Source organism: Helianthus annuus, chromosome 14, assembly GCF_002127325.2.
Source record: "Helianthus annuus cultivar XRQ/B chromosome 14, HanXRQr2.0-SUNRISE, whole genome shotgun sequence".
Classification (NCBI taxonomy): Eukaryota; Viridiplantae; Streptophyta; class Magnoliopsida; order Asterales; family Asteraceae; genus Helianthus; species Helianthus annuus.
Genome location: NC_035446.2, coordinates 130,597,460 through 130,669,548, shown reverse-complemented (window position 1 = coordinate 130,669,548; position 72,089 = coordinate 130,597,460). Strand labels below are relative to the sequence as shown.

At 39.0% G+C, this 72,089-nt stretch overlaps 6 protein-coding genes across 6 annotated transcripts; all 6 read left to right on the top strand.

Annotated features, from left to right (window-relative positions):
- Positions 1-19,284: 19,284 nt before the first annotated feature.
- LOC110907405 (synaptic defective enhancer 1-like) lies at positions 19,285-20,573 on the top strand. Its single transcript, XM_022152394.1, has 2 exons — positions 19,285-19,412; positions 20,072-20,573. The coding sequence occupies exons 1-2, from the start codon at positions 19,285-19,287 to the stop codon at positions 20,571-20,573; spliced, it is 630 nt and encodes a 209-aa protein (XP_022008086.1).
- Positions 20,574-23,526: 2,953 nt separating this feature from the next.
- Positions 23,527-26,685, top strand: LOC110903780 (wall-associated receptor kinase-like 6). The gene is made up of 3 exons (XM_022149568.2): positions 23,527-24,548; positions 24,617-24,778; positions 24,916-26,685. The coding sequence occupies exons 1-3, from the start codon at positions 23,651-23,653 to the stop codon at positions 26,079-26,081; spliced, it is 2,226 nt and encodes a 741-aa protein (XP_022005260.2). The 5' UTR covers positions 23,527-23,650; the 3' UTR covers positions 26,082-26,685.
- A 33,168-nt stretch (positions 26,686-59,853) lies between these two features.
- LOC110907406 (wall-associated receptor kinase-like 6) lies at positions 59,854-61,060 on the top strand. Its single transcript, XM_022152395.2, has 2 exons — positions 59,854-59,872; positions 60,028-61,060. The coding sequence occupies exons 1-2, from the start codon at positions 59,854-59,856 to the stop codon at positions 60,903-60,905; spliced, it is 897 nt and encodes a 298-aa protein (XP_022008087.1). The 3' UTR covers positions 60,906-61,060.
- Positions 61,061-61,221: 161 nt separating this feature from the next.
- LOC118486556 (wall-associated receptor kinase-like 9) lies at positions 61,222-61,644 on the top strand. The gene has a single exon (XM_035983086.1). The coding sequence runs from the start codon at positions 61,222-61,224 to the stop codon at positions 61,642-61,644; it is 423 nt and encodes a 140-aa protein (XP_035838979.1).
- On the top strand, positions 61,266-62,419 carry LOC110905916 (wall-associated receptor kinase-like 1). Its single transcript, XM_035983274.1, has one exon. The coding sequence runs from the start codon at positions 61,714-61,716 to the stop codon at positions 62,371-62,373; it is 660 nt and encodes a 219-aa protein (XP_035839167.1). The 5' UTR covers positions 61,266-61,713; the 3' UTR covers positions 62,374-62,419.
- Positions 62,420-66,616: 4,197 nt separating this feature from the next.
- LOC110907408 (wall-associated receptor kinase-like 1) lies at positions 66,617-69,255 on the top strand. Its single transcript, XM_022152396.2, has 3 exons — positions 66,617-67,378; positions 67,450-67,611; positions 67,924-69,255. The coding sequence occupies exons 1-3, from the start codon at positions 66,775-66,777 to the stop codon at positions 69,066-69,068; spliced, it is 1,911 nt and encodes a 636-aa protein (XP_022008088.2). The 5' UTR covers positions 66,617-66,774; the 3' UTR covers positions 69,069-69,255.
- Positions 69,256-72,089: the final 2,834 nt, after the last annotated feature.

Below are 72,089 nucleotides of genomic sequence, written 5' to 3'. Positions count from 1 at the left end.
TTTTAACAGAGAAGGACCTAGATCGGGGTTATCGAGAGAGGATTCATCTATTAATAACTGCTTTTCTGGCGATTTCTTCTTTCCGGAGCTCCGATCTGGCGACGGCTTGGCGCGTGAGGATGACGGAGAGGGTGATGGGGGCCTGCGTTGCGCCGGTGGTGTTGATTTGGGGTTGATTGAGTCGGGAGTGATGCGGATTTGGTGGTTGTGGTTGTCTTCTGGAATGGAGATTCGTGGTGGCGTTTTGACGGAAACTAAACCGGCATGGTGGAGATGTGTTGATAAAATGCAGATCTGAAGTTATCGGTGAGTGTGGAGGTGAAGGGTATGGCGGTGGTGGTGGGGAGTGGTGGCAGCGGCGGCTGTGGAGGTAGAGCTGGAGGTGATTGTGGTTTTTAGTAAGAGAGAGGGTAGAAAGATTGGTGATTTTCTGCAACTTTTGAAGATGATGAGGTTTAGTAAGAGAGAGGGTAAAGATTAGTGATTTTCTGCAAGTTTTGAAGATGATGAGGAATTTATTATAAGTTAATTATATAAATTTCCAAAAACAAAAAACAAAATTACAAAAATACCCCTATGTGCCTTGCACATGATCAGATTTAACACAAAAATTTAACTGGGTTTGCCCTAAAGAACATAACGTGCAGGATTTTGAAACGTTAAGGACAAAACTCATCAATTTTAAAGGTAAAGGATAGCGCCTGAAATTTGGAACAAACATAAAGGACAAAACTTGTAATTTACTCTTAATAAATTTTTTGAAACCTAATTCCTTGAAGTTCATATTAATGTAGTTAACAGTTGGGGTTATGAACATTTTCATGTTGGCAAAAACCAGTCTACACAGCTTGGCTACTATACGTACATAAACAAATATTCTTTAGTTTGTGTACGTGTAAAGTGCATATTAGCAATAAATCATATACACTATATTTTTATAAACGCCTTATAGATAACATGCTCTTTCACTTCATCGTTGTCTTTACTTGCAACTCTTGTGGTGTTTGATGCTAATCACTAACACACATCTACGTTATTAAGTATCAAAATTTTGTCACGCCAACGCATTGCATTTAGAAGACCACCATGACGAAATATCACATGATCTAAAAGGTGTTTATGTAATTAATGCATACATTAAACAAAAAATTGACTGGAAACACAAAACAACAAAAACCCGATATGATCGATTTTTGGCTTCTTAGATTCATGCCTTACGATCGAGATGCGATATATGAGGTGTTAAATGGCGGGTTCCACCCAATACGAGCTTGAAAAATTGACTGGAAACACAAAACAACAAAAACCCGAATTTTGTCATGAACCCGGACATGACACGTTTTTATAATAGAAAGAGATTGTTCTTGTATTTTTATACATTTGATACACTTTCATATATGTCTATATATAGGCGACTACAAAAAATGAAACATAAATACAAGGGAGACATTTATGCAAATATACAAGGAAAATATTCTATTCCCGTATACGCCCCCGCAAGATGGAGGATCCGTCGGATACGCCAATCTTGGAGCGATTACATAAGAATGGTGCTCTCGTCAAAGGTTTAGTGAGCATATCCGCTAGTTGATCTTTGGAGTTGATGTGAAGAACACGAAGTTTTCCCACCGATACTTGTTCTCGAACAAAGTGGTAGTCGAGTGCACATGCTTCGTGCGGGAATGGTATATTGGATTTGCACATAGATATGTAGCGCCTATATTATTACAATATAAAGATGGGGTAACAGTGAAAGGTATGCCAAGTTCTTGCAATAAGTGTTTAGTCCATGCAAGTTCTGCGGAAGCATTTGCTAAGGCCTTATATTCTGCTTCAGTAGAGGACCGGGATACCGACTTTTGGCGAGTGGATTTCCAGGAGATGATGTTGGTGCCGAGATAGAGAATATAGGCTGTAGTAGACCGACCAGAATCATGTACACCACCCCAATCAGAATCAGAGAAGGCTGAGAGATCAAGAGAAGAGTTGCGATTTAGGAACAGTCCATGATGAATGGTTCCTTTGAGGTAGCGAAGAACACGTTTAAGGGCTTGCCAATGTGTTTGACGCGGGTTATGCATGAATTGAGAGAGCTTGTTAATAGCAAAGGAGATATCCGTGTCACACCCCAACCGATGGCGGAATCATCGGGGCGCGGCACTGAGCGAAACAGATTGTTCAGAAGTTTCCACAACAACTATCATACAATTCAGTTAAGTAACACGTCCCATACCGTGTCCCAAATAATAACAAGTTATCATAGAAATCAACTAAACAATATGGGAACTGTTCCGACAACTCAAATTCTTAGTTATTACAGACCGAAAGTAAATATTGTCTTAAGACTTCTAGACGGCTATCCGTAAATCTTACTGACTACAGGTGCCAGTGCAAGATCTACAGATAATTATGGCCCTGGAACAGATACGTGGACACTGTCCTAAGGTCACAGGCTCCTAGAAGCTTATTATTGCCTCGCTTCCCTAGCACGCTAGTAGCTTAAACACCTGTCACATACGTTAAAATAAAAGTCAATACATATAATGTAAAGGTGAGTACACAAGTTTGATATAGCATATAGAGTTCGAATAGTTTACGCATAACCAAGCACGTACACAAGGGCAAACGATGCATGTAAATTATCAACATGGGACCATCGATACCAACGACTTCGAGTTGACTGTCCGAGACAGTTCGCAATACATGATTACCACCGTAATCCATGCAAGTAATTGTCCTTAGCAACCCCCGTGTGAACGGGTGCTGAGTCCAAACTATAGTACTACGTTGCTAAAGCAGGTAGATAGCACTCCACGTGTAAACATAATAAACAGCAATCATTTAGACAAGTAATACATGCAAGTAGGTTAGCGTTCAAATAGATTGTGTTGTTTGTGAATTTGATAGATTACGTATGTAACACCCAAAAGTGCTGAAAGCAAAAAGGGATCGAGTATACTCACAGTGGTTGGTTGTGGATTGAAGGGAGCACTGAGAATAGGTTAGCCTGAATAGTTCGATAACACAACGATGAGTAACGCGGAAAAGTAAACAATGTTACTTGGATCGAGTAGGCCATTCGATCGGACAGCAGTTCGATCGAGTGGGCTGTTCGATTGGTTTGAAAGTCCGTTCGAACATCCATTCGATCGGCTGGCTGGCTCGATCGGTTGGTTTCTTCAAGTGGATTGTTTCTTCCTTTGATGTGAAGGATGTGTTTGTGTATGATGGTTTGTACTACCTTTCAAGTTGGCCGATCGAACAGCTGTTCGATCGGTTAGCCCAACCGATCGGTTAGCATTGCAGACTTGGCAAGATGTCACTCGATCGGTTAGCATGTTCGATCGGGTGACATTCCAATGTTTCAAAAAGTCTAAGTGTTTTAAAGTATAGTATCTCATGATTCGAGCAGTAATGATTACAATCGAGTGGCGTAGTCGATCGAACAGTACCTCGTCAATATTACACCTTGTGAGTTTGGGGGACTAAGTGCTAGTCGATCGGTTAGCCTAGCCGATCGGCTGGCATAGTCGTTCGGTTGGGCTGTTCGATCGAACAGCCTAGCCGTTCGGCCAGCTTCTCGATTCAGTTAACCTATCACTTAACACTTGCTTATTCCCGTGAGTTGTTGATGTTTTAGAGATATTTTGACTACGAGTTGAACCACAAGGCTGAAGTCCCTACTTAGTCCACTGACTCGAGCAGGAATCACCCAAACTCGGTCAGAGACGGTTTGGAAACCAAGTTTAACGTTTAACCCGGAATCGGTATATCTCTTGGTAGAACCCGAATCTTGAACCATGTGTTTGTTTGGAATGGTTTGTAAGTCGGTTCAAGTCTCGTTTTCACCTTTTTGAGTGTAAAAGAGTTGAAAGATAGATGAAAACCAATCTTCCAATCCTTTTCCACCGTGAAATGTTAAGATCTTTGGAAGATTTTAGGTTATTTATGTGGAAATCGGTTAGATCAAGCTTATTCATGGTTGAATGAAGTCAAGAACATGAAGTTCTTGATGAATACCAAGAACACCATGATGACATCACTCAAGAACACCTAGATCTTGGTGATTTCATGGTTGAAATTCAGATTTTGAAAGATAGAAAGATGGAGAATCGATTAATGAACAAAAACGTACAAGGATTAGAGCGAAATACTTACCGGTTTGAGAGAAATCTGGGATTTAGTGAGAAGAAGAGGCTGGTCAGTCAGAGCTTTTCCAAAAGTGGAAAGGTTGACAAAGACAGCCCTATTTATAGGCTTCCAAAAGAGGAAAGGGTCAGCTGATCGAACAGCATCCCTGATCGAGCAGCTGTCCGATCGAATATCCTGTTCGATCGGCTAGTCTGTTCGATCAGGTTGCCCTGTTCGATCGGCTAGCCTGTTCGATCAGGTTGCCCTGTTCGATCGGCTAGCCTGTTCGATCAGGTTGCCCTGTTCGATCGGCTTGCCTGGTTTTGAGTGTTTCGCGACGATTTTTGATATCTCGACTTCGATGAACGATGATTTGAGAATGGTGGAATTCCTAATCAAATTACTTTTAGTAGTAGTCGAGACTATATCTAACATACAAGCATCCTTACACCACGATTTGGATTCGATTTCGATTGAGTTTGATTCACCCTTGAGTCTTGATTGATTTCATTGATTCACCTCACACTTTAACATAAAAGTAAACACGCACAAGTAACACATAAGGCACACACACACGTATAAAAGCATTAAAATTATCCACGCTTGAGTTTGATGATTGATTCGATTCACCTTGGTTATTGATTGACTAGCTTTATTGCGTTGTTACTTCCTATCATTCACAGTCGGTCGTTGATTCACAGTTCGATTATCGGTCGATTAGTTTGATTATACAACACTTACTCCAAATAATATGAAAATCAAAATGAAACTAAAATGAAATTAATCTTTATTAATCTTTAATTCCAATAATAGTCAACACTTGACTTTGACTTTGACTTTTGGAAAACACGGGGTGTTACAGTCTCCCCTCCTTTAGGGAATTTCGTCCCGAAATTAGGCCGAGAACCGTACATCGCCGTGTGATTTTTACCAATTTGATGCTTCAGATCTATCTGAACAACTGCGGGTACTTGGCCTTCATGTCACTTTCGAGTTCCCAAGTGAACTCCGCGCCTCGTTTGCCTTCCCATCGTACCTTCACAATAGGAATGCGAGAGCGTCTGAGTTGCTTGGTCTGTCGGTCCATGATTTCGACAGGCTTTTCCACGAAGTGCAGCGTCTCATTGACCTGAAGATCGTCGAGTGGTATTATTGTGTCGTGGTCGGCTACGCATTTTCGAAGGTTTGAAATATGGAAAGTCGGGTGGACATTGCTGAGTTCCTCCGGTAATTCGAGTTTGTAGGCAACTTTACCGATCCTTTCCAGAATCTTAAAAGGTCCAACAAATCGAGGCGCAAGTTTCCCTCTTTTGCCGAATCGGACTACTCCCTTCCAAGGTGATACCTTTAGGAGCACGTAGTCGCCAACTGCAAATTCGCGGGGCCTGCGTCGTTTATCGGCGTACATCTTTTGTCTGTCCCGGGCCTTCACCAAATTTTCCCTTATTTGGTGGATCTTGTCAGTCGTTTCTTGCAGAATCTCGGGCCCAGTCAATTGTGAATGACCGACCTCGTGCCATACAATAGGCGAGCGACATCTCCTACCATACAAGGCTTCGAAAGGTGCCATTTCGATGCTGGAGTGATAGCTATTATTGTACGAGAATTCGACCAATGGTAGGTGTTTGCTCCAACTACCACCAAAATCGATAACACACGCACGGAGCATGTCTTCAATAGTACGAATCGTTCTTTCAGTCTGTCCGTCGGTTTGCGGGTGGAATGCGGTACTCAAATTCAGCGTCGTACCAAGAGCTGCTTGAAAGGTTTCCCACAATCTCGATGTAAACCGAGCATCGCGATCAGAAATGATGTCTCGAGGCGTACCATGATTCTTAATGATCTCGTCGGTGTAGATTTGGGCTAGCTTGGCCACCTTATAGTCTTCTCGTATTGGCAGAAAGTGGGCTGATTTGGTTAGACGGTCGACTATAACCCAAATACTGTCGTGACCTGATGGCGTGGTCGGAAGCTTAGTTATGAAATCCATAGCTATGCTTTCCCACTTCCATACGGGTATCGGCGGTTGTTCGAGTAAGCCTGAAGGTCTTTGGTGTTCAGCCTTGACTCTTGCACAAGTTAAACAGCTACCAACATATAAAGCAATATCCCTTTTCATCCCAGGCCACCAGTACTTGTAGCGAAGGTCCTGGTACATTTTGTCCGCACCGGGATGGATGGAATATCGGGATTTGTGGGCTTCGTTCATGATGATCTTTCGCAAATCTGTCCTCCTCGGAACCCAGATTCGGTCCAGATAATAGAATATCCCGTTGGCTTTGCTCACGAGCTGAGTTCCATCGTGATAGATTCGTTCCTTCTTCAACGTACGCTCGTTAAAGCAAGCGTGTTGTGCTTCGCGGATGAGAGCTTCGAGGTTATACTGAGCCTGGATGTTTCGAACACCTATCACGTAATTCTTTCTGCTGAGGGCGTCTGCAACTACATTCGCCTTGCCTGGGTGATAACGGATCTCACAGTCGTAATCGTTGAGAAGTTCTACCCATCGGCGTTGACGCATATTGAGTTCTCTCTGGTTAAAGATATGTTGCAGGCTCTTGTGATCGGTGAAGATCGTACACTTTGTACCATACAGGTAGTGTCGCCAAATCTTTAAGGCAAAGACAACTGCGCCTAGCTCGAGGTCATGGGTTGTATAGTTCTTCTCGTGGATTTTGAGCTGTCGAGATGCGTAAGCTATAACCTTGTCTCGTTGCATGAGAACACAGCCAAGTCCAAGGTTTGAAGCATCACAATAGACAACGAAGTCATCGCTTCCGTCCGGCAGTGTAAGAACTGGTGCATGGCACAGCATGTGTTTGAGGGTTTGGAAAGCAGTCTCCTGCGCGGTTCCCCACACAAAAGGCTTGTCTTTATGAGTAAGGGAGGTAAGCGGTACAGCAATCTTTGAGAATCCTTCGATGAATCGCCGGTAGTAACCTGCTAATCCGAGAAAAGAGCGAACTTCTGACGGATTCTTTGGCGTAACCCATCCCTTGACTGCCTCAATCTTTGCAGGATCAACGTGTATACCCCGACTATTCACAATGTGACCCAGAAATTGAACCTCCTCCAACCAGAACTCACACTTGGAGAATTTGGCGTAGAGTTGGTTTCCCTGAAGCAACTCGAGAACCAATCGCAAATGCTGCGCATGTTCGGCCCTCGATCTGGAATAGATCAGGACATCGTCGATAAATACAATGACGAAACGGTCTAAGAACGGTTTACACACGCGATTCATCAGATCCATAAAGACCGCGGGTGCGTTGGTCAAACCAAAAGGCATGACAACAAATTCGTAGTGGCCGTATCGGGTTCGAAAAGCGGTTTTGGGTATGTCTTCCTCTTGAATCCGCAACTGATGGTAGCCTGAACGTAGATCAATCTTGGAGAAACACTGAGCACCTTGCAGTTGGTCAAACAGATCATCGATTCTTGGTAAGGGGTATCGGTTCTTGATGGTCAGCTTGTTCAATTCCCGGTAATCGATGCACATTCGGAACGACCCGTCCTTCTTTTTGACGAAAAGGACTGGTGCGCCCCATGGAGAAGTGCTCGGGCGAATGAAGCCTTTTTCAAGTAACTCTTGGAGTTGGTTTGAGAGTTCTCGCATCTCAGATGGAGCGAGTCGATACGGAGCTTTTGCCACTGGGTTGGCTCCTGGAATAAGGTCGATTCGAAAGTCGATATCACGGCTTGGAGGTAATCCAGGAAGATCATCAGGGAACACCTGAGGAAATTCTCGGACAACGGGGACATCCTTGACTTCAACTTTCTTTTTCTTGTCCGTCTCTGCTACAACAATGTTGGCCAAGAAGGCTCGATATTCCTTGCGGAGGTATTTGCGAGCTTGTAGACAGGACATGAGCTTGAGATCTTTCGCAGTAGTTTCACCGTACACACATAGAATATCACCACTAGCTAACACAAATCGAATCATCTTATCGGAACACACAACTTCAGCACGGTTTTCACGAAGAAAGTCCATGCCTACTATGACATCGAAACTTCCGAGTTGCATTGGAATGAGATTAATCGGAAATATATGATTGTTGAGCTCGAGAGTACAATCACGGAGCACAGAATTGACAGCAATGGTTCTTCCGGTAGCGATTTCTACTTCGAAGGGTGTCGAAAGATAAGAGCGCTTACGTCTAAGAAGCTTCTCAAATTCAAATGACACAAAGCAGTTATCGGCTCCAGTATCAAACAAACATGATGCATATATACCATTCACAAGGAACGTACCATTGACCACGTTGTTATCAGCTTGAGCCTGGCGTGCGTTGATGTTGAAAGTTCTGGCGTGAGCGGCTTGTTGTTGAGGCTGTTGTTGTGGTTGCTGGGGTTGTTGGGCTTCTTGTTTCACCACCCTGTTCGGGCACCGGTTTGCAAAGTGGTTAGGGTCACCACATGCAAAGCAGGTCCGAACATTGGTTGTTGGGGCCTGTGCAGCTTGAGGAGCTTGAGGAGCTGGGAGTAGAGCTTGGTTGGCAGTGACTTGGGCTTGAGCTTGACGGGGACCATAGCGGCAACTCGCAGTGAAATGCCCGTAAACGTTGCAGTGGGCACAGAATCGGCAGGCCACACCCACCGGGTGATGATAAGAACATGTAGCACAGAGTGGGTGGGGGCCGGTGTACGCACGCTTCGCTGGCGGCGCATTAATCACTAGCGCAGTGCGCTGTGGTTGTTGCTGTTGTTGCGGTACTGACTGAAGAGGAGCAGCATTGGTTGCGGCGGCGCAATTCTTGTTCTTCTTTCTTCTTCTCGAAGACTTGGAGGCTTGAGTGGTGGTGTTGTCAGTTGATGCGGCGGTGACTTGATGCAGGGGCTTGACTTGCTTATCCCAGAAACCAGCCTTCACCCGCTTGTCATTAATCTCAGCGGCGAGTAGGTAGGTTTCCTCGATCGTTGCGGGCTTGGAGGCGTGAACAAAATCTGCGACACAATCCGGAAGAGCACGGATGTATTTCTTGATGGTCATGTCAGAAGTCTTGACCTGGTCGGGACATATGATGCTCAATTGCTTGAAACGGGCGGTGAGACCAGCATTGTCTCCCTCCTTTTGCTTGATACTCCAGAACTCATCCTCCAACTTTTGGCGTTCGTGGGGAGGACAGAACTCGTCCAGCATGATCGCTTTCAATTCTTTCCACGTCAGCTCGTATGCAGCGTCGTTCCCGCGCTTGTTCCTTTCTGCGGTCCACCAGTCCAAAGCTCGCGACTGGAAGACACCGGTAGCATTGAGAGTACGGAGATTATCTGGGCATCCACTTTGTCGAAAGGTGACTTCTATCGAGTCAAACCAGTGAAACATAGCCGTTGGGCCATCCTCGCCGGTGAACTCCTTTGGCCCACATGCCTTAAATTGCTTGAAGCTAAAAGCAGTCTTGCTGGATTCTTTCGGAGCATCAGCTTGTGACATCTCAGATGATTTGCTGGCGTTCTCATAAACCTCACTCACGGCCTTCGCCACGGTCTTAGAGATGATAGCAGCCAGACGTCGATCTCTTTTCTCCTGGCGGGTAAGACGCGAGCGTGATCTAGGTTGTCCAGATGACGACATGGTCTGCAATAGACATCGTCACAGGCTCAACACAACGAATTCGAGTCTCACACGTTCTTAGATCTCTAAAGCTTAGAATCACGTCGCATCTCTCGTCACGTAACACATATAATCACATAAGCACATAATCATAGAGGCACATAAGCACAGAAGCAATTAGGGCACATAAGCAATTAAGCAAATAGAGCACTTAATTTCCTAAACACGTACGAAATTTTATCACAGAGGTAGTCAGAAAACAGAAACCTATAACCACAAGTCGAGTGCCGTTCGTTTTGCGTATCGGATAGCACCACATTGTATCGTCTATCTTAGTCGTATAGCGTAGCATAGCACACTGGTTTCGTTTAGATCACATCAACAGGGATTTGAATCGAGATAGGATAGCAACAAAGGTCACGCAGATTGATAACAAATGGAGTAACCAACAAATCTTAAAACACGTAAACAGGTAAATCATATAAAATTCAACAAAACAACACTCAAAATCGGAAAACGGATTGTCTGCGGCTACTAGACTTTGACTAACCATGGCAATTTAACTATTCACAGTTGACTTGTCGTCACTTTCGACTCTAGGGGACATGTTCCTGCCTCGATTCTTGGGCATTACGCACGCGCATTCTAGGCCATACTCGTGAGTTCAGGTCGTTGGAGTCCGTCAATTGCCTTGGCGAGATAAAATAAAGTTGGAATAACTGCCAAGGTTAGGGTTTCACCCCTAGCTCAGCAATTTCTTCCTTGTTTTAAGAAAATTTAGAGGAAAGTTTTCATCAAATTAAGGGTTTCAGCCCTGATTTGGTATAATTCTCCCCCGTTTGTTGATAGAAGTTTGCACAAAGTAATTGGCAAAATTTGTAATCTAGGCAGGAATTCGCGGGTTTCACTCCTAATCCCGTCCAAATTACAAAATTTGGCTCGGAGTTCGGATGTAATGATAGAATAGAAGGAAACAACATAAAATAAACACATAAACTTGGTCTCTTGGTTCCTAACTATAGTCTAGGTCTCTAAGACAGCGATCCGGACTAGATCGTGTCTAACCTAATTCCCTATAGTTATGGCTCTGATACCAATCTGTCACACCCCAACCGATGGCGGAATCATCGGGGCGCGGCACTGAGCGAAACAGATTGTTCAGAAGTTTCCACAACAACTATCATACAATTCAGTTAAGTAACACGTCCCATACCGTGTCCCAAATAATAACAAGTTATCATAGAAATCAACTAAACAATATGGGAACTGTTCCGACAACTCAAATTCTTAGTTATTACAGACCGAAAGTAAATATTGTCTTAAGACTTCTAGACGGCTATCCGTAAATCTTACTGACTACAGGTGCCAGTGCAAGATCTACAGATAATTATGGCCCTGGAACAGATACGTGGACACTGTCCTAAGGTCACAGGCTCCTAGAAGCTTATTATTGCCTCGCTTCCCTAGCACGCTAGTAGCTTAAACACCTGTCACATACGTTAAAATAAAAGTCAATACATATAATGTAAAGGTGAGTACACAAGTTTGATATAGCATATAGAGTTCGAATAGTTTACGCATAACCAAGCACGTACACAAGGGCAAACGATGCATGTAAATTATCAACATGGGACCATCGATACCAACGACTTCGAGTTGACTGTCCGAGACAGTTCGCAATACATGATTACCACCGTAATCCATGCAAGTAATTGTCCTTAGCAACCCCCGTGTGAACGGGTGCTGAGTCCAAACTATAGTACTACGTTGCTAAAGCAGGTAGATAGCACTCCACGTGTAAACATAATAAACAGCAATCATTTAGACAAGTAATACATGCAAGTAGGTTAGCGTTCAAATAGATTGTGTTGTTTGTGAATTTGATAGATTACGTATGTAACACCCAAAAGTGCTGAAAGCAAAAAGGGATCGAGTATACTCACAGTGGTTGGTTGTGGATTGAAGGGAGCACTGAGAATAGGTTAGCCTGAATAGTTCGATAACACAACGATGAGTAACGCGGAAAAGTAAACAATGTTACTTGGATCGAGTAGGCCATTCGATCGGACAGCAGTTCGATCGAGTGGGCTGTTCGATTGGTTTGAAAGTCCGTTCGAACATCCATTCGATCGGCTGGCTGGCTCGATCGGTTGGTTTCTTCAAGTGGATTGTTTCTTCCTTTGATGTGAAGGATGTGTTTGTGTATGATGGTTTGTACTACCTTTCAAGTTGGCCGATCGAACAGCTGTTCGATCGGTTAGCCCAACCGATCGGTTAGCATTGCAGACTTGGCAAGATGTCACTCGATCGGTTAGCATGTTCGATCGGGTGACATTCCAATGTTTCAAAAAGTCTAAGTGTTTTAAAGTATAGTATCTCATGATTCGAGCAGTAATGATTACAATCGAGTGGCGTAGTCGATCGAACAGTACCTCGTCAATATTACACCTTGTGAGTTTGGGGGACTAAGTGCTAGTCGATCGGTTAGCCTAGCCGATCGGCTGGCATAGTCGTTCGGTTGGGCTGTTCGATCGAACAGCCTAGCCGTTCGGCCAGCTTCTCGATTCAGTTAACCTATCACTTAACACTTGCTTATTCCCGTGAGTTGTTGATGTTTTAGAGATATTTTGACTACGAGTTGAACCACAAGGCTGAAGTCCCTACTTAGTCCACTGACTCGAGCAGGAATCACCCAAACTCGGTCAGAGACGGTTTGGAAACCAAGTTTAACGTTTAACCCGGAATCGGTATATCTCTCGGTAGAACCCGAATCTTGAACCATGTGTTTGTTTGGAATGGTTTGTAAGTCGGTTCAAGTCTCGTTTTCACCTTTTTGAGTGTAAAAGAGTTGAAAGATAGATGAAAACCAATCTTCCAATCCTTTTCCACCGTGAAATGTTAAGATCTTTGGAAGATTTTAGGTTATTTATGTGGAAATCGGTTAGATCTAGCTTATTCATGGTTGAATGAAGTCAAGAACATGAAGTTCTTGATGAATACCAAGAACACCATGATGACATCACTCAAGAACACCTAGATCTTGGTGATTTCATGGTTGAAATTCAGATTTTGAAAGATAGAAAGATGGAGAATCGATTAATGAACAAAAACGTACAAGGATTAGAGCGAAATACTTACCGGTTTGAGAGAAATCTGGGATTTAGTGAGAAGAAGAGGCTGGTCAGTCAGAGCTTTTCCAAAAGTGGAAAGGTTGACAAAGACAGCCCTATTTATAGGCTTCCAAAAGAGGAAAGGGTCAGCTGATCGAACAGCATCCCTGATCGAGCAGCTGTCCGATCGAATATCCTGTTCGATCGGCTAGTCTGTTCGATCAGGTTGCCCTGTTCGATCGGCTAGCCTGTTCGATCAGGTTGCCCTGTTCGATCGGCTAGCCTGTTCGATCAGGTTGCCCTGTTCGATCGGCTTGCCTGGTTTTGAGTGTTTCGCGACGATTTTTGATATCTCGACTTCGATGAACGATGATTTGAGAATGGTGGAATTCCTAATCAAATTACTTTTAGTAGTAGTCGAGACTATATCTAACATACAAGCATCCTTACACCACGATTTGGATTCGATTTCGATTGAGTTTGATTCACCCTTGAGTCTTGATTGATTTGATTGATTCACCTCACACTTTAACATAAAAGTAAACACGCACAAGTAACACATAAGGCACACACACACGTATAAAAGCATTAAAATTATCCACGCTTGAGTTTGATGATTGATTCGATTCACCTTGGTTATTGATTGACTAGCTTTATTGCGTTGTTACTTCCTATCATTCACAGTCGGTCGTTGATTCACAGTTCGATTATCGGTCGATTAGTTTGATTATACAACACTTACTCCAAATAATATGAAAATCAAAATGAAACTAAAATGAAATTAATCTTTATTAATCTTTAATTCCAATAATAGTCAACACTTGACTTTGACTTTGACTTTTGGAAAACACGGGGTGTTACAGTCCGGGCGAGTAAAAGCTAGATATTGTAAAGTTCCCACGAGTTTCGTGTATGGTGTGGCGTCCACCGAAGGAGAAGAGTCGGAAGCGGATAATGGTTCGGTAGCACTTAGGGGAGTGGTAACATCCTTCACACCGTCCATGTGAAATTGTTCTAAAGTATCTTGAATGTAATGGTGATGGGATAGAAAGAGCCCTGTTGGTGTTGGAATGACCTCTACACTAAGAAAGTGATGTAGCATGCCAAGATCCTTGATAGAGAACTGTGTACCTAAGGCCTGAACAAGTTGATCAAGGAAGTGGGAGTCATTTCCTGTGAGGACAATATCGTCAACATAAACCATAAAATAACATGTGATGTGTTGATGTTGGTAGATGAAGAGTGAGGCATCAGCTCGGGATTTCCGAAATACAAAGCGAGTGAGAAATTGAGTGAGTTCATTGTACCAGGCACGAGGAGCCTGTTTTAAGCCGTAGAGAGATTTTTTAAGTTTGCATATGTGATGCGGGTAACGAGGATCCCCATAGCTTGGTGGTTGAGACATAAAAACGTCTTCATGAAGGGTGCCATGAAGAAAAGCATTGTTAACATCTAGTTGATGCAAGGGACAATTTTTGGATAGGACTATGGATAGGATTGTACGAATAGTAATGGGTTGTGTAATAGGGCTGAATGTGTTAGAATAGTCCTTCCCATGTTGTTGAAGAAAACCCTTTGCGACTAGACGTGCTTTATATTCGGCAATCGAGCCATCGGGATTACATTTGATTCTAAAAATCCATTTGCAACCAATAGGTTCTTGGGAACTGGGTGGAACTAGTTCCATGTTTGATTTTGTAGGAGAGCCTTAAACTCATAGTCCATAGCACGTCTCCACTGTGGATCCTTTGACGCTTGAGTATGAGTAGTGGGTTCAATGGTTGGTGGTAAAGGATGTATAGTGGTGTGGTTGACAAGGTTTGGTTTGTAATATTCTGGGTTTGGTTTTCTGGTTCGGGATGGCCGATTGGATTCAGTAGCGGAAGAGAAGTTGGGCTCGGTTGGGGAATGGGTAGAAGAGGTTGTTGCTGGTTCATGGTTGGATTGATGTTCGATGGTGGTGGATGCAGGTGGAGATGGATTAGTGTGTGAGTTTGATGATTGCGACTAAGGAGGTGAGGATGTAGTAGGTTCGGTGTAACACCCTGACTTTTCAGATCGTTACCTATCGCAATCATTTCTTCCGTAAACGCTTGTACTTTTAGGATTCGATTTACGCAATGGGTTAAACTATATTTTTAACGCATTTTAAATGCATATTACGACGCTTATTTGATCACAATTATCTCATTTTAACACTACTTATAACGCTCACTAATTAAACACATTTTATCGCATTTTACATCGCTTATCTAGACTAAACGCTATCGCAACGCAAATTCAACGTCGACTCAAAACGCGGATTTAATTATATTATATTATGTGTGTTATTTGTGTGATTAATTGTTGAATGTGATGTGGTTATCAACGTAACGTGTATACGCTTATACGCTCACTCACAACTCGACCAAACGCAACGCAACGCTTAACAAACGAACCAAAGTTGAAAAACTAACAAACACGCACACGGCCGTTCAAGTGGCCTTCCATCCGACCGCCCGGATGACCATCCGCCCGGATGACCATCCGTCCAGATGACCATCCGACCGGATGGAGCCATCCGAATGATGCCACTTGCCACCGACTTAACCCTCGCTCTCTCCCTATAAATGCTAGCCGTATACCCTCATTCTCAGACTTTGACACTCTCATCCGCTCCCCAAGACTCTGTCGCGATTCAAGGCCATTTTGTAAGCTTTTTCCCTCAAATCTTCTCTGATCGTCATCTCTAATAACCTCTACACAATCTTCTTCATCAAATCGCAACACTAACTTTTTTTTCTCGAAATCGCTGATCTTGGACCTCTCGAAGGTGAATTTCACTCGTTTTGCTTAGGCAAAAGGTTGTGGAACACCATTCAATCGAGATTGGTTTAAGATCTAAAAGATTTCACATTTTCAGCTAAGTTATGAAAGATTTCAACATTTTTTCAACTTGTCTTGAACTCTTCTTCGTTTTTACACAATATTGATGGAATCCGGACTCAAACAGACTCTCGCCTCGTTCCTTAATCGAAAGCCGGTTTGAAAACGGATTTCCACCGGAGAGATGGACCGATTAACGGATCAAACATGAAATTTCTTCAAGAACATCCGTTTATCAGAATGGGCAGAGCCCATCCGGACGAATGAACTGGATCTGGTACTTTTCCGTTGCTTGACACGTCGTCACACCATCTCCGTTAACCAAAAAAACCGTTGTTTAAAGAAAAGTTTTACAAAACTTCAACTACAGATCATCTGCCCGAATTGCCATCCGTGCGGATGACCATCCGATCGGATGACCCGACCCTTATAATCTCCCTTGTTTAAACGTTTTTTTTACTAAACTTCGAATTTTAACGATTCACAAACACCCACGCGCTGTTCGAATGGCCATCCGTTCGAATGGCCATCCGCCCGGATGACCATCCGTCTGGATGACCATTCGCTCGGATGACCATCCGTTTGGATGGGACCCATCCGTTCGTATGGACTGGTTGAACACTTAACCCGCTCGACATTCTGTTTACAACCATTCAGCCCTGAGGAAGACTTATGCTTCTGTTTCCGTGCACAGGCTGACTCAACGCGCTCCATTCAATCCAATCCAGATTGTGTTTACTTGCTAAACACACGCTGTGAGTATACTCGAACCCATTTTCGTTTAACGCACTTTTGGGTGTTACATACGTTCTATATCAAAACACAACACACAAAGCAAACACTTTATAAACGCTAACCACTCCTGCATGTTATACGTGATTTGTTGAATGCTTGTTACTATGCTTATACAGTGTTACACTCGACCGCCTCTAGCAACGATAGTACTATAGTTTGGACTCAGCACCTGTGTGACAGGGGTTGCTAGGGATCACATTACTTTACTTCATGTGTGCGCTTCGGTGAACATGTGCCGCGCACACTCTACAACGTAGTCTCGTGGTTAGGTTGTATCATTGTTGATAGTTATATGCTTCGCCCGTTACGTGTTATATGTTGGTTATGCGTAAACGCTTTTATACTATTATTATGAAAACTTGTGTACTCACCTTTAGTTTATGTATTGACTTTATTTTAACGTATGTGACAGGTTGATTTGGATGTTATGCTGGAAATCAAGTTAGGAAGTCTAGAAACCCACTAAATAAAATCTGAGTTGTCGGGATGGATTTGTTTTTGAGACTGAACATATGTAATGACTGTTTTTGCTTTATTTGTTTAATAGTATGGGATGTTAACCTTATAAATATTGTCATTTAATACTTGTTATGGATTCTCTTGGACAATCTGTTTCGCTCAGTGTCACGCCCCGATGATTCCGCCATCGGTTGGGGTGTAACATTCAGTGTGGTCAGATGTAGGTGTAGGGTTGGGCATGGGAGTGTGCGAAGGGGAGGCCGAGGGAGGAGGATCAGTTGTTGTTGTGGAAGGAGGCGATGAAGTGTGAGTGAATGATAAAGAGTCAGAGGAGTTGGTTGTTGGCTGGGAAGGAGACGAAGTAGTGGAGTGGTGTGGAGTTGGAATATCTGGTGGAGATGAGGTGCAAGTTTTGCGACTGGGAATGGGAGGCATAAAGGAGTCGATAGTAAGTAAGGGAAGTGGGTTAGGGCCACTTGTGGTTAAGGGAAATATGTGATCAATAAACTCTACGTGGCGGGAGTGGTAGAGGCGATGAGTGGTAGGATCATAGCATTTATAGGCGGATTTTGAGGACGAGTAACCAAGAAAAATACACTTGGCGGACCGTGGATGTAGTTTGGATTTAGCATATGGACGAAGCCATGGGAAGCACAAGCAACCAAACGGTTTTAGTTTGTTGTAGGATGGAGGAGTTTTATACAGCTTTTTAAAAGGTGACGCGAAGTCAAGAATTGGTGTTGGAAGCAGACTGATTAGATGTACAACGATTTGAAACGCATGAGACCAAAACGTTAGGGGAAGATGAGCATGGTGCAATAGGGATAACCCGGTTTTGACGATGTGTCGATGGCGACGTTCGGCCACTCCATTTTGTTCTGGATTATGTGGTGGAGTTGTAAAATGGGAGATCCAGTGTTTTTGAAGAAAGGGGAGGGGACCAAGATATTCTCCCCCATTGTCCGAGAAAAAGGGACACTAACGGAGTACGAAAATGTTTTTCAACAAGAGTTTTAAGTTGTGGAAATAAGATGGAGACGTCCGATTTTCTTTTTATAGGATATAACCATGTATATTTGGTGTAGAAATCAACAAAAATGACGTAGTGTTTATAACCATCATTTGACATTTGTATGGGTCCCCAAACGTCTGAGTAGACAAGTTCAAGAGGTTTAGTTGTACGAAAAGAATTTTCACCAAAAGGTTGTTTATGACTTTTATTAATTTTGCAAGCATCACAATGAAATAAATCATTGGACATGTTAATATAATCAAAGCCTAACTTATTTAGTAAATTCTTTAGAACTTTGATAGATGGATGTCCGAGTTTGTGATGCCATGAAAGTAGAGAACTGGAGGTCTTGGTGCTTGAATTGAATTGTATCGGATGACAAAATTTGGGTGTCGCATAGTAGACGTCATTAATGTTGACTCCCCGCATGAGTCTCGCCCCCGTGCGAAGATCCTTAACAAAGAAATGAAGAGGAAAAAATTCAAAAGAAACTTGATTAGCTATGCAAAGTTTTGCTACGGAAATAAGAAGATTACGCAACTTAGGAACAAGTAAGACATTAGGTAATTTAAGGGAACGAGTAGGACTTTGAATAGAGCCGTGACCGGTATGAGTTATAGTGAGGGTATTACCATTGCCTAGAATGATCTCATTAGGCCCTTCATATTCGGAGAGATGGTGCACAAAAGTCTGATCGGCAGTGGCGTGATCTGATGCACCGTTGTCAAACATTAGGGAGGATGACGAAGTTGCCATGGTAGAGTTGACTGTCAAGTTTGTTGCTGGAGTCGCCAAGGCAAGGTTATTATTTTGTAGAAACCTTGCAAACTTGTGACAGTCCTTTGTATCATGCCCTAGAATGCTGCAAAACTGACAAAATAAATTGTTACGATTAGTGCGATAAGTATTGTAGAGCTATTGCTGTTTGCGGATGTGGTTTTTCGAGGCCCTGATGCATTGGGCCAATTTGAAAAACGAGCAGCCGAGTTGGGTCGATACTGATTGTGTGGTCCTTATCTTTGGGCTGTGTTAACAATAGTAAGAACCGGGGCATATTTGGACTCCAAGAGAGATCGCTCATGATCAATGAGTTTCTCATAGAGATCCGAAAAAGTAATGGAAGTATGTATCGTTTTGAGGGCTGCAGTGATTTCCTTGTAGTCTTCATCAAGATGAGCGAGAATGTGGACTGTGAGATCGTCATCATCAACGGGGTTTTGAGCCAAAGCTAATTCGTCCTCAATGGATTTCGTCTCATTGAGATATTCGGCTACAGGTCTGGATCCTTTGTTGGTGGTGGAGAGTTTGCTGCGCAGTGATATAATGCGAGAACGCGAGACACTAGCATAGCTCTCGGATAGATGTTGAAAAAGTTGTCTTGCGGTTTCGGCGGAGGATACGAGCGGTTGGATAGTGTCGGAGCAGCTTCAAAGAAGTGCCCCGAGAAGAATTTGGTCTTGGCGAAACCAGAGACGATAGGCGAGATTCGGTTTTCCTTCAAGTGTTTTTGGTGGTGGTTCGGTTCGACCATCAACAAACTGTTCGAGTTCAACAACCATGAGCATGGCTAGGACGTGTTTGCGCCATGAGGGAAAGTTGGTTGTAGTTAGTTTAATTGGAAAATAGGTGTGGGTTGAAAGTTCAATGATGGTGGAGGAAGACATGATGTGTCTGTTGTATGAAAAAAAAAAGGGCAGCAAGGGTGGTTTTGGACCGGAAAACTCAAAGCAGTTAGAGAGCTCTGATTACTATATAATAGAAAGAGATTGTTCATGTGTTTCTGTACATTTGATACACTTTTATATATGCCTATATATAGGCGATTACAAATAAGGAAACATAAATACAAGGGAGACATTTATGCAAACATACAAGGAAAGTAATTGACTGAGATTTGAACGCTGATGAAGATGATTGATACTTGAAATCAGGAAGGAGAGAATTATGCCTTGGAATATTCTATTCCCTTAGGTAGTATTTGGTATGCAAGAATGAGAAGTGGAATGGAATCAATGATTACAAGGGAATGAAAAAAAGTATGTTTGGTTGGTCAACTTAATGGAATCACCAATTACATAAGTTATTACATTCCCTCAAATTCATTCCATCCACTCCCTCTGTTTATTTTCATTTCATTCCCTCTCTCAGCCTACATCACAAACACCGCCCATCACCTCCACCATCTACCACCACCACCACCACCACCTGCCGTCGTCACCACCGGCCACCAACCTCCGCCGACCACCACCACCGTCCTCCGCCGCCACCGCCGCCCGCCGCCATCGACTACCATCGCTACCACCTGCCATCGCAAACCACCGCCACCCCGACCACTACCGCCACTCTCCGCCGACCACCACCACCATCCTCCGCTGCCACCACCCGCTATTGTCGACCACGGCCACCCATCGTTGTTGACGCCACCACCACCATCGACCACCATCGCCGCCGCCCGCCACCACCGACCATCGCCACCACGACCACTACCTCTACCCTCCGCCGGCCACCACCACCATTCTCCGCGGCGACCTCACGCTACTGTCGACCACCGCCACCCACCGTCGTCGCCGCCTCCACCATCGACCACCATCGCCACCACCCGCAACCACTGACAATCGCCACCCCGACCACTACTGCCACCCTCCGCTGACCATCACCACCATCCTCCGCGACCACCACCCGCTACCGTCAACCACCACCACCCACCGTCGTCGCCACCACCATCGCCGCCACCTTCCAACGCAGAACACCAACCCTGACCATCGTCGCCGCCACCGCTAACAACCGTCACCCACCAACCACCGCCACCCACCACTGCTACCACCGACCACCGCCATCCATTGCTGCTACCGCCACTAGCCGCCACCGATCCACGCCACCACCCATTTAATTCATTCCTCTTTTCTTACATACCGAACAACACAATGTAATGATTTATTCATTTCCTACATGGTAACCAAACAAGACTATGGAATGTAATGATCCATTTCATTACTTTGTCCATTCCATTACCTTGTCCATTCTATTCCCTCATCTATATCATTACGCCATACCAAACAAACAGACCCTTATAGTTTTTACGGGTTGATACGAACACAATTTTGTAAACCTAAAATTCTAATTTAATTTTCTTTCAAGTTTTAATACTCCAAGATTACAAGTTAGAAAAAAAAAAGAAATATATTAAAAACTAGTTGAGGATACCATTACATGGTAGGTCATCCTTACTTTTTGACCGATCTAGAAAGATGATGACCGACTATGAAATGCGAATCATAGAAAAGTTAGCCGCTAGAGTTACTTAAATTAGGGATGGCAAAAATATCAAAGCCTGACGGGTATATTCGAAACTTAACACAAATGGGATGGGTATACACGATACCCAACGGGTATTGGGTCGGGTATGGGATTAGTTTAAAAAATTTTGCAGGTATGAGTCGGGTATGGGATTAGGTGATACCCGACCCGATTACCTGAAACCACATACCCGTTTAACCGAACTATATACCCGATCATATATCCGATTTTTCTAATTTATATTTTTATTTTCCATGAACCATTGTCTATTGGTGATTTATTTTAGTATGTTTGTAAAGTAAAAAAATAATTTTTCTTTTGGCATATGCATTCGATAATGGTATTTACATTTTTTATATTGTGAAGTATATACTTATAAGTGTATAAATATTATAAAGTTATTATTAATTTATTATAAAATTTATATGTATGTAATGTACATTTTTAATTTATAATAGTTGTTGTATTAATAAATTATATAATAATTATAAAAGTAAAAAAATGTATTTAGAAATCCCAACGTATATCTTTTAACAAACTAATGGGTATACCCGATACCTGTGGGTATACCCGATACCTAACGGGTAATTACCCGACAAATACCCAATGGGTATTGAGTCGGGTATGGGACATGATTTTATAACCTGGTATGGGTATGAGATTACCAATACCCGACCCGAACCCGACCCATGATCATCCCTACTTAAAGTACTCTTCATTAGAAGTAAATTACTTTTTTGGCCTCTGTGGTTTAGCAAGTTTAACACTTTCAACGCAAAAAGAATCTTTTAACATATCCGACCTCGAGGTCGCATATTATAACGGTTTTGGCCCCAGACACTAACTTTGTTACTTTTCTACAGTTAAGTGTAAAGATGATTAGTTAATTATATACCTTAGGGGCTGTTTTTGATACTTTACAAAGTTCTTTCAATATTTAAGGGATTATTAATGCTATTATTAAGATTTCTTTTTATTATTTCGCTATTTTCACGATTATTATTTAACAAAATATGTTTTATATATACAAATAAATATGTATTTTCATTATGCGTCTGTTTTTTATAAACGTCATTTTAAAATATCTTTTTAACTTTTTTTAACCGTCTATCGTTTTTTAAATTAAACATTTATAAACCGCTTGTTTATTAAAATCTTTCTTTTTAAAATTGTTTATCTTTTAAAGTTTTTTTAAACGATTCACAATATACAGTTCTTTTTAAAATCTTTTTTAAACTTTTTTAAATATTTTTAAACAATTTGTTTTTTAAGTCGTTAATTTTAAAAGTGTTTCTTTATAAACCATTCCTTTTAGAATTGTTTTTGAAATCGTTCATTTTTGAAACTTTGAATTCAGTTTACTTATAGTCGTTAGAGAAAAAGAACTTAAGAAAACGAAAGATTTAAAAAAATCAAAGAAATCTAAAAACGATCGATTTTAAACGAACGGGTAGTTTAAAAACGAAGATTAAAAAAAGGACGTTTATAAAAAAACGAAACCTTAAAAAAATAAACTAACAAGTGTAAGGTACTAAAAAACGCACGAATTTAATAAACGAAAGGTTAAAAAAATAACGAATTTTGAATAAACAAACGGTTCAAAGAAAAAGATTTGAAAAAGAAATAAACTATTCTAATTTTTTTAAAAAAAATGAACGATCTTTGCAAACGTTTTATTAGAATTTTTCTTTTTATTCAAATCTTAGATTCTTTTGTTTTTTATACACGTCGTTTTGTGAAATTTAAAAAAATGAATGACTTAAATAGTGAGTTGTTTAAAAGTTTTAAAAATAAATGATTTTAAAAAGAATGGTATAAAATGAAGTGTTTAAAGAAACTTTAAAAGACAAACGACTTTAAAAAGAAGATTTTTAAAAACCAATGGTTTAAAAGGGAATAATTTAAAAAACAATAGATGGTTTAAACAAACTGTAAAAAAATAAATTATTTTTTAAAACGACTTTATAGAAACAAACAGTTAATGATAATACATATTTATCTGTATATTTAAAACGTATTTAGTTAAATAATAATTGTGAAAATAACGATATAATAAAAAAAAACTTGAGTAATTACATTAATAATCTCTTAAATATTAAAAAAAAACTTTGTAATTATCAAAAAAAACCCTAAGGTATATAATGATCTAATTACCCCTTACACTTAACTGAAAATAAGATGCAAAGTTAGTGTCAGAGGTTAAAACCATTATAAAATACAATCTATGTTAAAAAATTAATTTTTGATCTGAAATGATTAAACTGGCCAAAAGAGTAATTTACTCCTTTATTAATTACTCCTTTATTAAATTATGACAAAAAGAAGCGTCTCATTTGGTTGAGAAAAAGTCAACCATGGTCAAAGTAAACCGTGGTATGATTTTCTTCGTTTAATAAGTGAAATTACACCGCATCTTCGTTGATCTATAAAATGTTGAATCTTCTTAAGGTTTCTGCTATGATCAATCCTTTACGTAACAAAAATATGAAGCAATTTCAAGTTTTTTATATACTTATTTTGATTTTAATAGCAAAATCATCAGCAGAATATTATCCTGATGATTACGCCAAGAAAGGATGCAACGTTACATGTGGGAACGTGTCGATTCCATACCCTTTTGGGATCGGAGCAACTTGTTCTGTCAACAAATGGTACGTTATTGATTGCAACTCCTCCATACCTTATCTCTCTGCATTCAACAACATGGAGGTGTTGGGTGTAAGCTTGGAAGAACAAACCGTCACTGTTGACGTCCCAGTAATCTCTCGTTGCCGGAGTTCAGCCCCAAATAGCAATCACATCCCAAGCGTCGACCTTGGTGACAGTCCCTTTCTTTTTTCTGCATCATATAACACACTCATTGTTGAGGGGTGTGGTTATGCTGCTATCTTGGGTTATAAGGGACAACTGATCACTGGATGTTCAACTATTTGCGCTAATAACACTACCAATGAAAGTGGTTTTTGTTTTGGGCTTGGTTGTTGCCAAAATACGATTCCCTACAATTTAAAATCGTACAGTGTGGATCTTACTGGCTTGAAAATGCTGGGTGAAGATGGAACTTGTGGGTCTGCCTTCTTGGGTGACGAACGATGGTTCCCTTCACAGTCTAGCCCGTACGACCATCCCAAGACGATGAATACCTCTTCTTTTCCAATAGCGCTTAAATGGTTCCTAACAGAAAACGATTTCAATGAAACTTTAAATTGTTGGGAACGACAGAGTAAAGAGTATGGACTGTGGTTGGATGATGGTTACATTCCTATAAGAAAGTGCTACTGTGGTATCGGGCGAGAAGGAAACCCCTATTTGCACTATCAGTGCGAAGGTATGCAAATTTGTATTCTTTTGGCCTTTAGTATCTAGAAATTTACCCATTATACTATGTGGTTTTAGAATCTCGAGATTGTAGAAAATGCCGGAAATCTGAAGGGATCTGTCACTATGAACAACCATATATTGATGAATTTGAGAATTGGTTGTTTAGTTGTGAGCCTAAAGTATATTACACTCAAATTTTCAGAAGAAGCAGCAAATCACCACTAGGTGTTATTCTTGGTAAGCAATATGTCATTACCAAAGACAAGTTTCTCAATACAATCGATTTGCTCAAATTTGTTGTGGTTCATTACTACATAAATATATCTATTTAGATTCATGAGTTGATTATTCTGCATGTATTTGCCTCTTTTCAGGTGTTAGTATTTGCATGGGATTGCTTTTCCTTGCAAAATTCATCTATGAAATGCACAAACTAATCAAGAGAACCATAGCCAAGAGAAAGAAAGAAAAGTTTTTTAAACGCAATGGTGGCTTACTTCTTAAACAACAAGAAGCAAATAAAGAGGGTTTAGTTGATAAAACCATACTTTTCACCTCCGAGGAGTTGGAAAAAGCCACCGACCATTTTAACGAGAATAGAATTCTTGGACGAGGAGGTCAAGGTACGGTGTATAAAGGCATGCTAGCGGATGGAAGGATTGTAGCAGTTAAGAAAGCAAAGATTGTTGACGAAAGCCAGTTAGAGGTATTCATCAATGAGGTTGTGATTCTGGCACAAGTCAATCATAGGAATGTGGTCCAGCTATTGGGATGTTGCCTAGAGACTGAGGTTCCTCTACTTGTCTCTGAGTTCATCCCAAAAGGCACCTTGTATGATTATATTCAAGATGATACCGATGAGTTACCATTCTCGTTGAACATGAGATTGCAAATTGCAGCTGAGGTTGCAGGAGCAGTTTCTTATTTACATTCAGAGGCTCCCATTCCAATATACCACAGGGACATAAAGACCACAAATGTACTTCTGGATGAAAAGTATAGAGTCAAAGTTTCAGATTTTGGAACTTCTAGGTTGGTATCAGTAGATCAAACTCACCTAACTACCTTAGTCAAAGGGACGTTTGGTTACTTTGATCCAGAGTACTTCCAGTCGAGTCAGTTCACCGAGAAAAGTGACGTGTATAGTTTTGGAGTTGTTTTGCTCGAACTTTTTACAAGTGAGAAGCCTATTTCCTTAACTAGATTTGGTGAACATAGAAATTTAGCTACACACTTTATGTTTGCTATGGAAGAAGGTCGTGTGATGTCTATATTTGACCCAGTGCTTGTACACGAGGATTCAAAGGGTGTGGTTTTGGAAATTGCCAACTTGGCAATGCGATGTTTGAATTCCAACGGGAAACATAGGCCAACAATGAAAGAAGTAGCCATGGAGTTAGAAGGCATGAGAATGTCACAAGTGCCTGCTACAATTCAAACTAGTTACGGACACACTAATCATAATGAAGATTTACCCATGTTTACGGATGACGAGTCAACACCAACAACAGTGAGTTTCAAAGACAACATTAATGAGTAATTGGGCGCGTTATTATTTTAAGTTTGTGTTTAATGAAATCTTGATTTTTCCTGGTGTGATTCCTCGTTAGCCTTCTGTGTTTGGCATTTCAGTTCTGTTTTGAGCAGTATAATTCAAGTATATTAATAATGTTTAATTGGTCTTTTGTGGGTAACATTTTGGTTTTGATATCTAGGCGTAATGTTCTCTGTTAACCCAGTGCCGATCACCTTCACGACCAGAATATTAAGCTGCTGTATGTGAGCTAGGGCCGAAATTATTATAACCCAAATATCATTGGCATCTGTAGAAACAGATGGTATCGAACAATACACAAGACCGAACACACAGAAATAGCGATAAAACGGTGACAGAAATTTTATTATTAACCCAAACCAAAAAACTCCCAACCAAACCCTTGATCTTACACTTAGTAAGATCTTGTTAACAACAAGGTTCAGATCGACTGATATATGCAATAAGCCGATCACAATACAAGCAACAAAAAAAAACTAAAGTGTACAGGGAAAGAATACAACCAGATCTAAGACTATCTCACAGGCGAGATGATGAACACAATCAGTTCCGATACTATCTCACAGGCGAGATGATGAACAGCGCACAAGATGCAATCTGATCACCACAGATCAGAGAAAAGAACTAACCAGATAACAGGTGGGAGTGAACGAGCAACAACAGAACCATCTGGAACAAGAGCCTCCTTTTTATACCAGCATCTTCACAAATAACTCTTTGCCCCCTGAACTTTGCAATAATTCCACCGCCTTTGCAACATACTTCACTTAAGTCCCTCTAGAGTTACACAGAGCCCCTTCAAGTTACATTTCCGATATACCAGCACTAAACAACCACATTAGAAACGCAAATAGTATAAATGCAATATGAATGATATTTTAGATGTCACCCTTTTAACATCCCCCTTCATTCATATGGGAAAACCAATTTACAAGATTCATTTTTTCACAAAAAAAAATCGTGTTGTGTAATACCCAAACCTTTTGTAAACCCATCCGTGAGTTGACTTTCAGAGTCAACATTTGTAGTTTCAACAATACCAGCTGCTACCTTTTCTCGCAAAAAATGTAGATCTACCTCAAAGTGTTTAGTTCGTTCATGAAAGACAGGGTTGGCTGTAACATTCCTATTTTTATCATGTAAATTATAAGTATGGTTAAATTTATTAACCACTAGTAATTAATAACTAGTTTATTTTTAATATAAATATTCAACCCAAATAGTTTTAAACACTATTTTGTAAAGTTGGTTGAAATATTATTGGCCGTATATGGGTGATCTTCTAATAAAATAAAAGTCTATAAAAACTTATATTATTAGACGAGTAGATTATGGGTAAGTTGACTGTAAGAAATATGAAGTGTACCTGGACGGGTCCAGGAACCGTTTACTAACCAAACTTACATTGTATTTTGAACCTACTCTATTTTTAATAAAACTTAGACCCAAATGTAGACAAAAATATTCTCGTTCTAATAACATAATTATTATTTTATAAAACGTTATATTTTAGAACCTATACACGCCAAATAAGTAAAACAGGTAAATTAATTATAATATATATAAAGTATTAAATTAAAAATAACTAAATTAAGTTTGAAAAAGATAGACATTTCGAAATTCTATGTCTGACATTTTTTTAGGGTGAACGGGGCGCAATCGGTGAGGTGATCGGTGAACCATTTCCCCGATCGGGAACACCGCCGCCATCCCCGCGGGGTCCCGAATCGGGGGTGAAGATGGGCATGGACTCACCGATGGAGGAGGGGGGAAGTTTGGTGGGCCAGCCTTGGATCCATCCAATCATAGATTTTCTTTGTTTTTTTTTTTTTTTTTTTTGAATAAAAAAATAAGGGGAGTTAAGAGGGGAGTGGCGCCATCAAATGGGGGTGTTAGGGGAGTTTAAGAGGGGAGTTGACGTGGCACACGGGGATTGGTTTGGCGTAAGAGAGGGCACTCACCTATTAGGTGTGCACCCCCTTCACCCTTACACTATCAAAATATTTGAAAAGTTTAAGTAGACATGTGTCATACCAAATAATAGAAATTGGAAAGGTGGTGAACAGGTGTCTTGTTGTGATAAAAGGTGTCATAAGGAAATGAATAGAGTTTTCGTAGCCACAAAGCTACTAGGTAATATAAATAGGAGTTATCACCAAATTCACCATTTTCATACAGAGTCTCGTCGCCTTTCCCTTTTGTTTATATATATATATATATATATATATATATATATATATATATATTTTTTATTATTATTATTAGTATTTACACTATAATAATAATAAGGCTCTACCCCGTTTTAGGTATTGTAACTCCCGATCACCGCTACCCTTTTCCGATTGATCTGAGTCCCATAACGCATGTCAAGGCTCTGCCCGACTAAGTTCGTTTGGATTCTATCTCGGGACTTCGGGACAAGGTTAAATTAGGAGTACTATACTTAACAAAGTGCCTTATATATTTTCTAGCTCAAAAAGTTATACCCAAAATTTATACCAGGAGTCCTTCTAGTTGAACCCTAAAGTTACACAGGGGGTCCATTCCTTTTTATTCTCTTTTTGTGATTTACCCAAAACTATTATTTATTATTTTATTCTCATAAAAAATCATGCCTATTATTTTAATTACCCAATAGGGAACCATAGTTGAAACACCCAAGTAATCCTGCACAACTCCTAAAAATTTTCATAGCAATCAGAATCAGGATCAGGGCCCTAAAACTCAGGGGGGTATTTCCTACTTAACGATTATCCTTATATCTCGCTGTCTAAATTGAAAATTATCGTTCCGTCGACTCAGCAGGCCTAAGTAGGTGACGAAGCAGGCCTAGCCTACTTTGGATTCCCCCGCGACACGCGACAGATCCCGGGGATCCTGTCGCGACACGCGGGCGGTTCCAAATCAGGCTATAAATAGAGGGCAGTGGGACTTGCAATTGTGCGTTCGTTCGACAATCAAATTCAAATTATACTCCGAGTTATAGTAGAAACAGTCTCCCAATCACTAATTAGTAGAGAGGGGTGCTGCTACGATACAGGGTATTAACTCGATCGCTATTACGATTCATTTTCCGGGATCAATATATCCAAAGAATGTCTAAGTGCCGCCCACTTTGGGTTATACTTTGTCGTTTGTCGTTAATTCGATAAATGAGTTGAAGTATTATACTTTGTCGTTTGTCATCAATTCGATAAATGAGTTGAAGTATTGCACTTTATCATTCGTTGTGAGAATTTGATCTCGTGAGTTATCGTAATTGTTGTATTAAGTTACCTACCTAGTTCGTATGCACTAGGTTACAAGGCTAAATCAATAAACTAAGCTCTGCCTGTGTAAATCTGCAATATATCAAGGCTTATCTGTAAACTAAACTTTGGCCGTATGAATCTGCATGATTATAATGTGAGTCATTCTCTTTTTATCAATTATTTTACAATACTCCAAATTATTTTCAGAATTACAATTACAGTGATTAAGTTGATGTAATCACCAAATTACAGCCAGTATGTGGGGTATTGTGCACATTACTACAGTTTAAATCATTTTAGGTGGGCGAACCTAATTTAATTGATTTACGTCATTCATTGGGGCAGCCAATGGTGATATGACCACTGTCACAGATCCGGTCGAGTGACAAATACTGTGGGTAGTTGGTTGATATCAGAAACATGCGTAAAAGATCTTAACACTGTGGATAATCATAAAATGTGTCATTTTCAGTAACTAGAATAATTCACTCAGTATTTCCCGCTGACAAAACCTTTTTAAAACGCGTTTCAGGTACTTACAGTAGATTGGAGTAAGGATTGGATCCGGCACTAAAAGACTTCAAGAAGTGGCTTACTTTCAAATTAAGAAATATTGTTTTTATTAAAAGCTACCTTTGTAAAACATGGAATTTATTCCATCTATTTAAATAAAAATCCGGTGTTTCTAAACTCTGATATTTTCCTAACTCACGGTCCTGATGAAATTTCCGCTGCAATGTTTTTTTTTAATATAATCACCGGTACCACTGGACTGCTCACGGCACCGATTCCGGCTAGATGGGGTCGGGGGTCGTGACATTGGCTGCTATAGATATAGCTGCCTTACTATCGCAATATAACTTCATAGGTAAATCACACTCAACTTGAACTTCTCTAAGCAAATTTAACAGCCACATAATCTCACAAGTTGTCGAGCACATAGCTCTATACTCGGCCTCCCCCGCTGACATAGACACTGTACTTTGAGTAACTTACAAACTTTAGTTTCATCTTGTGAATAATAACCTGGTGGCAAACACATATAAACATCTTCACTAATAGTACCATATAAAAAGGCGTTATTAATATCAAGTTGAAATAAGGGCCAGTCATTCTGTACAGCAAGTGTAATAATACACCTAACAGTAACCATTTTCACAACCGGCGAAAATGTTTCACCAAAATCCAAACCTTCCCTTTGATTAAACCCTTTAGCAACTAACCTAGCTTTAAATCTCTCTATCTCATTACTGGACTTATATTTAACTTTGTACACCCACTTACAACCTATAGGCTTTCTACCAGGTGGTAAATCAACAAGAGTCCAAGTATCATTCCTAAACAAGGCATCCATTTCCTTGTTCATTGCTTCTACCCACCTGGGATCTTTAACAGCTTCATTATAACTAACAGGTTCAACGGTTTTATTTAATGTACTCATAAAACAAAGATTATCACCAGACAAACAAGCATAGTTAACAGTTCTATCAATACCATACTTAACCTTCCCATCTAATACAAATTCCTCAAACCTTTTTGGAACAACTGAAGTTCTAACAGATCTCCTAAAATTTAAAACAGTACCCTCAGACAAGTTATTGGTCTCATCATTTGGTATGCCATTGTCCTCTGCCCCGCCATTGAACCCCTGTTCACTACTACCTACAGGCCCAGTTGTCGACTGTTGACAATGGTCAGCAGTACTGGTACTGGCAGATGTTGAGGGTTCTAATGGCTGCTGATCATCACTAGAAGTACCATGTGAGCCATTATTACCCTCTTCATCATTGGGTGTTTGTGAAACTTCAGATGTTTCTGTCTCATAACAATCAAAAAACGTTACATGATTCAAACTTTTATTTAAAGAATCTTGGTCAATGAACTGTTTGGTTTTAAATGGGTAAGCATTTTCATAAAATTTCACATCTCTAGAAAACAAAACTTTTTTATTATCCAAACTCCACAACTTATACCCCTTCTTAACATTGGAATACCCAATTAAAACACACTTATCAGCATGATAAGTAAATTTATCAGATTCATCTAATATGGTACTAAAACACAAGCATCCGAAGCTTCTAAGATGTGACAAAGAGGGTTTAAAACCAAATACAACTTCATAAGGACTCTTACCTACTAACACAGAGGAAGGTAACCTGTTAATCAGGTAAATAGCAGTTAGAATGCAATCAGACCAAAATCTCAGTGGAAGACCACCCTGAAACATCAAGGCTCTGGCTATGTTCAAAAGGTGCCTATGTTTACGTTCTACCACACCATTCTGCTGTGGTGTATAAGAACAAGTAGTTTGATGTAAAATTCCTTTACTTTTAAAAAAACTGTTCATTTGATTATTCATAAATTCAGTCCCATTATCACTTCTAAAGATTTTTACCTTTCTCTTAAACTGAGTTAAAATTAATTCATAAAAACTGGTTAAATTTTCAAAAACTTCCATTTTATTCTTTAGAAGATACACCACACTGACCTTGAATAATCATCAACAACGGTTAGAAAATATCTAAACCCTTCATAACTAGACACTTTATACGGACCCCACAGATCTAAATGAACTATACCACCTATCTCTTTTGTTTTATGTTCATTTAAAGGGAAAGGAACTCTTACTTGTTTTGCCTTATGGCAAATTTCACAAGGACCATGATCAACACTTTTAATATCTAGATTACCTTTTAAAACAGCCAGAGAACATGATCAGACGGATGGCCTAATCTACTATGCCACATACTAGACTTTAAGAAACTATTATAACACATATTTACGGAATTACCATTTTTCCTAACAAAGTATAACCCATTGTCCTGGCAACCAGTCACCAGGACTTTCTTTGACCTCAAATCCTGTAACAAACAATCAGTTTCATTAAACACAACTGCTATCTTATAATCTTTAGCCAACCTAAAAACAGATAACAGATTTACACTATACTTAGGAACATAGAAAACATCTTCCAGAATAACAACATCAATTAACTTTAGTTTCCCAATTTTAAACACTTTAACATTAGTACCATTTGGATGACCAACCTTTAAATCAAAATCAGATACGTCAACCCAATCAAACATATCCCTATCAGACTTAACCATATGTTGATTCGCACCGGAATCAACAATCCAATTATATTCATAACCATAAACATTTGAACTAGAACAACTAACAAACCCAGCAGTAAAACCACAAGTGACTGAGGACTCACCTCCCATATTTGATTTAGACTGCTCACCACCAGATTTCTCACCAACAAGATTCAACAATTTTGAAATCTGTTCAGAAGTAAAAGGCATAGAAGCACCAACAGAGTTCGAAGACCCAACAGTTACACTAGACTTATTATTATTATTATTATTATTATTGTTATTATTATTATTATTATTATTATTATTATTATTATTATTATTATTATTATTATTACTACTACTACTACTTGACACATTAGACTTAGCAAACTATCCCCCTGGTCTTCTCCTAACACTAGGAGGATAACCAATTATCTCAAAACATCTGTCAACTGTGTGACCAATCATATTGCAGTGAGAACATTTTAGGTTAGGATTAGGACCACTAACATTTCTCTTTCTAGAATCAAATGTTTGACCAGACTTAGACACAAAAGAAACATTCTGACCCTTTGAACCACTAGAAGCCATCCTATGAGACTCTTCTCTAGATATTATAGAAAAAGCTACTTTAACTGAAGGGAATGGTTCTCTTGTTAGTATGTTTGTTCTTACAGGCTGATAAACATCATCAAGCCCCATAAGAAACTGCATCAATTTAATGAGAGTTGAAAAATCATTATAATCCTTAGCAGCCTGACAAGAATAGGAAGGAAGATGCACCATAGCATCAAATTGCTTCCACATTGTTGTCAGTCTGTTATAATACTCAGCAACAGTGCTTCCATTTTGAGAAATTCCATTTATCTTTTTATATAAGTCATACACAATAGAACCATCCACCTTATCAAATGACTCTTTCAAATCAGTCCAGACCTCTGAGGCAAGTTTGGAAAAAACTTGCCCCAAAAATAACTCCTCAGATATAGAATTCAAAAGCCAAGTAATAACCACTGAATTACACCTATCCCACTGGTTTGTTAAGACCTCATCATCTTTTGACTTCACACACTTACCATCAATAAAACCATATTTATTTTTGGCCTCTAAAGCAAGTCTCATAGCATTTGACCAAACTGGATAGTTTTCAGTACCTTTTAACTTTATACTAACAATGGTTAAAGTGCTAGAGTCACTAGGATGAAGGTATAAAGGATCACCTATATCAAGTTTGCTAATGAGAGTAGCAGAAGTACTAGTGTCATCCATATTAATCACAACAATAGCAAGTAAACAATTAACAATCAATCAAGAGAATAACAACAAATCAGCTGTCTGTGACAGAGGCCAGATTCCAGGTTCGTCACCCTGTAGGTGCCTGGACAAGCTTATCAACAGAAGCAACAAACAACTCAAGACCAAGAACAAAGCAAGTAACAAACAATCACGGCCCAAAGACTGAAACAGAGAAATAACAAGAGAAAGTTAGAACACCCTTACAGAAGCGTATAACTCCCTAATATAGCAGATCTGATCTGTAACCTTCAAGTGTTACACGATCAAGATCAGAAGACAAGCAGCATGTAACACCCTAGTGTTTCGGAAGGCAAAGTCAAAGTCAAGATTGAAGTCAAAGGAGGAAAAGATTTCTAATTGTAATATGTCCCTCCTTGCTCAATCCCTGTTTTGACTTCTTTGACTATAGTTAGTCTATTTTATGTTTTACGTTAGTTGTATTATGTGGAGTAATTAATTACAATCACAGTAATCGAATGTTTATCGCTACGAATCGCTTTACGACTGTGAATAATAGGAAGTAACAATGCGATAAAGTCAATTAAACGCTAATCGAACTAATCTAATCATCATCGCACTCGCAAACTCGAATATCGCAATTGTGGTGTTTTATACGTGTGTGTGTGCCTTATGTGTTACTTGTGCATGTTTATTTATAATTTGTATGGTAATCAATCGAATCGCAATCGAACTCAATCGCAATCGAATCGCAATCGCAAAACGAATACGAAATAAGGATGATTGTATGTTGATATAGTATAATAATTAGTGGAGAAGAGATAGTGCGAGATATGAGTGGTTGGGATTAAAAGTAATTTGAATAGTAAACTCTATCGCATTCGCATCACTCGCAATCGAAATCGAAACAGCAAAACTCGTCGCACCGAACACTCGAACCAGGCGACCGATCGATCAGCCAACCAGCCGATCGACCAGCCGTCCGACCGGACTGCCGTCCGATCGGACAGGCTGTCCGATCAAGCTGCCTGGCCGATCGGCCAGCCCTTTCCTCTTTTGGAACTCTATAAATACTCCTGTCACTTTCATTCTTTCTACTTTTGGAAACCCTCTGACCGACCAGCTCGTGCTCCTCACCTTTTCTCAGATTTCTCTTGATTCCGGTAAGATATCGTCCTAAATCTTGTACTTTCTTGATCTACACGCACTCCTACACCTTTCTATCTTTTGAATCTTAACATTTAACCGTGAAATCACTAGATTTGAGGTGTTCTAGGATGATGTCATCATGGTGTTCTTGAAGAACTTCATGTTTTGGCCTCAATCCATCAAGAACAACTTAGATCTAACCGATTTCCACAAAAAAACAACAAAGATCTTTCATAGATCTAAACATATTCACGGTGAAAAAGGATTAAGAGAATGTTTTCTAAGTTTCTTTCAACTCTTTTACACTCAATGCCCTCAAAACCGATAGAATCGGAACTTGTGCCGACTTACTACCCGATCAGTGGTCGTGATAGCTCAAGATCCGGATCCTATCCACGAGGTTTACCGATATCGGGATAAACGTGAACCACCGTCTCGAACAGTTCACTAATCGGATTTGGGTGATTCCTGTCCGGTCAGGAGAACCAAGTATTGACAAGGTTCCTGTTGTTTGACTTGTTATCAAAATACCTCAATAAAACGACAAACAATCAAAAACAATCAAGTAAGACGAACGGGACGACCAGGACGGGGTGCCGTCCGATCGGACTGCTGTCCGGACGGACAGCCACCTGAACGGCTGGTCAGCCGAACGGCTTGCACTATGGGACCCACACTTAATCAACTTTATCTGAAGCTTGAGTATTGAACGAATTGCTAACTGATCGGACTACCATCCGATCGGATTACCCTTCGGATCATGAGATACTTGGACTTTAACACTTAATCGATTTTTAACATGTTCAATGCACTAGGAATGCCACCTGATCGAACTGCCATCTGATCGAGTGACATTCTGCTGAGAACTTGTTCCCACTAAAGTGCCAGCCGAATGGGCTGCTGACCGATCGAACGACCGTCTGATCGACCGGCCTGAAAGGTAGAGATACTTCAATGTTTTCAAATGCTACAACAAAAACTTCAAAAGTCAAGCCATCATACACAAACACATTCTTCTCAAAGGAAGAAACAATTCACTCGAATGGCCATCCAATCGGACAGCCGTCCGAACGGATTGTCACCCGCACGACCAGCTGTCCGATCGGACTACCGTCCGATCGACCGTCTGTTCGACCCATCGACACTTGTTTTCGTTTTACGCATCACTGATCGTTATTCTATCGAACTATTCAGGCTAACCCTACTCTCAAGCGCTCCCTTCTATCCATCAACCGCTGTGAGTATACTCGATCCCGTTTTGCTTTACGCACTTTTGGGTGTTACATACGTTACTTATACAAAATCACAATCGAACACACTACGCAATACTTTAAACGCTAACCGTTACCGCATGTTATATGTGACTTAATGAATGCTTGTTTGTTATGTTTACACATGGAATGCTGTCTACCTGCCTTAACGACGATAGTACTATAGTTTGGAGTCAGCACCCGTTCACTCGGGGGTTGTTAAGGACAATTACTTGCATGGATTACAGTGGTGATCATGTATCGTGAACTGCCTTGGGCAGTTAACCCGCAGTCATTGGTATCGATTGGTTCATGTCGATAACTAACATGCTTTGTTTTCCTCTGTGTACGTGCTGGTTATGCGTAAACTATTTCGAACTCTATATGCTATTATCAAACTTGTATACTCGCCTTTATACTATGTGTATTGACTTTATTTTAACGTATGTGACAGGTGTTTAGGATGCTTATCTGCTAGGAAAGCGAGGCTAGAATAAGGCTCTAGAGGCCAACAAATAGTTGTCTGTACAAATGAAATCAAGGGTCTCTAGAAGCAGATAAACAATTGGGCTATTTGAAAATCTGAGTTGTCGGAACAGAACTATTTTCCTAGATTTTGTCTGTAATAATTTGTTTACCTTTTGAGACATGGTATGGGACATGTTATTTTAAATTGATTGGTAATGATAATTGTTATGGAAACTTCTGGACAATCTGTTTCGCTCAGTGCCATGCCCCGATGATTCCGCCATCGGTTGGGGTGTGACACAGCAAAAGAAGAAAAATCTGGTTAGTTTGCTTTGTGATTATAGATAATCACAAAGACCAACGCAGACCTTCACTCCACCAATCAAACGTCAAGAAGATCAATAACAGCCTCCGATTAGGGTTTCTAAGCCCTAATTTGATAACACACCCAAGATCGCTCCTCTAGGGTTTCTTGAGTCCAGAAACCCTAACAATAACCTACACAATCACAACAAACCAGAGATAATACCAGCAGAAACAACAATCAAGAGCAATAATTGCTCTGATACCATGTAGAAACAGATGGTATCGAACAATACACAAGATCGAACACACAGAATAGCGATAAAACGGTGACATAAATTTTATTATTAACCCAAACCAAAAATCTCCCAACAAACCCTTGATCTTACACTTAGTAAGATCTTGTTAACAACAAGGTTTAGATCGACTGATATATGCAATTAGCCGATCACAATACAAGCAACAAAAAAAACTAAAGTGTACAGGGAAAGAATACAACCAGATCTAAGACTATCTCACAGGCGAGATGATGAACACAATCAGATCCGATACTATCTCACAGGCGAGATGATGAACAGCGCACAAGATGCAATCTGATCACCACAGATAAGAGAAAAGAACTAACCAGGTGGGAGTGAACGAGCAACAACAAAACCATCTGGAACAAGAGCCTCCTTTTTATACCAGCATCTTCACAAATAACTCTTTGCCCCCTGAACTTTGCAATAATTCCACCGCCTTTGCAACATATTTCACTTAAGTCCCTCTAGAGTTACACAGATCGAGCCCTTCAAGTTATATTTCTGATATACCAGCACTAAACAACCACATTAGAAACGCAAATAGTATAAATGCAATATAAATGATATTTTAGATGTCACCCTTTTAACAGCATCTACTATCAACGGCGAATCCAGGGTTCAAGCATTTGTGTCCTTAACTTAGTTGAGGCAGGAAAACATACGGGTCGAGTGGGTTGGGTGGTGAACAAGTTTAGTTAATTAAATCGCTTAACAGGTCAAGTTTATTGGGAAATGACCCGCGAATCCAGGATCCAAGCATGTGAGTGCTTAACTTAGTTAAGGCAGAAAATAAACGGGTCAAGTGGGTATGGGTTGGTAAATGACCCGGGTCAGTAGAACCATTTAACGGGTCAAGTGGGTTGAGAAATGACGTGGGCTTGTAAAAAACAGGTGGGTGGGTTGGGAAATGACTCGGGTTGTTCATTTGAAATTTGGGTAAATTACTTTTTGAGTCCCTGTATTTTAGTAGTTTTAACTAGTTGAGTCCAAAAGCAAAAAGTTTAACGACCTGAGTCCCTATAAGCATTTTCTTTAACCATTTGAGTCCTTTTGAGTCCAAATTTTAACATTTTGAGTCCAATTGTTTGGACTCAAATCGTTATAAAATGAACAAAATTGGACTCAAAACGTTATAAAATAAATGGATAGGGACTCGGGGCGTTAAACTTTTTGATTTTGGACTCAAGTAGTTAAAACCACTAAAACACAGGGACTCAAAAAGTAATTTACTCTTGAAATTTATTTCAAAGGTGGTCCCCTAAAGCCAATATACAAAACATAATCTCTTTTAACATTATGTTTGCACTAATCTCTTCAAATTCAAATAAGATAAATAATTAACAGATTATGTAATTGACAGTTGTTTAAATTCTTAGTTTGAGTGACAAGCTCACCAATAAACTAATTATCAGCTGAATAGATTATCATTTAACCAAGTCAAATAAAATTAATCGATAGGGTTAAAAACATAAAACATAAAACAATTGCAATTTCACATGTTAAAGACTTTAATAAAGGGGAACAACAATTAATAAATTTTTTGAAACCTAATTCCTTGAAGTTCATATTAATGTAGTTAACAGTTGGGGTTATGAACATTTTCATGTTGGCAAAAACCAGTCTACACAGCTTGACGTAAATAAACAACTATTCTTTAGTTTGTGTACGTGTAAAGTGCATATTAGCAATAAAGTATATACACTATATTTATATAAACGCCTTATAGATAACATGCTCTTTCATTTCATCGTTGTCTTTACTTGCAACTCTTGTGGTGTTTGATGCTAATCACTAACACACATCTACGTTATTAAGTATCAAAATCCTGTCACGCCAACGCATTGCATTTAGAAGACCACCATGACGAAATATCACATGATCTAAAAGGTGTTTATGTAATTAATGCGTACGAAAAATTGACTCGAAACACAAATTAAACAACAAAAACCCGATATGATCGAGTTTTGGTTTCTTAGATCCATGCTTTACGATCGAGATGCGTATATTTGAGGTGTTAAAAAGACGGGTTCCACCCGATACGAGCCTGAAAAATTGACTGGAAACACAAAACAACAAAAACCCGAATCTTGTCATGAACCCGGACATGACACGTTTTTACGGGTTGATACAAACACGATTTTTTAAACCCAAAATTCTAATTTAATTTTCTTTCACATATTAATACTGCAAGATTAGAAATTAGAAAAAAAAATATATTAAAAACTTGTAATATATATGGAGTTATGGAGGATGGACCATTACATGGTACGTCATCCTTACTTTTTGACCGATCTAGAAAGATGATGACCGACTATGAAATGCGAAATATAGAAAAGTTAGCCGCGCTAGAGTTATTTAATTAAGAGTAAATTACTATTTTGTCGGTTTAGCAAGTTTAATACTTTCAACCCAAAAAGAATATTTTAATATATCCGGTCTCGAGGTTGCATATTATAACGGTTTTGGCCCCTGACGCTAACTTTATTACTTTTCTACAGTTAAGTGTAAAGGTGATTAGGTAATTATATACCTTACGGCTGTTTTTGATATTTACAAAGTTTCTTTTAATATTTAAGTGATTATTAATGCTATTACTAAGTTTTTTTTTATTATTTCGTTATTTTCATGATTATTATTTTACAAAATATATTTTATATATGCAAATAAATATGTATTTTCATTAAGCGTTTGTTTTTTATAAACGTCATTTTAAAATAATTTCTTTTTTAACCATTTTTAACCGTCTATCGTTTTTAAAATTATACATTTTTAACCGCTTGTTTATTAAAATCGATCTTTTTAAAATTGTTTGTCTTTTAAAGTTTTCTTAAACGATTCATAATATACCGTTCTTTTTTGTAGGTCCTGTTTTTCCGGTGGATCGATAACGAAAACATATCCTTGTTTATCACAAACACGGTAACGGGTGCGGAATCCCCGTGACGGTGCAAACCAAAAAAAGTGTAAAATAAGAACACGCGTAACCAAAAGATTCAATATCTATTGATTAGGGATGAGAACGGATACAAACATATACAAACATATACAAACAATGTTTACAGACTCTCTCTCAAAGTCTCACACAGCTCTCGTCTCGTCCAAGTTTCACACAGAAACTATGAGAGCTATTTATATTAAAACAGACACAGACTATGACGAAACACAAAGGACTCGGCGAAACACCTTTGGGCCAGAGATTGGGCCTGAAGAAGCCCAACAGGCGACGAAACAGGGACACCCACGTCGAAACACCCTAGTCGACGAAACACATGATGTTTCGTCGACAATGTACATACAGATTGAATATTTTCACTAATTTTCAACTACATGACAAAACTAGTGACATCATCATGACATCATCATGATGACGTCATGATGATGTGTCATCGGGAAATGTCGCGGCTCTCCGTGCTTCGCGTGTCGAACTCTGGGGCGCACGATGGAGGAATGTCGTGACGTCGGGCTTGAGTCGGACCTAACCGAGTCGAAACCGAGTCGAACCGAGCCGAGTCGCGTCCACACAAAGTGTATCAACGAACTCCCCCTTGGACGCTACTCGTGATGGTTCGTCTTCTGTGATGGTTCGTCTTCTGTGTCTTTCATGTCGGAGGATCTTCAGAGTCTTCACGCGTCGAAAGAAGAAAGTGTATCAACAAACTCCCTTTTCATTTAGGAAGTGTGTTAACAAACTCCCCCTTAGATTGAACTCTCCATTGAGTCATGCTCGTGAATCTTTTGATCGTTAATTCTTCAGATCCTTGTGGTGTTGATGAAGGGTCAGCGGCAACTCTATCATCATTATCATTTGAGTGCCTTCACGTCGTGTCTTCATTCCGAAGCTTGTCATCGAACATGTTCTCCTTGCCTTTAGCATCTGCACATGTAAGAAATCTAAACGCATAATGAGAACAATCGCTTGGAATATAGTTTCCATAAACAAACGACACATGTGTGACCATATTTCAATCAACTACTGACCGATAACAGTTTGAAAGTTTAAAAATTGATCAGTTTTAATCCTTTAACTTTTAAAACCTGTTAACTTCGAATTTTTATGAAGATGCAATTGATTTCCGGCTTACGATCAGGATTTTGGGTAGGATAGACTCGAGTTCCAATATCGGTCAATCAAAAATAAACTAGAAGCAAAATCTTTTTGGATTTTATAAAGTTTATATTAAAACACACCTAAAATCTTTTTGGTATTTTTCATTTTTCAAATGTAAAGACGGAAAAGAATAAATAAATATATACGAAGATTCTGAAACTAAAATCAGTAACTAAATATTTACAGACATTCTTTTTGCGAGTTTCGAGGGTAAGAGAATCATATCAGTGTACGGTCATGTCAAAACGCTCTTTTTGTTCAATTTGTTAACATTTAGATAAGCATCCTATAACAATTATCGGTATTGTTGTCCACTTAAGCTCAACTTATCAGATGTAATCATGGCGAGGGGATACGATTAGGTATGAATTATACTTACAGACCGGTGTTCATCCACACACGACACATTCCCATATCAAGGTATGCACGAGGGTTCATCTTACCGGTGAGTATACCGATTATCATCTGTTTGACCGTATATGATGTGAGAAACTCACTTATTTGATTGAAAACAAGCCCTATGTGATAGAATCACTTATTGATGAGGAACTTGATTTTCATATGCATGAGGGCACATGAGCAAGTCCGTGAACAGGTCAGTACTTTCATACAGCAGAGAGACGAATTTGACTCCCGGATAAATGTGATATTTTATCACTTATTTGAGGGACATGTGATTGTTGATCACTTATTGAGGTCGAATGCAATATGTACACGTATGTATAGTATCATGGAAGATCTAGACTTGCGTCCCCGTTATTTTTTGGTAAAAGATATAACCATGATACCCAGATGATAAGCAGCATAAAGACCGAATATCTCTGAACCTCGACAATCTATCAAACGAAATTTCGGTACTAAGACCATATGCCAATGAATGGTTCCCACCTAGTCTTCAGTCGATTTAAGATTTATATCGCCCTACACACTTTAAAATGATTGTGAGCCTACCGATACATCTTATATAGAGCTGCTTAAACATTTTTCATTTTGCATTTCAGTTTAAAGAGGTTTAGACAGACCACTGATGTGCTTTCATTTTCTCTTTTTCTCGCCAGGAAACTCATTTTTGATTTTCTATTGTTTTTGTGTTTTTGAAATTTTTCGATTTTTTTGGATTTTTAAAATTTGGATTTACTCCCCCTAAAATCAACAAACTATGATAAATTTTAAAAACACAAAGGTATTTACAAAAACGATTTTCCGATGATGGTTAAATCATTTTTTACCTCAATGCCGTTTACCAAAAATTAATTTAATCATACATGATTTATCGAAGAGTGAATTTCAAGTTTTGTCCTTTATCTTTAGGCCACTTTGCAAGTTTTGTCCTTTATGTTTAAATTTGACGAGTTTTGTCCTTTATGTTTAAAAATCAAGCATGTTTTGTCCTTTATGCTTGATTTTTAAGGACAAAACGTGCTTGATTTTTTAAACATAAAGGACAAAACATGTTTGATTTTTAAACATAAAGGGTAAAACGTGCTTGATTTTTAAACATAAAGGACAAAACTTGCAAAGTGGCCTAAAGATAAAGGACAAAACTTGAAATTCACTCTTTATCGAATTTTGGAAAAATGAGTTGGCACGTCGGTAAGCGGTGCGGACCATGACAACATTGACGAGTTTCATAGTGAAACAATCACGTGTGAGGTGATATTTGAGTTCAACGTGTCAGGCCAAAGAGTGCTGTACGAGATACTAATTCAAAAAGTAGCTTAAATATCGACAAGTATAGGAGAGATTAGAAATTCAAAACCGTATCCTGCAACTGCTTGATGCATTGCAATGAATCTGAGTGCTCTCCCAAACTGGATATCCACCCGGTGTGGACTTCAAAGATGATTTTTGGTAGCTACTGAGAAATCTCTTCACAGCAACAAGATCATAAACCTCCATGTCCGGCTGGTCTTCCACATTGCACCAACGAAGGTCTTTGTCTTTATCTTTGAGAAGTAGTGTGCGGTTGTTCAATCCACGCCAAGGCATCCGCACACCCGGTTGGTTTGTTCAACAACACATTTTCTTCAATCACACCGCGAAGAAATGTATACTGCACGTTCATTTTGTTGATTGTGAACTTCAGACGTGCTGCACGTGCGTACATTTTGATTTGAATCTATCCTAGGGACCCGATCAAAGCCTTTAACAATCACACTTTGAAATGATTTTTCATTTTGTCGAAGTTATCACTTTCTTTCAACAGACAACTCTGTCTTCTTTTCTTTTTCTCTCCATCAAAGGCAACAATTTCTTCTGTCGCCTATCTTGTGCAAGGACGTTCCACTATCAACAATCTTATGACTATCGAAAGTTCCTCCTGGAACATCCTACACACTCACTCAGAGATTAGTTGGAGAGGGGGACCCAAGCCTTCATAGACTTGGGTTGCCCCTGAGAATCAAGAAATGTAATTTCAATTTCCTGATGATTTTCAAACACAACACCTCCCCCTGAACTTTCACCCGATTTAGGTCTCCAAGCTTGTTTCCGTTTACCAGATTGTGTATTATGTACAATTTCTGGTTTTAATGGTTGTGACAAACTAGGTTTCCTTTTAACCGTTTTGACTTCAGATTTTAAAGCCTTTTCAACAGCTTTAGCTTTGATGTTATGACGTCGTTGTTTCGTTTCTTGTTCCTTAACAGTTCTTTTATCATGTTTTGGAGAAACAGGACGACGTTGTGAGTGACCTTGTTCAGAAGGGGTTCTTTCAACAAAATTTGGTTTGGGCGAGTTTGTGCAGTCTTTAATGATGTGCCCAAACTTCCCACATTTGAAACAAGTTCTCCTTTCAACAAACTTAGGAGAATTTGATCGACTAGCAGATGTGGAACCTGTAGAACCTGAGGTACTTGCTCTTTCATCACACCCGTTTGTGTGGTGGGTGTAATTGTTATCGCTATTACGTTTCAAAATCTTGACTTGTTGTACAAAATCGGTGTTTGATTTGTTTTCAAAAGTCTCAATTTTATCCGTACCCTTTGATGCTACAAATTTGACATTACTGTTTTTCTTCTGATAACGAGCTCCTTTTGTTTCAAATTTTGATTTAGAAACGTTAGGCCTTTGAGCTCGTTGAACTGGTTGTTTGTGTCACGGCTCCCCGACCCACCCTGGACGGAGTCGGGGCCCGCGAGGCAGTTCCCGTGGTATTTAATTTATGCGGCAACGGAAGTCTTTTTACAACAGGATCTTTTCACCGTAAAATGCTCGTTTAATATATTACACCAAGTTTAAGGGATAAATCCCATAATTTACAATAAGTTGATTTCACACAGAAATCTTTATTTTTCAAAACACGTTTTATTGGTTTATTTACACTGAGCCACTTCTCTGAGCTTGATAGTGCTTTACTGCACTTTTCTTGGATCACACAGATCACCTGAAACATGTTTGAAAAAGGTTTTGTCAGCGGGGAAATACTGAGTGAATCATTCTGTTTTCTAAAACGACCCGTTAGTTATAATTTACAGTATTAAGAGCGATTACAATGTTTCTATCAACCAATTATCAAGAATGGGTATTTGTCACTCGATTCATTTCTGTGACTGTGGTCATACCACTATTGGGTCCCGTTGCCCTAATAGTGATGGTGTACTCACACAGAGTAATAATAACTCACATAGAGTAATATTCACTCACATAGAGTGATAATAACAGTAATGTGCACAATACCCCACATACCAGCTGTAATTTGGTGATTACAAAGACTTAATCCCTGTAATTATAACCTTGAAAATAATTTGAGGTATTGTAATACTTACTCACAAACTGTGAGAAAACAATTTAAAAAGGAGAATAACTCACATTGCAGATTAACGAGCAATAGATATAAGCCTACTGATTAGCCTTGATTACACCTAGTTTAACACAATGCACACACAGACAGGTTAGTAACTAATACAGCAGTTACGTCAATTCACGAGATTAAACCTTCACAACGATTAATCAGTGCAATACTCGATAATTCAATCAGATTCACAACGAATAACAGAGCATAGTCCGAATTCGAACAGCACTCTAATATTCAAGTCGAAATCACGACGAATAATCAAAGTACAAGCTCAATTGAGCAGCACCCGGACTATCGTTGGATAGTTATAATCGATCGGACGTTGAATCGTAATAGCGATCGAGTTATTACCCTGATTGCGGCAGCGTTTCGATAATTGTGTGTGTGTGTTGGACTGTTTCTGTGATAACTTGATCTACGTAACTCGGATTTACGTCGTTCCAAAGACAGAATTCAAGTCCCAACCCCCTCTATTTATACCCGAAATTTGACACCGTCGCGTAGCGCGAGGGGTACCCCCTATAGGCGTCGCGCTACGCGAGTGGTAACCTATGTTCATAGGGTAGCTACGTGTGTAACTAGGCTTGCTGTGTTGACAGTTTTATCAAATTCGATTTTGATTGAAAGTTATGAAGATAATCGTTGGCTAGGGTTTATCCCCCCCTGAGTTTTAGGGGCCCTGATCCTGATTCCGATTGTTCTGGAAATTTTAGGGTTAGTGCAGAATTACTTGGGTTTCTTAATTAGGGTTTCCTTAATAGCTAATTACCATCCTAATTATGGATTTTAGTGACAGTTGTTACATCCTCCCCACCTTAAGAAAAATCTCGTCCTCGAGATTTACTGGAATAGATGAGGGTACTTTCGCTTCATTTCCGATTCCAGTTCCCAAGTGTATTCTGGTCCTCTCTTGGATTCCCATTTGACTTTTACTAGCACTAGTCGTTTGTGCTTGAGAAACTTGACTTTTCTATCTTCGATCTGTAGTGGTTTCTCTATAAACTTTAATTTTTCGTTCACCTCTACATCTTGAAGAGGTACTACCAGGGATTCGTCTGCTAAACATTTCTTGAGATTGGATACATGAAATACATCATGTACTCCAGCCAATTCTTCTGGTAGTTGTAAACGATAAGCAACTGGTCCGATTCGTTGAATCACTGGGAATGGTCCAACGTACCTTGGACTTAGCTTTCCTTTCTTTCCGAATCGTACTACTCCTTTCCAAGGAGAAACTTTTAAAAGTACTTTATCTCCTACTTGAAATTCTAAAGGCTTACGACGATTGTCTGCATAGCTCTTTTGACGATCTCGAGCCGTTTTCAATCTTTCCTTAATCTGAGTTATCTTGTCAGTAGTTTCTTGTACAATTTCAGGACCTGATAATTGACTTTCTCCGATTTCTGCCTAACATACTGGAGTTCTGCACTTACGTCCGTATAGTGCTTCAAATGGTGCAGCTTCGATGCTTGAATGATAACTATTGTTATAGGAGAATTCAATTAATGGCAAATGGCTATCCCAATTACCACCAAAGTCAATTACACATGCTCGGAGCATGTCCTCTAGAGTTTGTATTGTCCTTTCACTCTGTCCGTCTGTTTGTGGATGATAAGCAGTACTTAGATTTAGTCGAGTTCCCATTGCTTTCTGAAAACTTGTCCAGAAATGAGATGTAAAACGACTATCTCTATCCGATACGATGGAGAGCGGGACTCCATGTAGGGATACTACCTCGTCCACGTAGAGTTGTGCTAACCTTTCCATGCTAAAGGTTTCTTTCATTGGTAGGAAATGAGCTGACTTGGTTAATCGGTCTACGATTACCCAAATCGCATCATTACCTCTTTTGGTTTTGGGTAACTTTGTAACAAAGTCCATTGTTATAAGTTCCCATTTCCATACAGGCATTTCTAATTGTTGTAGTAGTCCTGAAGGTTTCTGGTGTTCAGCTTTAACTTGTGAACAAGTTAAACATTTGGATACGTATTCGGCTATATCCTTTTTCATTCCTATCCACCAGAAATTATTTCTTAAATCTTGGTACATCTTATTATTTCCTGGGTGCATGGTATACCTAGATTTATGAGCTTCTTCTAAGATCTTATTTCTTAATTCTCCTTGCTTAGGTACCCAAATTCGCTTCTTATGGAATTTCCAAATTCCATCATTTCCTTGTTCTAATTCTTTTAGGTAACCTTTCATTTCTTCAGCATCGTCTTGGATTGCTGTTTTCTGAACTTCTTTAATTTGTGCCATTAAATCTACTTGTAGATTTAACCTCAGGGCACGGACTCGTTTCTGTTTCTCATGGTACTTACGACTTAAGGCATCTGCAACTACATTTGCCTTTCCTTCGTGATATTGGATATCACAGTCGTAATCACTTAGCATCTCCATCCATCTTCTTTGCCTCATGTTTAATTCTTTTTGCCCAAATATATATGTTAAACTTTTATGATCTGTATAAACAGTAAACTTATTTCCATACAGATAATGTCTCCATATCTTAAGGGCAAAAATTATGGCTCCTAATTCTAGATCATGAGTCGTATAATTTTCTTCGTGCTTTTTCAGTTGTCTAGAAGCATACGCAATTACCTTCTTGCGTTGCATCAACACACATCCATAGCCTAATTTTGAAGCATCACAATATACTTCAAAATCTTCTGTTCCTTCGGGTAAAGCTAAGATTGGTGCATTCGTCAACCTATGCTTTAAAATCTTAAAGGCTTCTTCTTGTCTAGGTCCCCATTCAAACTTAGTAGCTTTACAGGTTAACTTAGTTAATGGTACGGCTATTTTAGAAAAATCTTTGATAAATCGTCTATAGTATCCAGCTAAGCCTAGAAAACTTCTTATTTCCATAGCTGTTTGTGGAACTTTCCACTTCGTAATTGCGTCTATCTTAGCAGGATCTACATGGATACCTTCGTGATTTACCACATGACCTAAGAATTGTACTTCTTGTAGCCAAAATTCACATTTCGAGAATTTGGCATAAAGCCTTTCTTTTCTTAACAAAGTTAAGAGAACATGTAAATGCTCACAATGTTCTTTTTGGCTTTTGGAGTAAATAAGTATATCGTCAATGAAAACGATCACAAATTTATCCAAGTATGGTTTACAGATTCGATTCATCATGTCCATGAATGCTGCTGGGGCATTCGTTAATCCAAAGGGCATGACTGTAAACTCATAATGACCATACCTAGTTCTGAAAGCAGTTTTAGGTATGTCTTCTTCTTGTACCTTCAACTGATGATATCCAGATCTTAAATCTATCTTAGAGAAATACCTAGCTCCTTGCAATTGATCAAAAAGATCATCAATCCTAGGTAGTGGGTATCGATTCTTAATCGTAACCTTATTCAATTCTCTATAATCGATACACATTCTCATCGATCCATCTTTCTTTTTCACAAACAGTACTGGTGCACCCCAAGGGGATGAACTAGGTTGTATGAATCCTTTGCTTAATAATTCATCTAATTGCTTTTTCAATTCTAGCATTTCGGTAGGTGCTAATCTATATGGTGCTTTAGCTATTGGTGCAGTACCTGGAATTAAATGAATTCTAAACTCTACTTCTCTATCAGGTGGTAATCCAGGTAATTCTTCTGGAAAAACGTCTGGGTATTCTGACACTACCGGGATGTCCTGAAGTTCCTTATCCTTAGTGTTAATGATTACTGAAATCATATACACCATTTCCTGTTTTCTTGAATAACTAGCCAATTTCATTACTGAGATAAATTTCAGTGGCTTTCGAGGTTTATCTCCAGTAATTAAAATTACTTCTCCTGTAGGTGTTTGAATTTCTACAGCATTTTTGTCACATAGGATTCGTGCATGGTTGGCTATTAACCAATCCATTCCTAATACTACATCGAATCCTGCTAAATTCATTGGTAACAAATTTGCAGAAAACTTATGGCCTAATAATTCTATTTTTCCTTCTTGCCAGATTTTATCTATTTTTACAGAATTTCCTTCTGCGGTTTCTACTGTGAAGTTTTGCCTAAGAGTGGTTAATGGTAACTTAAGATCTTGGCAAAATAAAGTATTTATAAAACTTTGGTTCGCACCAGAGTCAAATAATACTTTTGCAAATACGTTGTGAACTAAGAACGTACCAGCTATCACATTTGGAATGAGTTCGGCCTCTTGAGTGGTCAGCTGGAATGCTCGCGCATTTCTTTTGGTTGTTCCTTCAGCTGGTTTGGCTTGGTTAACTACAGGTTTAGCTAGCTTAGGACGTTCAGATTGAAAATGACCTCTTTCTCTGCAATTATAACAAATTTTTGTTTTCTTCCTGCAGTCTTCTTCCCTATGTCCTTTCATTTTGCAAAAATTGCAAACCATGTTGCATTGTCCATAATGCTTCTTTTTGCAAATTTTGCAGAAAGGAGATGAGGAGGATTGCCCGGTTCCTTTTTTCTTGAGATTACCCACACGAAATCCTTGGGTAATCTTTTGAGCTAATTCCTTCTTGCGATCTTCTTCTCTTGTGCGTACCAATTCATCTGTTAGGGTATTAGCTAATTCTACCGCATCGTCAATGGTACGAGGTCTCGCAGCTTTAACGATGTTTCGGATTTCACTAATTAAACCCCAGATGTAACGAGAAATAAGTACCGGTTCTGGCGAAGCCAGTGATGGTACTACCCTTGCGTATTCAAAGAATGTCGAAGTATATCCCCGACAATCTACTCCTAGCATACGATGACTTAGGAACTTGTTTGCCATTTGTTCCTTCTCGTATTCGGGACAGAATTTTCTTTCTACCAAACTCTTAAATTCTTCCCAACCTATGGCGTAGGCTATCCTTCTTCCTTTTGCCTGGAGGACCGTGTTCCACCATTCGAGTGCTCCTTCTTTGAACAGATTTGATGCATACATCACTTGATCCTCTTTGGCACATTTGCTTATTGCAATTACTGCCTCGGTTTTCTCTAACCAACGCAGTGTTGCAGTTGCCCCTTCGTTACCTGCAAATTCAGCGGGTTTGCAAGCAAGAAATTCCTTGTAAGTGCAACCAGGCGTTGCAGCTTTCATTCTTTTAGGGAGTGGGGCCTGTTGCGGATCATGATCGTCATGATTGCCGCCTCCATTTATGCTGTTACTGCCGTTATCTTCTGGAATACGTTTACTAGAAATTAATTGTGGTTCGGCAGGTTTCTGAACAGCAGCTACAATTTCTGGAATAGCATGAGCTATCCCTTGGGCGATAAAGTGCTCGATATCTTGTCGAGTTATATATTGATCTTCCTGTTCTTGCTCAGATTGATTTACTTCATTAATTGGTTCATTGTTGGCGTTTTCCATCTGCTAATTTGGTAAACTTATTAGGGTCTAACTTATCAATGACAAAATTCACATAGATACACATAGATTATCACAACATACGAATATAACCAAAATTGTTGATTTCTCGACTTTTACTTTGTTATGTTAGATTGTATATGCATTCATACACACCGTATCTTACAGAGTTTTATTGCCCATTTTACAGAATTTTAAGTTACTATCATACAATATGGCTTTCTGTGGTTTAACTGACGGTTCTAGTAACGATGCTCCCTCTCATCGTACTTCCAAGTTAGATGCTCTCCCATTTCCCTGATCCTATTACTTGTACCTATCAGTTCTTCACCGAACTGACGAAGTTCAGCTAGGTTTTCATTACTCATGGGAGGATTTGGGAGTGGTTCTGGGTCAAATTGTGGAAGGAAGCTATAAGGACTATTAACTATATTTTGGAATTGCCAGTCATTAGTCCACCATTCCTCCATTTGGCCTAATGGTCTGGTATGAACTAGTGGGTCTGGAATAGCTGGTCCTAGGTTTAGTGGGAATTGAACTGTAGCCGGGTAAGAAAAGAGATTATCGTTGATAGGTTCTAAAACATCACAATTTTCCAGTAGGCGATCTATTTCGTCCTGGAACGTAATTTCCTCAGACTGTTTAGAGCTTTCGCCAATCTCTATTCCCTTTTGTTTCAGATCTATTCCTATTTCCTTTTCGGGTGATTTCAAACCTTCTCCAGTTTCTATTTCCTTTCCCTTGTTCATGATCACAGGATTTTCTATTTTAGGGAGTCTCCTAGTGGCAGGTTTCCTACGGCGCACTTTCCTCCACCCTACGTATCTTCTCTTCTTTTTAGGTTTGGCTTTTTCCAGCGGTGGAGCTTTGAATTCCACAGGTTCTTCTATGTCAGCAATGTAACCAGTAAAGTCGTGAGAGACTTCGATAGGCACTGGATATAAGTTGAGATTCTGGAATGCTTCCGACATCTCATTCATGCTGCATAGTATATATGCAAAATGCAATGTTAAAACTTTGGAACAAAGTTTAACAAACAAACACTGAAGTTTTATTGCATATTACTTTTTGTACAGAAATAACGGAAATAAACACACTGGAATTTTATTTATTTACGGGATTGTGATTTTTCTTACTAGCCCCAACTTATTGGATATTTAGAGATTAGTATTTTCTGCTACAATAGCTAGCATATAGAGATTTGCCCATTTCCCGTCTATTTTATCTTCCCAAGGTGCACTATTACCCAACTCTTGGACTTCTGGGTTACACCTAACTCTCTTGGTTCGGGGTTTCTTTGTCTCCTGACTCTTTTTAAGTATCGAATCCCTTTTCTCTGGGGAAAGTGGATTCTCATAGTTTGCCTTGCGGACAAAGATTCCTTCTTCTAGGTTTACTGGGTTTCTAGAAGAAGATGCCACATCTAGTTTGTGGTAGAAAGCAGACAGCTTTTGCTTACCCATACTGTAACTAAAAATAGCCAGTTAATAAAACATATAATCACCGAATAATAATTAGTAAAATTAAGCATTTTTCCAAATGCTTAATTTAGGCTTAATCAGTGGCTCGATCAGTGGCTCAATTTAATTATTAGCTCTGATACCACCTTCGCTGTCACGGCTCCCCGACCCACCCTGGACGGAGTCGGGGCCCGCGAGGCAGTTCCCGTGGTATTTAATTTATGCGGCAGCGGAAGTCTTTTTACAACAGGATCTTTTCACCGTAAAATGCTCGTTTAATATATTACACCAAGTTTAAGGGATAAATCCCATAATTTACAATAAGTTGATTTCACACAGAAATCTTTATTTTTCAAAACACGTTTTATTGGTTTATTTACACTGAGCCACTTCTCTGAGCTTGATAGTGCTTTACTGCACTTTTCTTGGATCACACAGATCACCTGAAACATGTTTGAAAAAGGTTTTGTCAGCGGGGAAATACTGAGTGAATCATTCTGTTTTCTAAAACGACCCGTTAGTTATAATTTACAGTATTAAGAGCGATTACAATGTTTCTATCAACCAATTATCAAGAATGGGTATTTGTCACTCGATTCATTTCTGTGACTGTGGTCATACCACTATTGGGTCCCGTTGCCCTAATAGTGACGGTGTACTCACACAGAGTAATAATAACTCACATAGAGTAATATTCACTCACATAGAGTGATAATAACAGTAATATGCACAATACCCCACATACCAGCTGTAATTTGGTGATTACAAAGACTTAATCCCTGTAATTATAACCTTGAAAATAATTTGAGGTATTGTAATACTTACTCACAAACTGTGAGAAAACAATTTAAAAAGGAGAATGACTCACATGCAGATTAACGAGCAATAGATATAAGCCTACTGATTAGCCTTGATTACACCTAGTTTAACACAATGCACACACAGACAGGTTAGTAACTAATACAGCAGTTACGTCAATTCACGAGATTAAACCTTCACAACGATTAATCAGTGCAATACTCGATAATTCAATCGGATTCACAACGAATAACATAGCATAGTCCGAATTCGAACAGCACTCTAATATTCAAGTCGAAATCACGACGAATAATCAAAGTACAAGCTCAATTGAGCAGCACCCGGACTATCGTTGGATAGTTATAATCGATCGGACGTTAAATCGTAATAGCGATCGAGTTATTACCCTGATTGCGGCAGCGTTTCGATAATTGTGTGTGTGTGTTGGACTGTTTCTGTGATAACTTGATCTACGTAACTCGGATTTACGTCGTTCCAAAGACAGAATTCAAGTCCCAACCCCCTCTATTTATACCCGAAATTTGACACCGTCGCGTAGCGCGAGGGGTACCCCCTATAGGCGTCGCGCTACGCGAGTGGTAACCTATGTTCATAGGGTAGCTACGTGTGTAACTAGGCTTGCTGTGTTGACAGTTTTATCAAATTCGATTTTGATTGAAAGTTATGAAGATAATCGTTGGCTAGGGTTTATCCCCCCCTGAGTTTTAGGGGCCCTGATCCTGATTCCGATTGTTCTGGAAATTTTAGGGTTAGTGCAGAATTACTTGGGTTTCTTAATTAGGGTTTCCTTAATAGCTAATTACCATCCTAATTATGGATTTTAGTGACAGTTGTTACAGTTTGCCCTTAGCAGCAATAGGTTGTTGTTTTGTCGGTGATTTTTGATTTCTGAATTGTTTCCTGATTTCAGCTTTTGGAATTGGATCACATTGTGTTACCACAACTCCGGGGATGGTCTTTCCCAAAAATTTATTCGTGTTGTCTTCAAAAACTTTATCAATCAAAGATGGATTGACATTCTTAATTGGAAAATCATTGTCCGAATAAATTTTAGCATCACCGACCAAAGTATACAACACGTTATTGCTCTTAACAGCAAACACACATTCTTTGTCATCCTTGACATTCTTGACAGGATCTATCACTTGCTTGGCAACAGGTTGCACAGTAGGAGTAGGAGGATCACACAGAATATGATTCTCAACTAGAATTTCTACTCCTTTCGTCTCATCAAGTGATTCATCCTGGTCACTTACATCTGATTCATCATCTGAAGAATCATAGTCCTCAATGGTTTGAGGACTTTGATTTGAAGCACATGATGACTTTTCTTTGTTATCAGATGAGCTCTCCGATGAATTGTCCGGTTTGAACCCTAGGCCAGTAGTAACTTCCTCATAATCAAGAGGCACACTGGGTTCATACCGAGGCATATCCTCTTCATCGGGCATTTTGGTATAGTTGTGTCTCAAAGGGGGTGGACACGCCTTATACCCTACGCCTTTCACGTTCCCTTTCAGTTGTTGAACGTCAATTATGTGATCGAGCACAAATCGGGAGTTAGAATAACTCTCCAATTTTTGCTTGATAGCATCATGCTCGCATATGGCAATGGCTAGTTCCTTTTTGGTTTCCTCAACGATGTTAATGTAATCGTTAATACTAACTTGTTCATGATAAACAACTTTGTTCACTTCGGAAACACTTTTCTTTAAGGTTTCAATTACAGATTTAAATTCCTTTTCGTTTCTAACTAAAGCCATATTTGCCTCTTTGCACTTTGACAGTTCAATAACCAAACTCTGATTGTGACTATGAACCATTTCAGATTCACGTTTCAATTCATCACATTTATGTTTCATATCAGCACAATGACTACATATGCTAGGAGTTTCAGATTTTACATGACTTGTAGAAGCTGAGACATTAGCCATAAAGGCAGTCTGAGAAGAGAAAGATCCATCTTCAGTGAGAATCTTCTCCATTTCTTCTGATGTAGCATCAGCTTTCTTGATTAAGTCAGATTTTTGATATTTCATCTCCTTGGCACCATTCGACAAACTATCACCTTCAGAATCAGTTTTTTCATTCAAATTCGATTCTTCCTCCGAACTGCCACTGTATCCCGAACTATCATCTTTTCCTGAAGATTCACCATCATTGACATTCTTGACAATTTCAACGTAAAACGCAGTTCTTGTTTGATCACTGTTTCCCAACTGTATGGGTGGACCACAATCGACACTTGGATCAAATTGAGGTTGTGTTGTGGAAACTTGGGCTTGTGGTTGGGTTATGGATTACGACATATAAGCACTTTGATTCCACTGTGGTTGGGCTTGATTGAACTGTGGAAATGGATATGAGCTTGTGTTGGACACAAACGCTGTTTGAAGCTTCGGTTGCTGAATAGAACTAGCTGAAGGACCAAAACCAGATAAATACATTTCTGTGTTTTGAGTAGGTGCAAACCTTTTAGCTTTCCGAATTTCCTCTTCGTTCTTGTGCTCCAACTTCTGAATGAATTAATAGATATTAACATTGACAACATCTAAAACGCCCATATGCTTTAAAAGCTCAATGAATGGGCCCCACTTTGGAGGTAGAGCATCAGCAAACCGTGCTACCATTTCCTGTTGAGATGCAAGAACACCAAAATAATACATTTCAGTCATCAAATGATAATAACGAGTAGTTATATCATTTAGGGTTTCATTCTCTAAGAAATGAAATGATTCGAACTTCTTCTTCAACAGATCATGACGTGTCTTTCTAGTAGCTGCATTTCCTTCTCCTCTCGCTACCAATGCATCCCATAACTCTTTCGTGGTCTTATAATAGGAGAACTGATGGTAGATGTCTTTGTGAAGTGCTTGAGTGAGAATAGCATATGCCTTCTTCTCCAGATCATATGCATTTTTGTCGTTTTCAGGCATATTAGTAAAACCGGCTGAAGTTGATGCTGCTACTTCGAGGGCAGGGTTGCATGCATTGATGAAACATGTCCAAAGTTCGCTGCTTTGCCCTTGAACGTATGTGTGGAAACGACCCTTCCATGATGGATAGTCGTTCATGTGATTCAACTTTGGCGGCCGATTGTTGCTACCCGTCTCACTCTCACTAAGCAATAGACTTTGTATGCTCTGGTTTTGATTCGACACCAATGCCCATTGACTTGCACTTATTGACTGTTGTTGTCGAGGTATGGTACTCGCTAAATATTCGGCCATCGAAGTCGGTTTTTGAACTTGTTGTGAGTCCGTACTCCAATCCCACGGACTTGTACAACTCATATTTGATGTATGAATGGAAACCCTGGTCACACACAGCTGATAATCTTAATCAGCCGACAACCTTATAAATTTTGCGAACACCAACTTCTAACAAATTTTGTTTATCTAGACCAATTATCACGAAGCCCCAACTTCTAATTCTTTTGATGCACTCAGATGGGCTTTAAAGAAAATAATAACCCACTATCAGATATATGTCTCTCTTTGAAAGTGCCCACACCTTGATAAAAACACTTTATAAACCACTTATAAAAATCAGCCCAATGTCCACTTTAAATTGTTGAGCCCACACGAAGAATATAGGCCTAAATCACTACAAAAATAAATCTGAAAGGCCCAAAAAGAAATAGTTAATGTCTGGCCCAAGCACACGAAAAACTTAGATGGCCTTTAACTTTTCAGCCGACAATATGTATAGCTGTCAAACATCAAACCAAAATTTGGTTTCCTTTCCCAACTCTGTTCTCTCTTATCTCTTCGATACAAGTATCCAGAAGTCAAACAATCCTCAACAACCCTTCTCTACTTATCTCTTCGATAACCAGCAACAGTAGATGGAACCAAAACACCAGAAAAAGATACAATGATCGGCGAAACAGATGTTGATGTGATTCAGATCCGACGAAACTGGATGATGTGTGATGATCGACGAAACAAATGATGAAAGTTATGCGACGAAACTGAAATGTATAATTTAGTTCGACGAAACTGGTTGGTTTAATTATGTTGACGAAACTCAAATAATTGATCGGCGAAACTGTAATGATGTTGATCGACGAAACGACATGGATCATTAATGTCGACGAAACACTATGATTGAAACTTCGACGAAACAGATGATTATTTTAAAACCACGAAACAGATCATAGTTGTCGACGAAAATGATAATGAACAACGAAACTGATTGTGAAACTTGGATGACGAAACTGGTTTGTGTGCGATGAAATGGAATTCTGACGAGGTCTAAAGTTCAATGGTTGGTTTTGACGAAATCAAATGGAGTTACGAAATCTGAATTTAATATGATTTGTAGGTTAATGAAGTTGGTGAAATCTGAATATGTGTGTGATATACTTTAACTTGATTGGACCAACAGGGGACATCAACCCATGCAATCTGATAAAAAAAATCGACCCAGCACATGCAATTAATTATCCATATATAAGATGAAAGTGGATAATTTGGCCCAATCAGAATGTATTTGAAAGTGGATTTTTGTTTGGCCCAATCAAAAAGAACTTTGTGTATGGCAAAACTGATTGAAGATGATATCGACGAAGGTGAATATGATTTAAATCCTGGTCAACGAAAATGAATTGTGTCTTTGTTGTCGACGAAACACAATGATGACTTGATTGATTTGTATTGCGACGAAACTCAAAGAGTATGTGCTGCGACGAAACCGAATGTAATACCAGGCGACTTTGAGAAACGACGAAAAGGAAATTGAATGATGTTTTAATGTGCGACGAAACTGATGTGTGAATGGATAAGGTTTGGGAGTTGGTGAGTTTGGTGAGATTTTTCAAAGAAAACTTATCCTTTTCTGACAAAGGACACAATTTTTCAAACTTTCAGCATGTCTATCTTACCAAACCGTATGGTGACACAATATTTTAATAACCAAACCTTTTATCCTTTAATTTAAATTCATCAACAACTTAAACAGTAAATTCACCAAAGATCAAAAAGGTGAAATATGAAGAACAACTTGAAGTTTACTGAAGAACAAGATGAATGTTTGAAGATTCCGGTCACCGAATAATTTTCCGAAACCCGAAAATGCACAAAACTTTTACTAAAAACCCGGTGTATCACAAGAACAATCAATTTAACAAGGTTTTTGATAAAACTTTTGGCAAAATAACAAGGTTTTCACTGATTTTAGCCACTTTTTCAGAAAATATATGAATTTTTCAAGAACAACTCGATAAAAACCGAAACTTGTTTGGTTTTAAACAAGGATTAGAGCCAAATCTCTGATACCAATTGTAGGTCCCGTTTTTCCGGTGGATCGATAACGAAAACCTATCCTTATTTATCACAAACACGGTAACGGGTGCGGAATCCCCGTGACGGTGCAAACCAAACAAAGTGTAAAATAAGAACACGCGTAACCAAAAGATTCAATATCTATTTATTAGGGATGAGAACGGATACAAACATATACAAACAATGTTTACAGACTCTCTCTCAAAGTCTCACACAGCTCTCGTCTCATCCAAGTTTCACACAGAAACTATGAGAGCTATTTATACTAAAACAGACACAGACTATGACGAAACACAAAGGACTCGGCGAAACACGTTTGGGCCAGAGATTGGGCCTGAAGAAGCCCAACAGGCGACGAAACAGGGACAACCCACGTCGAAACACCCTAGTCGACGAAACACATGACAAAACTAGTACATACAGATTGAATATTTTCACTAATTTTCAACTACATGACAAAACTAGTGATATCATCATGACATCATCATGTGATGATGTCATGATGATGTGTCATCGGGAAATGTCGCGGCTCTCCGTGCTTCGCGTGTCGAACTCTGGGGCGCACGACGGAGGAATGTCGTGACGTCGGGCTTGAGCCGGACCTAACCGAGGCGAAACCAAGTCGAACCGAGCCGAGTCGAACCGAGCCGAGTCGCGTCCACACAAAGTGTATCAACATTTTTAAAAACTTTTTTTAACCTTTTTAAACAATTCGTTTTTTTAACTCGTTAATTTTAAAAGTGTTTCTTTCTAAACCATTCCTTTTAGAACTGTTTTTGAAATCGTTTATTTTTGAAACTTTGAATTCAGTTTACTTATATTCGTTAGGGAAAAAGAACTTAAGAAAACGAAAGATTTAAAAAATCAAAGAAATTTAAAAACGATCGATTTTAAATGAACGAGTGGTTTAAAAAACGAAGATTAAAAACAGGACGTTTATAAAAAAAACAAAACCTTAAAAAAATAAGTTAAGAAGTGTAAGGTACTAAAAGACAAAAACGAATTTAATAAACGAGAGGTTAAAAAAATAATGAATTTTGAATAAACAAACGGTCCAAAGAAATAGAAGATTTGAAAAAGAAATAAGCCATTCTAAATTTTTTTTTGAGAAATGAACGATCCTTTGCAAACTTTTTATTAGAATGTATCTTTTTTCAAATCTTACATTCTTTTTTTCATACACGTCGTTTTGTAGTATTTTAAAAAATGAATGACTTAAAAAGTGAGATGTTTAAAAATTTTTAAAAAATAAATGATTTTAAAAAGAATGGTATAAAATGAAGCGTTTAAAGAAATTTAAAAGACAAACGACTTTAAAAAGAAGATTTTAAAAACCAACGGTTTAAAAAGGAACAATTTAAAAAATGATAGATGGTTTAAACAAAATGTAAAAAAAAAAAAAAATTATTTTTTAAAATGATTTTTATAAAAACAAACAGTTAATGAAAATACATATTTATCTGTATATTTAAAACGTATTTTGTTAAATAATAATCGTGAAAATAACGAAATAATAAAAAAAAAAACTTGAGTAACTACATTAGTAATCTCTTAAATATTAAAAGAACTTTGTAATTATCAAAAACAACCCCTAAGGTATATAATGACTTAATTAACCTTACACTTAACTGCAAATAAGTAAAAAAGTGAGTGTTAAAGGTCAAAACCATTATAAAATACAATCCTGATAAGTTAAAATGTTACTTTTTAAGTGAAATGATAAAACCATGGTCAAAGTAAACCATGATAAAATACAATCCTGATAAGTTAAAATGTTACTTTTTAAGTGAAATGATAAAACCATGGTCAAAGTAAACCATGATAAAATACAATCCTGATAAGTGAAATGTTACTCCTTCATTAAATTGTGACAAAAAGAAGCGTCTCATTTGGTTGAGACAAAGTCAACCATGGTCAAAGTAAACTGTGGTATAATTTTCTTCGTTTAATAAGTGAAATTACACCGCATCTTCGTTGATCTATAATGTTAAATCTTCTTAAGGTTTCTGCTATGATCAATCCTTTATGTAACAAAAATATGAAGCAAATTCAAGTTTTTTATATACTTATCTTGATTTTTACAGCAAAATCATCAGCAGAATATTATCCTGATGATTATGCCAAGAAAGGATGCAACGTTACATGTGGGAACGTGTCGATTCCATACCCTTTTGGGATCGGAGCAACTTGTTCGGTCAACAAATGGTACGTTATTGATTGCAACTCCTCCATACCTTATCTCTCTGCATTCAACAACATGGAGGTGTTGGGTGTAAGCTTGGAAGAACAAACGGTCACTGTTAACGTCCCAGTAATCTCTCGTTGCCGGAGTTCGGCCCCGAATAGCAATCACATCCCAAGCATCGACCTTGGTGAGAGTCCCTTTGTTGTTTCTGCATCACATAACATACTCACTGTTGAGGGGTGTGGTTATGCTGCTATCTTGGGTTATAAGGGACAACTGATCACTGGATGTTCAACTATTTGCGCTAATAACACTACCAATGAAAGTGGTTTTTGTTTTGGGCTTGGTTGTTGCCAAAATACGATTCCCTACAGTTTAAAGTCATACAGTGTGGATCTTACTGGCTTGAAAATGCTGGGTGAAGATGGAACTTGTGGGTCTGCCTTCTTGGGTGACGAACAATGGTTCCCATCACAGTCTATCCTTCCGTACCACCATCTCAAGACGAGGAATACCTCTTCTTTTCCAATAGCACTTAAATGGTTCCTAACAGAAAACGATTTCAATGAAAGTTTAAATTGTTGGGAACGACAGAGTAATGAGTTTGGTGTTGGACTGACTTTGGATGATGGTAGTTACATTCCTCTAAGAAAGTGCAACTGTGGTATCGGGCGAGAAGGAAACCCCTACTTGCACTATCAGTGCGAAGGTATGCAAATTTGTATTCTTTTGGCCTTTAGTATCAAGAAATTTACCCATTATACTATGTGGTATTAGAATCTCGAGCTTGTAGAACATGCCGGAAATCTGAAGGGATTTGTCACTATGAACAACAATTTTTTGATGATATTGATAAGCCCTGGTTGTTTAGTTGTGAGCCTAAAGTATATTACACTCAAATTTTCAGAAGCAGCAGCAAATCACCACTAGGTGTTATTCTAGGTAAGCAATATGTCATTACCAAAGACAAGTTTCTCAATACAATCTATTTGCTCAAATTTGTTGTGGTTCATTACTACTTAAATATATCTATTTAGATTCACGAGTTGATTATTCTGCATGTATTTGCCTCTTTTCAGGTGTTAGTATTTGCATGGGATTGCTTTTCCTTGCAAAATTCATCTATGAAATGCACAAACTAATAAAGAAAACAATAGCCAAGAGACAGAAAGAAAAGTTTTTTAAACACAATGGAGGTCTACTTCTTAAACAACAAGAAGCAACTAAAGATGGTCTAGTTGATAAAACCATACTTTTCACCTCCAAGGAGTTGGAAACAGCTACCGACCATTTTAACGAGAATAGAATCCTTGGGCGAGGAGGTCAAGGTACGGTGTATAAAGGCATGCTGGCGGATGGAAGGATTGTAGCAGTTAAGAAAGCAAAGATTGTTGACGAAAGCCAGTTAGAGGTATTCATCAATGAGGTTGTGATTCTGGCACAAGTCAATCATAGGAATGTGGTTCAGCTATTGGGATGTTGCCTAGAGACTGAGGTTCCTCTACTTGTCTCTTAGTTCGTCCCAAAAGGCACCTTGTATGATTATATTCAAGATGATACCGGTTTGTTACCATTCTCGTTGAACATGAGATTGCAAATTGCTGCTGAAGTTGCAGGAGCAGTTTCTTATTTACATTCAGAGACTCCCATTCCAATATACCACAGGGACATCAAGACCACAAATGTACTTTTGGATGAAAAGTACAGAGCCAAGGTTTCAGATTTTGGAACATCAAGGTTGGTGTCATTAGATCAAACTCACTTAACTACCTTAGTCAAAGGGACATTTGGTTACTTTGATCCAGAGTACTTCCAGTCGAGTCAGTTCACCGAGAAAAGTGACGTGTATAGTTTTGGAGTTGTTTTGCTCGAACTTTTTACAAGAGAGAAGCCAATTTCTTTAACAAGATTTGGTGAACACAGAAATTTAGCTACATACTTCATATTCTCCATGGATGAAGGCCGTGCTATGTCTATATTTGACCCAGTGGTTGTAAACGAGGATTCGAAGGGCCTGGTCTTGGAAATAGCCAACTTGGCAATGCGCTGTTTGAATTCCAACGGGAAACATAGGCCGACAATGAAAGAGGTAGCCATGGAGTTAGAAGGCATGCGAATGTCGCATGTGCCTGCTACAGTTCAAACTAGTTTTGGACACGCTAATCATAATGAAGATAGACCGATATTTACATATGACGAGTCAACACCTACAACACTGAGTTTGAATGACAGCATCAATGAGTAACTGGACACGTTATGTTTTATGTTGGTGTTGAATTATTAAGTCTTGATTTCTCCAAGTTTTCTATTTTTGTTAAATTAGTTGTATGTGAAGGCTAAAGAAATATATATATGTTCTTTACTCTTCTATGTTTTGCATTTCAGTTCTGTTTTGAACAGTAGAAGTTTCATGTACCTGAATAATGTTTGGTTAATTGTTAATTAACAACTTAACAAAAGTGGCCAATCTTTTGTGTGTAACGTTTGTTAGAATATATAAACTATACTTTTATGTTATTATGTTATATTATAATCTTAGATATTAATTATATCGAATTAGGAGGAAAGTCGAACCGTTATTCCTTACGGTTACGTCGGTTCAGTTTTAGGGTTATATATACCCTTCTCATGTAAACATAATCCACACTTTTGGTTGTATCTTATTACGGTAGTCAATAAAACGGTTCCTTCCTTCGATCTCTGCATATCATATGATCCTAATGTTCTTCGGATTCTGTTGTTGATTTCCAACATAGTGGTATCAGAGCATCAGGAAACGATCCTAGGGATTTCGAAACGCTGCGCAAACCGGAATATCAAGAACAATCAATGAAAGAAAGACGATTCAACACAAGATTGTTGAAGAGGAACGATTCCAAACGCTAAATCAAATTTCAATCCAGGGAGGAACAGACACTAGTGAGCGATAACGGAAGAACATCCAAGATACGGTTGTGGTTTAAAGAGATCGAAGGAAGAGATAGGAAAACACGGTAACAAAATCAGTTTTTTATTGATCACTCGTATGGTAAAGAAATCAGATATGCAGGGAATTTAGATCAAACGATCAACCAATAGTCAATCTATCAGAAAAGAATTAAGAATTTATGAAAACGACCCAGAATTAGTGTCGAAGAAACAAGAATGAAAATATGTCATCGCAGGGAAGAAGTAAAACTCAAATATGAGAAAGAAATTAATGCGACGGAAGCGATGCATATCGAAATAAAGGAACAAGAACTCGAAAAATCATATCAATATTCAGAGCGTGGTTACAGAGATGCATAGCATTAAGTAAAAGACGACTCCGCATGGTGTTGAGTAGAAGATGACTCCGCATGGCGTTGAGTAAAAGATGACTCTGCATGACGTTGAGTAGAAGAGAGACTCCACGTAGCGTTGAGATTAAGAATGCTTTAATGTAACAGTAAGCAAAAGAATTGCTCCGACTATTCAAGAGATGAAACAATCGGCCGACTATGAGAAAAATGAAACAGAGGAATTCATCGCAGAAAAGGAATTAGGAAACGGGATTAATTTGATTCATATATGACACCGAGTTTATACTCTCATATATGGAAAAAGGAATTAATCGGATTCATATATGACACCGAGTTCATACTCTCATATATGAATGGAAATAATACGAACGAAACAGAAAAGAGACAGGAGCGATGATGAAGATAAATACGGAAGAACAAACAAGAGACGGTGATAGGCGGGGCCGAGATAGGGACAGATCTGTTGACAGCGGAACGGAACAGAAGTGATAATGAAGATGGTAACGATAGGAGAAGAAAAGACCAAGCAATAATAAGAACAAGATGAAGAGGATGAAAATCTGCATGGTATGAAGGGGCTTACGTTCAGAAGTCCAGTTGCAAATGACAATGTAATTTGCCACAAAACAACGTTATAGAGACCGGTTTCGGCACCAGTTTGCAACAATCTTCACCTGTTGCAACGCAAGAAGTGACCGGAGAGGATGGTTTCATTGATGGGATTATGCAGAAATCAAACATATTCATCACAACCTATGGTTCAGGAAGAAACAAAAGAATGAAGACTTCAACTCAATCCTAAACTAGTTACATAAAAGTCTAGTTTAAGGGAGGATGTTAGAATATATAAACTATACTTTTATGTTATTATGTTATATTATAATCTTAGATATTAATTATATTGAATTAGGAGGAAAGTCGAACCGTTATTCCTTACGGTTACGTCGGTTCAGTTTTAGGGTTATATATACCCTTCTCATGTAAACATAATCGACACTTTTGGTTGTATCTTATTACGGTAGTCAATAAAACGGTTCCTTCCTTCAATCTCTGCATATCATATGTTCCTAATGTTCTTCGGATTCTGTTCTTGATTTCCAACAACGTTTTGCTTTTGACCTCCAGGCTTGATGTTGTTGACCCACTGATGACTTCATGGGCCAACTGTCATTGTCATGTTGCGAACTAAGGCTATAGGGTGTGGTTATGACCCTCTTGACCACCATGACCCTCCATGTTAGTGCCATGTAACTAATCTTTAATCCACCATCCAAAACCACTACCCTAAGGGTATGGTCATGACCCAAACCATTAGCCCCTTATTTATTATCTTTGTCAAAACAAAAAGGAAAGGATTTGTTGAAAAATGGAAAGGAGGACCATGGTTGCCATGGTTTAATCCGTGCAAACCATGGTGGATCAATCAAGGGGGTGGTGTAGCCTTTCATTCATGTTCCTAGGTGGTAAATCATGTCCCAACCATGATCCCCACACCCTATAGCCTAATACCATTTAACAAAATCAGCAACCGATTTGGTTTCATGTTAATATTTTTGTTGAGCTTTTTGTGTTTAATCATATGGGTTGGAGATGAATATTGGGGCTTTTTTTTAATTTGAAATTTATTTGGGCATAGTTTTATGTAATTAGGGTGTGTGAGATCCCCAACTGTTGAATAGTGTCATATGGGCAAGCAATAGATGTATAGAGAGGAGCTTCATTGTTTAACCGCGCTTGCATCGGATGTCATGATGCAGGTGGAAACATATTACAACCTGTGAGTGAGTTCCTTCAATCAATAAAAAAAACCATAATCAACAATCTTATCAACTCTCATGCTTTAAGTTCAGTGTGTTCTTCCAGGGTGCAACTCTGTTTCTCAAAGATCTTCAAAGGTAACCAAAATCATCAAGATTTTATTTCTGTAACTAGTAATTGTATTGTCAAGTCAATAGTTTATCCATCATGGGATTGTACTTTGGCAGGAATGGCCAATGGAATTGATACCGAAGAGGAAATTTACCGAATAACATATTATGTGAAGGGGAGAATGCTTGTAAGTTTTATCTTCAAATAACAGTGAGCACTGGGTTGCATACATGGTGTGTTGATAAACGCCCCACTTGTAGTATGCACATATAATGTATATATGTGTGGGCGCTCAGGGGGCAAAAGTGAAAGTGCACTAATTTTAACGTTATTTTACTAATTTCGTGAAAATAATGTTAAAAGAGGGGGATGGTTAATCATGCATCATGTGGTGGTGTTGGTAGCCGAAAGACAAGGGAGTACATGCACTAATTGGCCTTTGTCTTAATTGCCGAGTGTTATGTGCCTTATATCCAAGGCTTGATACAAAACTACCATCGAGCCGAGGGTCTCACTGGAAGCAGTTTCTCTGTTCCTACGAGGGTAGAGGTAAGGCTGTCTACATCTTACCCTCCTCAGACCCTACCTTAGCTTTGGTATAGGTGGGATTTACTGAGTTTGATGATGATGATGACATGGTGTGTTGATAGTTACGTGGTTCATGCAAGGAATCAGAGAGATGTGTACGCCGAGAGTTCAATGCACATTTGGAGCTCGTTTACAGGAAGATGGAATAAGACTTTTGGCTGATTTTGTTAAGTCACAAGCAGATCAAGGATGGCCAACCATAGTAAATAGTGGAGGCGGTTCTGTTGTCAGGTGTCGGGATAGTTTTTCTAGGGCAATTGTCGGTGAATTGTCACCAAGTTTAACTGGCTTTTTTTTTTTTTTTTTTTTTTTTTTTTCGTTTAGATCATTCTTACTTTGTTTGAAGAGGTTATGTTCTTTGTTAATTTAGATTATATTTTTATTAATATCTGGTCAAAGAGATTGGTAGTTGAAAGTTTAAACTAATTATAAAGAAAACATATTAACAGTAGTTTGAAGTTTTCCATTTACTTATCTTGACTTTATTCACCGGTTTGGATTATAAAAAGAAGGTACAAAGCGTTTTATTTGGACCATTTGGTTGAGAGACAAAAGTCAATCATGGTAAAAGTCAACCCTGGTATGAAATTCTCCTTTTTAATAAATGAAATCACACAGCATATTCATTCATCCATCCATTAATGTTTAACCTTTTTCAGGTATTCGCCATGTTCAAATCTTCACAAAACAAAAAAATGAAGCAATTTCAAGTATTTTATACACTTATCTTGATTTCCACAGCAATATCATCAGCAGGAGCTGTTGATTATGCCAAGAAAGGATGCGATGATACATGCGGAGGCGTGACGATTCCATACCCTTTTGGAATCGGTGCAAATTGTTCCGTCAATCAGTGGTACGCTATTGATTGCAACTCTTCTACACCTTATCTCTCTGCTTTCAACAACATGGAGGTTGTGAATGTACGCTTGGAAGACCAAACGATCATTGTTAACGTCTCAGTAATCTCTCGTTGCCGGAATTCAGTCGGGAATAGCAATCACATCCCAAGCATCGACCTTGGTATGAGCCCCTTTGTATTTTCTGGATCACATAACAAATTCATTGCTAAGGGTTGTGGTTATGCTGCTATCTTGAGTGATGGAAAAGTAATCACTGGATGTTCAACTATTTGCACTAATGACAGTGCTCTCAATGGAAGAGATGGTTGTTTTGGCCTCGGTTGTTGTGCAACTACATCTCCCTACGATTTAAAGTCGTATAGTGTGGATCTTACTGGCTTGAAAAGGCAGGGTGAAGATGGAGCTTGTGGGTACGCCTACTTTGGCATTGGAGCTTGGTTATCTTTTAATGGGAACACCACGTTTTTTGCTATTACACTTAAGTGGGTGCTAACAGACGACGACTTCCAGGAAATACCAAATTGTTGGCAACGAATGAGTGAAGAACCATCTTACCTTTTTTTACCTAACCGTAGTTCCATTGCTCAAAGAAAGTGCTCTTGTGGTATTGCCCGTGTAGGAAACCCGTATCTGTACTATCAATGCGAAGGTATGCAATCGTGTACTCTTTTTGCCTTGAGTTTTTGCAGGAAACTTACCCATCAAATTGTGTTGTTTTAGAATCTGAATATTGTAGAACATGTCGTGAGTCTGGGGCGACTTGTCAATACAAACAAGCATATCCGGATGAAATTGATAGTACCTGGTTGTTAAGTTGCAACTCTACGGTATATTATACTTCAATTTACAGAAACAACAAATCACCACTTGGAATTATTCTAGGTAAGCAATACTCTAGTTGCACGGTTTAATTATTTCAGTTCTAATGCATTGAGTGACTTTTAGGTGTTAACACTTCACTTAACTATAAATTGAGAAATTTACATCATTCAATTCCTACGTCATTACCAAAGAATATTTTCCAGTTCAATCGAATTGCTCAAATTCATCAGCGGTGTCAGTGTCACTGCTACATACATATATCTATTGTGAGAAATGTAATTGTATTATACTCATTCAATCTGAATACTGATGAATATTGAACTTTTTAAATTCTTGAGTTTATTTTTCTTCATTGTATTTGCCTCTTTTCAGGGGTTAGTATATGCATGGGGTTGCTTTTTCTAGCAAAGTTCATCTATGAAATGCACAAACTAATCAAGAAAACCATAGCCAAGAGAAAGAAAGAAAAGTTTTTTAAACGCAATGGTGGCTTACTTCTTAAACAAGAAGCAACTAAAGAGGGTTTAGTTGATAAAACCATACTTTTCACCTCCGAGGAGTTGGAAACGGCCACCGACCATTTTAACGAGAATAGAATCCTTGGGCGAGGAGGTCAAGGTACGGTGTATAAAGGCATGCTGGCGGATGGAAGGATTGTAGCAGTTAAGAAAGCAAAGATTGTTGACGAAAGCCAGTTAGAGGTATTCATCAATGAGGTTGTGATTCTGGCACAAGTCAATCATAGGAATGTGGTCCAGCTATTGGGATGTTGCCTAGAGACTGAGGTTCCTCTACTTGTCTCTGAGTTCGTTCCAAAAGGCACCTTATATGATTATATTCAAGATGATACCGGTGAGTTACCATTCTCTTTGAACATGAGATTGCAAATTGCTGTTGAGGTTGCTGGAGCCGTTTCTTATTTACATTCAGAGACCCCCATTCCAATATATCACAGGGACATCAAGACCACTAATATACTTTTGGATGAGAAGTATAGAGCCAAGGTTTCAGATTTTGGAACATCAAGGTTGGTATCAGTTGATCAAACTCACTTAACTACCTTAGTCAAAGGGACTTTTGGTTACTTTGATCCAGAGTACTTCCAGTCGAGTCAGTTCACCGAGAAAAGCGACGTGTATAGTTTTGGAGTTGTTTTGCTCGAACTTTTTACAAGAGAGAAGCCAATTTCCTTAACTAGATTTGGCGAACACAGAAATTTAGCTACACACTTTATGTTTGCTATGGAAGAAGGTCGTGTGATGTCTATATTTGACCCAGTGGTTGTACACGAGGATTCAAAGGGTGTGGTCTTGGAAATTGCCAACTTGGCAATGCGATGTTTGAATTCCAACGGGAAACATAGGCCAACAATGAAAGAAGTAGCAATGGAGTTAGAAGGCATGAGAATGTCACAAGTGCCTGCTACAGTTCAAACTAGTTTTGGACACACTAATCATTGTGAAGATATACCAATGTTTACAGATGACGAGTCAACACCAACAACAGTGAGTTTCTAAGACAGCAACGATGAGAAACTGGACACATTATGTTTTTAGTTATTAAGTCTTGATTTCTCCAAGTGTTATGTTTTTTTATAACAAGTTGTATGTAAAGGCTAAAGGATATATTCATATTCTTCTCTGCCATTCTGTGGTTAACACTTAAGCTCTGTTTTCAACTATAAAAGTTTCATGTATTACCCAAAGTTCCAGTCTTTTGTGTGTTGAGGTTTGTTGGTGCACTTGTGTCTGTACTTTGTCTGTATTCGGTCTGTATGTAAACGATGTCCAAAGTTAGTCTGTAAGTTGACCAAGTCAACTATCCTCCTAGTTTGACTTGGCCAACAGTTAACATATGTTTGATATGTGTGTCGATGTCGAAGGATAGACTCGAAGGATTCTGTTGATCCTTCGAGGTGATCGAAAGATAGGCTTCGAACAATAGACCTCGAAAGGTGATCTTTCGAGGTCCTTGCAAATCCTTCGAAAGCTTTCTATCCGAAAGATGATCCTTCGGACCATCTATCGGATCCTTCGACCAGGCATCATGAGCTGGGTATATATATACCCATGCAGTGTAGTGTGAAAGGTAGATGCACACAGACAAGAGTTAGAGAGCTTGAGAGCATTCTGCTGGAAACACACACACACACTTGAGAGTTTACATCTTTGGTTTTGTAAACATTGTGCTTGTAACCGTAAACCTTCATACGTATTAATACAGTGGTGTTAATCGGTGAAATCTTGTGTGCTTGTTTCTCTACTTGCTTCATCCCGGTTTGCCTACTAGCTTGGATTCCGCACTTGCTAGTGGGTTAGTATAACAAGGTTTAGGTTTGTTCTCGATCCTCCGAGAAAAGGGACCTACAAGTGGTATCAGAGCCTCGCTCTTTACCTTGTTTAAAACCGGTTTGTTCGAGTTCTTTGGTGTGTTTGGACACTTGGTTTAGCACTCGTTTTTGGTAGTTTCCTTGCATATTGAAACTGAAAAACGGATACTAAACCTATCGGGAGTGTTCGGGGTCGGTTTGGGTAACATAAAAATCGTTTTTGTGAAACTTTGAACTTTCCGGCCATACTTCCGGTTTGTCTCCGGTGACTGAACTTGAGGATAAGGTTGCCTATTTTGGTAAACTTTTTGAAAGTCAAATAGTTGGTGGAAAAGTTGGTGGCAGAACATCCTTTCTGCCGAAAGTTGGTACACCAACCTGTCACTTTTCTCACCAACCCATCAGTACTTTTGTCAGTGTGTCAGCCGTCGAAAGATAACTTTCGAGCTCGAAGGATCATCCTTCGATCAAGGAGATTCGAAAGATAACCATCCTTCGAACATCTTTCGAAGTCAGTGTGTTATCCTTCGAGTCAAGGAATCTTTTCGATAGATACATCCTTCGAGTTACTGTTCACTACGAAAGATAAGGATCCTTCGTGTTGGGTGAATCTTTCAAGGTTATCTTTCGAGGTTATTGTTCGAGCCATCAACAGTGATCCTTCGAACACTGTTGATTCTTCGAACAAGTGTCATCTTTCGAGACCTGTGTTCGAAACATAGGGAGAATCTTTCGAAATTATCTTTCGAAAGATAAGGATCCTTCGTATAAATCAATCTTTCGAAGTCATCCTTCGAAGTTTTTGTTCGAAACTCAACAAGGATCTTTCGAACCCTGTTGATCATTCGAACAAGTATTGATCTTTCGAACAGGTTGCATCTTTCAATTCATATCTGTTTTTGGACTTAACAGTTTGTGGTGTGTAGGTTTGATACTTATATTTGATCAAAATGAGCTGTACAAGTCCATGGGATTGGAGTTTGGACTCACGAAACAATCAAGAGTTAGTGACTGCTGCAGATTGGGCAAAAAGCATGGTTCCACAGCCATCAATCAGTCCAAGTCAATGGGCTTTGGTATCCAATCAAAGTCAAAGTCTTCAGAACCTTCTGATTAGTGAAAGTGAAACTGGCAGCAACAATCGTCCACCTAAGTTGAACCATATGAACGATTTTCCATCTTGGAAAAACCGGTTTCACACATATGTTCAAGGGCAAAGCACTGATCTTTGGACGTGTTTCATCAATGCGTTCAATACTAATCTTGAGACTGCTGCGTCAACTTCAGAGGGTTATGCAAATATGCTTGAAAATGACAAGAAGGCTTATGAGTTGGAGAAAAAGGCCTTTGCCACACTTACTCAAGCACTCAACAAAGACATCTACCATCAGTTCTCTTATTGCAAGACCACGAAAGCATTGTGGGATGCCTTAGTTGCTAGAGGAGAAGGCAATGCAGCTGCTCGAAAATCTCGGCATGATTTGTTGAAGAAAGAGTTTGAATCCTTTCAGTTTTTGGAAAACGAGACTCTGAACGATATGATCACACGTTTCTATCATTTGATTAGTGAGATGTGTGCTTATGGAGTTGTCGCTACTCAACAAGAAATGGTGAGTAGATTTGCTGACGCCTTACCTCCAAAGTGGAGTTCCTTCATTGAACTGTTGAAGCATACTGGAACTCTAGATCAAGTCAACATCTATGAGTTCATTCAAAAGCTGGAACATAAAAATGATGAAGAGATTAGGAAAGCAAGGCGTGCTCCAGCTCCTCAGAATACGGAAATGTATCTTCCAGGATTCGATGTTTTGGCAAGATCCGCTGCAGCTCAGCAACAGCAACCTAAGCTGCAGACTGCATTTGTGTCCAATACAAGTTCAAGTTCCTTTCCGTTTCCTCAGTCAACAGCTGCTCCACCACAACCTCAATTCGATCCAAGGTCCTACATTCCTGTTCCAACACAGCCACAACCACAACCTCAACAACAACAACAGCAAGCTCACTATACAAGCAATCCTCAACCTCAACCTCAAAGTCATCACACAATCCGAGTCGACAACTCAAATCTTTCACACCTTAGTATTGAAGTTGCTAAGGAACATATGGAGATTATCAACACCATGGTCAGTGCTTACTGTGGTTTGGTAGCAGGTCAGCTTGGAAACATCAACATGACCAATGAAGATTATGATCAGATCGACAAGGAAGA

Coding starts and splice junctions, on each gene's coding strand:
- LOC110907405 (XM_022152394.1), top strand. CDS start 19,285: ATGTTGAAAAAGTTGTCTTGCGGTTTCGGCGGAGGATACGAGCGGTTG. Junction 19,413..20,071: donor GAGACGATAGGCGAGATTCG/GTTTTCCTTCAA, acceptor TCCCTCTCTCAG/CCTACATCACAAACACCGCC.
- LOC110903780 (XM_022149568.2), top strand. CDS start 23,651: ATGTTGAATCTTCTTAAGGTTTCTGCTATGATCAATCCTTTACGTAAC. Junction 24,549..24,616: donor TTTGCACTATCAGTGCGAAG/GTATGCAAATTT, acceptor ATGTGGTTTTAG/AATCTCGAGATTGTAGAAAA. Junction 24,779..24,915: donor ACCACTAGGTGTTATTCTTG/GTAAGCAATATG, acceptor GCCTCTTTTCAG/GTGTTAGTATTTGCATGGGA.
- LOC118486556 (XM_035983086.1), top strand. CDS start 61,222: ATGGGATTGCTTTTCCTTGCAAAATTCATCTATGAAATGCACAAACTA.
- LOC110905916 (XM_035983274.1), top strand. CDS start 61,714: ATGAGATTGCAAATTGCTGCTGAAGTTGCAGGAGCAGTTTCTTATTTA.
- LOC110907408 (XM_022152396.2), top strand. CDS start 66,775: ATGGAGGTTGTGAATGTACGCTTGGAAGACCAAACGATCATTGTTAAC. Junction 67,379..67,449: donor TCTGTACTATCAATGCGAAG/GTATGCAATCGT, acceptor GTGTTGTTTTAG/AATCTGAATATTGTAGAACA. Junction 67,612..67,923: donor ACCACTTGGAATTATTCTAG/GTAAGCAATACT, acceptor GCCTCTTTTCAG/GGGTTAGTATATGCATGGGG.